At 35.0% G+C, this 72,089-nt stretch overlaps 1 protein-coding gene across 2 annotated transcripts; it reads right to left on the minus strand.

Annotated features, from left to right (window-relative positions):
- Window positions 1-29,263: 29,263 nt before the first annotated feature.
- On the minus strand, window positions 29,264-44,275 carry LOC126698605 (phenylacetaldehyde synthase). 2 transcript variants are annotated; one of them, XM_050395953.1, is made up of 13 exons: window positions 44,031-44,275; window positions 43,676-43,796; window positions 42,967-43,039; window positions 42,460-42,690; window positions 41,711-41,874; window positions 40,096-40,236; window positions 39,044-39,103; window positions 37,902-38,066; window positions 37,706-37,762; window positions 33,282-33,346; window positions 30,010-30,133; window positions 29,683-29,820; window positions 29,264-29,539 (listed from the first exon to the last, which is right to left on the minus strand). In XM_050395953.1, coding segments are annotated over exons 1-13 (1,464 nt in total). In that variant the 5' UTR covers window positions 44,033-44,275; the 3' UTR covers window positions 29,264-29,416. The 2 variants fall into 2 exon arrangements, with proteins under 2 accessions (XP_050251910.1, XP_050251909.1); XM_050395952.1 differs by having other exon boundaries at window positions 43,676-43,811; window positions 44,031-44,274.
- Between the last annotated feature and the right edge of the window lie 27,814 nt (window positions 44,276-72,089).

Genomic DNA, 72,089 nt, shown 5'->3' on the forward strand with positions numbered 1-72,089 from the left:
ATCTTTATTTTTTTAATTTTTTTATATGAAAAACTTGTAACTTTATTAGGAAGAAGATTACTTTATTACATTATGAAAAATAGCAGACTCAATCAGCAATGAATTGAGAAACGTTGGCCTAGATTGTAGTATTATTCATTATCCTAATGGTAAAGGAAGAAAGATGGCATATCTTTGTCTAATTTTTTATGGCTAGTTATTGAATATTTAATTTAAACCTAGACAAAGAGGTGCATTTTGATAGACTTCGAGTGAAAAGTTAATAGTAATTTTTTTTTTTTTTTTTTTTATGGAATAAGTTAATAGTAATTAGTAATAATATCTTTTATGTTGTTTAATCTCCTCCTCCTCCAACAAGTATCTACTATTCTACTTAATAAAACAGAAACGTGTCTATATTGAATTTTAACAAAACCGTGTATTTGTTGAATTTTAATGCTTTCTTTCTTTTGTTTTGTTTTTAAAGTTGCATTAACATTTATCACGTTTACATTTACTATGGGCCACATTAGGCTTAGGTATTCCAATTTGGGCCCCAATGGACAGCTCGCAGTAGGTGCGTTAACGTCAACAAAGCTATATGGTGACACGTCAAAGTATATCACTTTGGAAAAAAAAAAAAAAAAAATTATATGTGCTTTAGGATATAGCTTATTTTGCTAAAAACTGAAAACAATAAAAAAAATAATTTCTGCAATACTATTCACTCTTTTAACACTGTAGCTTTGCCTACTTACACTATTCATGTCCCATGAACAGTGCAAAAGGCGCTAGTCAAGGAAAAAAAATTAAAAAAAAAACGCAGAAATGCTCAAACATGGCCGCTATCCATCTTTCAAATAATGATGTTTCTCAAAAAAAAAAAAAAAAAAAAAACAAATAATGATATCACCAATTCATCACTTAAAAAGAAAAGGGAAAAAAAAAATACTTTTGATCTCTTTAACTTCAAAAAAAAAAAAAAATTCGATCGCTATCATTTGGTTTTTATGAATCAAAATCTTAATTAGTGATCTTAACTTTAGAATCACTAATATTTCTATTCAAATTGAGTAATGCTACAGTCACAAACTATTTTACAATATTTTTACAAAATATTGATGTGGCTAACCTCTTATTGGTTTTTATTTAGGCCAACCACTAATATCATATTTTCATTTACCAATAATTGCTTACAACATAAGCACTTTGTAAAAAATTTTGTAAAATAATTTATATCTCTAACATCATTCATTCAAATTAGTTAACCTTGAACCATACCATAATTAAGAATATTTTTTTAATTTTTTTTTTTTTTTTTTATGAAAAACAGAAGAAGAAAAAGAAGTATTTTGTTTTAAGGTATTTTATCACTTATAGTTTTTTTTTTTTTTTTGAGATAATTGCTTATAGTTGATAGACCTTGCAGAATGATATATTTTCTTTTTAAAGTCTCATTTATCATACGAAATTAAAAAAAAAAACATGTTATCTATAATAAAACAACAAAGCAATTTTTCTCAGTATAATAAAAAGATTGTTAGTAAAATATTTTGTCGTCGAATAACAAACCTAAATTTGAATCCTCTCTTTTTTTGAGAAGAACCTAAATTTGAATCCTCCATATAAAATAAAATTAAAAAAAACCAGCCGGTTTCTTTTGTAAAATGAAACAAAAAATTATTAGAAGATAGTGAATTTTCTAAACTTGAAATAAATAAGTGAGATACATTATTATTATAAGTTGTATCGTGCTTAATTGATATATTGACTTAATAATAAAGAACAATTATCATAAAACGGATGTCAAATATTCAAATCTTAATTATCTTATCATATTTATTTAAAAGATGATGGCTTTCCACCTCATACAGGGAAAATTTGCCCATAGAGAGAGGAAAAGTGAATTTTTCTAAAGATATTGGCAAAATGTAGGCAGAAAATTGTGAATATTAAAGATGCCTGATCTAAAGGCATATCTTTCTCCTTGTGATAGGTTATCTAAAGCCTAAAAGGAATAAAACACAATTATTTTGAACAGTGTTTTATCGAGAAAGAAAGTAGCATATCTGATGGACATCCCATCCAACATTTGGCCCAATATCATCATTTGCCTTTTAAGGAACCACGAACACGTTGAAATAAGAACCAGAATTGTGCTTTGGATGTGCCCTAGTTTTGTGACATATAATAAGGTAATTTAAAGCTCTTTTTAAAAAAAAAAATATATATATATATATATATATATATATAAATTTTGATCACTAGACATTGCGGTTGAGTTTTAAAGTATGAAAAAGCAGTTTTGTAAGTGAAGCTTTATTTTTCTTTAATAAAGCACAAGCTTTTCTCCTAAATTAAGCGATGAGACATTCTCTGTATGGCACTGACGTTCTCTCGATTTTTTAAAATTATTTATTTGAATACATATATATCTATAGGCCTTATCCACTGGGGCCTTTTGTGAATAAGAGACTATTTTAATAACTCATATGAAAAGTTGATAGTTTTAAAACCATCCAAGGATGTATGGTGGTGGATCTGTCACTTTATCTCAAAAGAAAAAAAAAAAAAAGATGTATAGTGGGTTTTATGCTTTTAAGCTTTTAAAACATTATTTCAAGTTTAATGATATACTAAAAATTGTGTTTTGAACATGTAATTTTCGTTTGTGAGTTTTAATTAGTTCAATTAATTAAATTTTTTATTGTTGAATAAAGAATCTTAGATTGAACCTCTTATTAGTTGTATGAAATTAGCAACTGCACCGCATTGTATTGCATGGTGTGTCTGTACATAGTCAGCCATCTTTGACGGACTTAGTATGATCGGTGCAGTTGGTTTGGGTCGATGATGATATACTATCTCAGACTCACAGTAAACTCTCAAATAAAACTCCATAAATGAAAAAAAAAAAAAAAATTATGGTCAAATTTTGACTTAAAAATAATGGGAAAATCAATCACAAATATCAATTTTTATTAAAATAATCCAACAAGTTCCAATCTCAACATAAACTACTTCCACCGAAGAGAATGAGGAGCCCTTCGTCTCTATCTGTTAACAACTTACGTTCTATGAATCAATAAGATTATCAAGAAACGACAGAGCTTAATTAAGGAGAAGTGAGACAAGGATTTGTGCTTTTAATGAATAATGACAACAAATTTAGGTCAGTTCATATAGGATGATTTTAGGGGAGGGAATGATATATGCAGATTGATATATACATCTTTTCTTATCCTTTCAAATTAGATTAATTAGAGATTAGAAACGTATTTGTCATTGTGATTTCTATCGCTTTTATTTGAATAATGATATTGGATTAGTTGATAAAGTGTATGACCATTTATATTTGGCATGTGATCAAATAATGAATAGAATTGAATTACTATTATTTTAAACATATGCTTAAAAGCTTGTTCAGAAGGTTTTTGTTCTCCCTTGAAGTTAACATCTCTCCATTTCATCAAGAGTCTCGTAACTCAATTGATACAACTTAATACTTCTAATATAAAGATGTTTAGGGTTTCAATTTTCCTCTCCTAACAATGGAATTAACCAAAAAAAAAAAAAACAATTTTCTATGCGTTTGCCATATTTGTTTGTGCTTTCCAACACAAACATACGAGATAGGTGAGGCCGAAGTGGCCATGACATGGACGTAGTTCATTTCCAACTTTCTATTGTCTCACACAAAAGACAAGCCTGCATACCCGGTCCCCATGTAAATGATGTAATCCGAGTATAGCTAAGACCAAGTGGCCACTAAAGTATGCTGGGACCAAACCTAACAAACTAACAAGCAATCCCATCATACTAATAATAGCATCAAAGAAAGGAGTACCAAATGTTAGACTTAGACATACACATGTGATCCCATGCACACTTGTTGTGGGAGCTCGAAAAATCTTATAGGACCGTTTCATAAGATTATTTTTTTGCAATGAGTAGTGGGTATTTATTCTCTATATAGAACTAAACTAAAAAGAATTTAATCGTGCTTATATAGAGCGTATTTGATTTATTTATTTTTAATCATTTAATTTTACTTTTTAAAATTTTGTTTTTTAGGCATAAATATACTTTTGCTCACAAAAAAGTTAATCCAAATGCTCAGTAATTTGGATGTAAACCTCTTAGACAATAATTGAGATGTAAGAAAAAATTATCTTAGAAGACCTTTGCATGAAGCGGTTTCAAATAATCTATAGGCAAAAGCAGATTATTATTTTTAATAATTCAATAATTAGGGAAAAAAAAAGATTTAAACCGTAGATGTTTAGGTTGAATATCTGAGAAAGTGCCAACCAATTAAGCAATAGGACGGCACTTGGCACTTGGCAGCAAAAGTAGACCATTAAATCATCAGTTAACTTTTAACTTATCTATGTTATGGAATATTTTTTTTTTTTTAGGTCTTTTTAAATATATACTATAGTAAGTTTCTTTAAAAATCTTCCCTTTTCTTTATGTGTATTAAAAAATTTAGTATTCTAAAAAAAAATGTTATGAAATACTTCAACCTAAAAGATCTATGTAATTACAAACAGCACACTTTTTTTGACTTTTTAGATCAGGATTAAAACGAGCTTTCGGCTGCTCAAAAATAATAAATAGCCTATCTATTAGTAAGTTCGGTACAAATGCATGTGCTGTAGGAAATATGCATTGCGTTGAAGAGACTCAACGGTCAGCACTAAAGCACTAGCATCGAGATGCGTATCAGTCTCTATTTTACCCCTTAAAAATCTATTTTATCTTTTTTATTATTTTATTTTATAACTCACCCAAAATATTAATTTTTATTTTTATGTAAAACTTATTAAAATAATATAAATTACAACATTAAATAATATAAACAATTCAATTACACCTCAAATGCTAGTGCTCATGCTTATTGGCTTGAGTGTTCTAAATTTGGTTTGGACCTATGCTTTTAAAACTTTTTTTGTCTCTTTCTGGCCAACGACCATGTAAATGGCAGTACCTCTTTCTTTTCTTTTCTTTTTTTTTTTCAATACTTACTTTCAACACTATGAGACGGTTTGGCTCGTCATAATGACAAACATTGTCAATATTAAAGTGTTTGATTCATTTACAGTAACATAAAGGTTACCAAAATATTCATATTATCATAAATCATCTGCTCATTTATTGAATCCCTATTTTATTGGAAAAATTATTAGATATTCTCGGAGTACCATAAATGCGTATTCCCTCATCTCACATAAATAGTAGGTCCCACTATGAATTTAATTAATGGGACCTACTATTTATATAAGAGGAGAGAATATACATTTATGATACTTCAGGAGTACACAATAATTTCTCATTTTATTGTGTGCAACCAAACTCTTGCAAAATGATGAAATTGAAAACTTCTCTCTCTCTCTCTCTCTCTCTCTCTCTCTCTCTCTCACATAAATAATGATGGTAATAATAACAATAACAACAACACAAGACCACTGCACACCTTGGTGTGATGGTAACTTTATAAGTATAAGTTCTTATGGAATGGAGGGGTAAGAGTCGGGGTTCAAGTCTCCATCAGGGAGTTTCATACACATATACATTTAGATTATGTTAGATGTTAGAGTATCTCCAATGGTGTAACTAAATGTATAAAAATCTCTGTAATAGAGAATGACACCATAAAAATAGTTTTCAATGGACTCTCTATACCTGTAATTTTTTTTGGCTCATGAACAGTAGCTCATCAAGTTTGATGGGCTACTATTCATTCTTCATTTTTTTTTTCTATTATAATAATCAGGTATTGAATAAAAAAATGTTGGAAGATGTGTAGTTGTTAAAAAAAATAATAATAATGAATGAAGAAATAATATCTAAATGGGATAGAGAATCTGTTAGAAAGTGTATTTGAAAAAGTGGGTAGTTAAAAGGTAAAAGTCACTGTTCATTCTCCAAACAGTACAAAAAATTGATGAATCTGCTAGAGATGCTCTTAGATGATAAGATTAGAGTAAGATTTTTTTTAACTTAGATTAAAAAAAAAAAAGTACTCTAAACTTGCTGCAAAACTGAACCATAAAAATAAAAAATCAGAGTCATAATGTTCATATATTACGAATGCTCTAATTTGTCCTTGATGATGAGATTTGCTGAAAACCTCTTAAAAATGAGTGATCATCTTTGAGACACGGTATGTGATGTCTATAGACATGGCAAAATGGACGGGTCGGGTCGGGTCGGGTCACGGGTCAAAAACGGGTCATTTTAAGCGGGTTGAAATCGGGTTCGGGTCAATTGGGTTGCGGGTCGGGTCGGTTGACCCGTATTTTTCACATGAAATTTTTTATTTTTTATTTTTTATTTTTTTTTATAAAGAAAACAATATATATTTTCCATTTGGATAGTTATGCAACATATTACTTGATGTAAAATGCATTATTTTGAATTCACTACTTATATCAAGAATAAACTCAGTTAAACTTATTAATATTTATTCAATAATTTTAAAATTATACAAATCCTAATATTGCTATCTAAAACAAAACAACACAAAGATAAGTAAAACAAATATATAAGTTTTATTTTTACACAATATCAACATTCCAAAAAAAAAAAAATTACAAATGACTTATTGGATAACTCATTTGATAAAGAATAAAAACATATAAGAAAGTTGCAATTTTAAAAATTAATTTTATAATCTATTATCAATTGTGGTTGACACTCTATTTCAATTTGAGATATACATTAAAGTTTGATTGCTTACTTATTTATACCTAGTCTCTTTTATGAAGATCATATCATTGTTAAGCAGCACACATTCTAGGAAATATCATAATTTATTTTGAAAAGCCGTTTATTTTGAACATAAATTGTTAAAAAATAGATCTAAGCATTCATAATTTATGCTAATTTGATACTTTGGCTTTACTATTTTCACACTTGTGAATGTGTCTCACACATATTTACAATTTTAAATCTGTTTTTAACTTTACTGTAACCAAATTATCTTAGCATGTACTTTGCTATTTGATATCTAAAAATCTTTACTCATTATAGAATGCTCAACCATTTATTTTTCAATTAATTTGTATGTAGTTATGTAAATGTATCAATTGTTTCCTTAAAGCTCACAATAAACAATTAAACCAATATTGTCTTAATTTCACTATTTTTTTTACCCAAAAAAAAAAGTTTTAAAAAAATGGTTCGGGTTCGGGCCGGGTTGCGGGTCGGGTCGGGTTGACCTGCACAAAACACAGGTTGGGTCACGGGTCAATCCGTTTTTGCTTCGGGTCAAAAAATCGGGTTCGGGTCGGGTATTTTTCGGGTCGGGTCGGGTCAGAAAATTCTGACCCGTTTTGCCATGTCTAGATGTCTAAGGATCTTCTTTCTAGCTAGTTCTACCGACTGTACATGTTAACAATATTGGGTGCATGCATACCATAGAAAAAATGAAGATAAGATATTCCCTTGACCTCATTTTCAAATTAAAGTACCCTTTCATCTTTTTATGCAAACTATTAAACCCTTATTATTCATATATGTACTTAAATATGTACTTAAATCCTTTTTGAAAATCCTTACCAATTGCTCCATGTACACAAGGGACTCTCTCTCTCTCTCATCTTTACCTTTTTAATTAACTTATATATCCTTTGTTGTTTCAATGGAATTTTAAAAAAAGAAAAAATTATGTATTTTTCAGAAAACAACTTTTTAAAAAATTGATATTTTTTTGTGGTGATAATTAGCAAAAAACTATATATGTTCTGTTGTTTGACTTGCATGTAGAATCGTTAGAACTTCTTACTTTTCCAAATAAATATATGAATAGAAATATACATTCACAAATGCAATCCCAAATAAGAAATATTTTCTATTTCTGGTTCACTAGTGAGCTTCAAATTGAAAAACTTACCCCAAATTTTGAATTACACAAAAAATTAAGTAGAAAAATGACTAGTTTGAGAGAGAGAAAAAAAAAAAAATCTTTTGCAGCTGATAGTCATCAAGATAAAACTTGCCCTAGCTGAATTTTTTAATATAATTATTAAGGATTAAAAATATAAAGCATTAGAGGTTTATTATTATTGGTTTTTAAGTTTATGGTTAAGGTTAAAATTTCCAGTTTTATATCATAATATACTAGGACTTAGGTTTGGAAAAAAGGGCTGCTTAATAAGAGATTTATTCACTTAGAAATTTAACTTTTTTTTTAATGTAAATCTAAATAAATTAGTTATATATTAGAATAAGAAAATTTTATATTATATTTCAAGTAAAAAAGGGTTTTCTTTGGTCTTCAATATAATCATATAATGAATGTATTAGTTTTTTTTTTTTTTTTAAAAAAAGAGAGAGAGAGAGAGAGAGAAAAAAAGCGCGTTAAACTCATGAATATTATGCATTTGGGAATGAATAATGGCGACTTCTATTGAAAGTCTTAATTAATGAATGATGCTTATTGCATTTCTCTTGCAAAAAAATTAAGTGGGAAAAAAAAAAAAAATCTCATTAACAAGTTTTCTCAGGCAATATCATCGTTTATATTTTGTTTTGTTTTTGTTTTTTTGTTTTTTTTTTTTTTTTTTTGTTTTCTACATGGCTACAAATTAAATATAAATATAATAGATGAATCTTTGCTAGTATATTTATTTCATTGGACTCTACTGTGGACTTAGTAAGTTCTACATATATATATATATATATATATATGTAGAACTTTTCTTTCTTGTACGTAAAGCATGTAAATATCAATTATTTAATATAAAATATTACTCACGTTTTATATATGAAATCATACATGCACTTTTTTATCACATTAAAGTAAATACTTTCTCTTAATTTATTTAATACATTGCCCGAGAATTAATTTTGCTAGTTAACAAATACTCTCACACACTTTGTTCATCAAGAGTAGAAAAACAACAATATTGGTGGGCTCTCTAGCAAAATGAGATAATAGATGACTTTCAAAAAAAATTATGAACAGTGTCAATTTGTGCATTATGATTTATGAATTATGACTAAGGTCCAGCGTAAAGAACATGGGATATTGTTTCTTCTCCATTCATCTTTGGTAAAGGACATAAGAGTGTACAAACCATCGATCCAAGAGTAGGACCAAGCTCAAGGTTTCAGTGTCTGACTATTTTGTCCAGTATATCAATTAATTCAAGCCTGTACGTGTGGAGCCATGCAGTTCCAGTTGTAAATTAAAGTTTTTGGTCCCAAACTTTGAATGTGGATGAAGAAAGATACAAGAGGCTCATTAATTCATTATTCCTCCTTTGTAGCAAGTAGAGAAAATACAGATTCTGAAAAACTTGTGAAATGATGGTTGTTCAGATGCATCTTTCACATGTCAAAATGCCTCGTCATTTTTTTTAATAGCACATAAATGAAAAACAAATAATAAAAGCTCTCTTGTTAAAAATTATAATAATAAAAAACTGAGTTATAACTTATAAGGTCATCCCGAACCCAAACCTATTAATTAAATAATTGACATCGAAAACCTTAGGTCATCCTATTTATATATTAATTTGAAAATTTTAAATCCGCCCCAAACCCACTCATTTATCTTACCTTTATTCAGGTTGAATGAGTTAGGTTAGGTTAGGTGTTAACCTAATTAAATAGACACATCCAATAATTAATAGGTATGCTTACATTAAATTAAACAATATGTAGTACTGAATTCCAATTAGTTTAACTTATAAGTATCTTGTGGGTATTAATTAGTTCAATGGGTAAAAAAATTTGTTATCAAATAAAAGATTTGTAGTTCGAACCCTATCTATATATATAAAAAAAATAATAATAATTGATATCTTGGTCTGATGAAAAAAACAACCATTATGGAATAGATACCATAAATTAAAAATCTATCATATTTATCCAAAAAAATAAAACTTATAAAGTCTTTTGTCGAATAAAGAAATTGAGTTTGAATCATGCATGTTCTATAACTACTAACTAATAACTATCATGCACGTACTATAACTACTAACCGTTATCATAATTCAATGCGAAAACTCAAAGGTTTAAATTATTTTACATCATAGCTTTAAGTTCAAAGCATCCAAGGGCTTGTTTGATTAGTTTTTTTTTCATCACTCATCACTCATCACTTAAAATACCTCAACTCTCACACCCCACCCGTTTGGCACTATCACTCAACTTGTCATCACTCAAAATTTTCAGCTGTTTGTGGGCCCCATACTTGTAACTTGGTGCAACTTTTACTTTTTTTTTTCCCTTCAACCCCCAATACCCAAACTCACCGAACCTAGGAAAAAAAAAAAAACCCAGAAACCTGAACCCAGTTTAAAAAAAAAAAAAAAAAATGCCAAAAACCAGAACCCAGTGAAAGAAGAAGAAGAAGAAGCCACCTAGTGTGAAAGGAAAAAGAAAAAAAAAAAGAATATGAAGAAACCAAACTCACTGAACCCAGTGAAGAAAAAAAAAAAAAAAGGTCAAAAGTTGCGGCTGACTCTGATCGTGGGACCCAGTATGTAGTTTTAATTATAAAAATGTCATTGAAAACAGAATTATAGAAACTGAATCAGAGAATTGAGTGATGGAAACAATCATCCAAAACCAAGTCAAACAATCATCCATCTATGGGACCCACTTGTTTTGGATGATGAAAACAGAAAATTGAGTGATATCACTCAAAACTCATCCCATCCAAACAAGCTCTAAATTTTTATAAAAACCAAACAATTATTTAGAGACATGTGCACATCACTTCCACTTTCCTCTTTCCAAAGTCTTTGAAATCAATTGTTGTTCATGCATAGTATGGATATGTATAACCAACTATGGATAAAGAATCAAAGATAATATAAAAAAAACCCTAAAGTACATTTGTCAAGATGTTTTCAAGAACAGGTTTGAAAACAGGTTTTCACGGTAGATATTTTAGAGAGAGAGATGTGAACTTATTTTAGATAGAAACCTTAGATTTTTTTGTCAAGATGTTTTCAAGAACAGGTTTGAAAACAGGTTTTCACGGTAGATTTTTAAGAGATAGAGAGATGTGAGCTTACTTTAGATAGAAACCTTAGATTTTTTTGTCAAGATGTTTTCAAGAACAGGTTTGAAAACAGGTTTTCACGGTAGATTTTTAATTAATAGATAGAGAGATGTGAGCTCATTTTAGATAGAAACCTTAGATTTTTTTGTCAAGATGTTTTCAAGAACAGGTTTGAAAACAGGTTTTCACAGTAGATTTTTAACAGATAGAGAGATGTGGGCTTATTTTAGATAGAAACCTTTGATTTTTTTTTTTTAATAATAAAAGAATTTTATTATTTTAATAAATTAAATACATAATCGAACCGGATTTGGGTATCAAAGTATGAAACTTAAATCATTTCCAAATTATAATGGATATTTTTTTTCCCGAGAATCTTATACCCATTTAAAAGATTCGAAATACCCCTACCATTAGAAATGTTGGGCCGAGTAAAAAAAATAGAAAGTGCCATCCTTGTCTATAATGGAGAGAAGAAAATTGCATTAAATAGATTTTTTGGGATATGTTGCTACTTGTAGGGTGTCTAAGCATGTCCCTAATTTTTCTTTTTTTCAAAACTCATGTGTCAAAAACATCTATCATTTCGATTAAAAAAGGAAAATGAAGAGAAAAAGTTTGGCTGGTCCTATGCTAGCTACGAGGATTGGGTAGCTGGGAATTCCGTGAAGGAGAAGGACCATTGAAATGGCTTTTAGTATATGCTTTTGTCCACCATTGAGTAGATTTGCACATATATATATGCCACATTACTAGTGGAAAAATGACATAAGATTTATAGCATTATGTGATGCAAATGAAAATCTTGCCAACATAAATTTGTCGTGCATCTTATAAATCATCCAAGTTTTGTAAAAAGGGCCCTTGCCTAAGCCACAATAATTTGGATATATAGACCCTTTTCATAGACTTCAAAGAATCGAATTCTTCTCAAACATATATTCGTAGCAAAGAATTAGATCAAGATTTTTTTCCATTAGACAGAATTTCTATATATTCTTGAATCATATATGTATGGCTGATCACATTAGTGGCATGGTCTTTGATTCTCGAACTTCTTCCTTCTTCTTCTTTTTTTGCACTCCTGTTCTTTTCTCTCTTTTTATTTTAAATGTTTATTTTGTTCCTTGCTTTACAAAAAGTGAAAAGAAAAGGAAAATGAGTGGAGTTTGCTGTGACAAGAAGTGTACGTATCTATTCTTCTTTAAAAAATAAAATTAAAAAAGGGTGTACGTACTACGTATCAGTCTATTTAAAGCATCCTGAAATCTTTTTTTTTTTTTTTTTTAAATTTTTTGGGAACAAAGCATCCATAAATCGAGCCAACATTATCCGATCTCAAACAAATCTTTAAATTTAGCTCAAAGGAAAAGACGTAAAGATTAGTGGATATAGCATAGCAGCACCCTATATGAATATTTCCAACAAAAATTCTTCTTTACTCAAAATTGAATATACTGCATGAAAAATCGGATTTTCGTTTTCTTTTCTCAAAAGGAGCTTCTATTCCTTAGAATTAGGAATAAAGCATGCCAAAAACATTGGAGGAGGGAAAGAGTGGGGGGTTATGGTCCTCTTGGCTTTTTAAAATTTCTACCTCCCCCTTTGATTTATTAAGAACAATTTTAAAGTATGAGTAGATTTTGTTTCAAGGCCCCTGTTAGGTTTTGAGTTTGTAATGTTGGCAAACCATGATAAACCATGACAAAAACTAAGTTTTATTAGTTTAGAATGGTCTACATTGAAGCCCAAGACAAAAAACTCATGTTCGAGATGAAAAAAAATGAGTTACAATCTGTTTTATTCGATTAGTACTCGATCAATCGAAAGTCGCATATTAGCAAAATCAGCAAACGTAAAAAGACTATAACTTGACCGTTTCAATCCTAAATCGTGAGCCGTTTTTTCCAGTATTTAAAGGATATTATAAGCTAACCCTAGGTGGGGTTTTCAAAGTTTTTTAGAGATATTAGAGTGCATCTTGTGCCTCTTTTGTAGATCTAGGGTTTTGTACCCAAAAGCTCTCTAATGTCTTATACCGGTATTATTCCTTGAAGAATCTCAAGATCCGGTGTTGTAGAAGTTGTTGCATACAAGATCAACGTTTAAGGAGATCCAAAACCTTTGAGTGGAGTCTTAAAGTCACAAGCAGGTGAGCTTGTGTTGTTGCAAAGGCCAAGGAAAGAAGTAGTCTGTAGACTCGGAGCTATCATGGGGTCGTAGTAGTAAGTTTTCTACTCGAGATAGCAATAGAATGTTAGTGGTCTAAGTTCTATTGTACAAATTTTAATTCTTTCATAGTGGATTTGCTTTTATCTTAAGGATAGTTAGGTTAAATCCTTCCCGGGTTTTTTACCGGTTTGATTTTCCTGGGTTATTATATCATTTGTTTTTTATATTTTCCGCTACTTTACATGATATGATTGTTATTGTTTTAACCTAGATCTAAATAATAAACCTAAGTATTCACTTGGCTAATTAATTAAGTTAAACAATCTAGTTTACAGGGGTCTAAAAACGTACAGCCCCATTTAAGTAATGTCTAAAAAATCCTCATCTTTTTTAGTGTTAATTTTTTTCTTGTGTGGGGACAAGGCCACAAGGGTTGAAGGTTTAAATCTCTAAGAGGGAGATTCACACACATATACACTTAGATTAGGTTAGAGTAGAATTTCTATCTTGTATATATATATTAAAAAAAAAAAAGTAAATGCACCATTTTTTTCTCTCTAAAAAGCAAACTATTATTCATTATTATATCTAGAGAGAATGGGGGTGATAATACTTAACATGACCCATGAACAAGACATGAACACAACACAGTTTTCACATGTTAGTGTTTAGATTAAATGGGTTCATGTCAAAAAGGATCAACACACTTTAACACATTCAATGGATTGATCAATTCTGTGTTAACATGCTTAATCCACAATTAACACAAAATGACTATTGTAAGGATACGATTGTTTAACGGCCCAGGAATGACGTTGGGCTCGTACATAAAAGATCTCTCACAATATGATTTGTAGAGAGTGGGCTTAAAAGGCTTGCCTTTGATCACAAGGCGATGGTCCGGTCCTGATTTTAGGGGGGCTCATGTAAAAAAAAGGGTTCGGTTTGAACATCCAAGCCCTATAGCATCGTAGCCTGAGGGGTTGGACTCCTCGGACTTAGTCCGAGGAGCATCAAGTTCTTCCCCCCCCCCCCCCCCCCTCCTTCTCTCTCTTGGCTTTCGTTTCCTTTTATACTCGCATTCCTTCCTCTCTTTAGGGTCCACGTGTAAGCTTTACCTTCGGGGAAGAGGACTTGTCTTATTAGCCCATACCTCCAGTGGTTGGGAGTAGACGTAAAGGTTGAATAGCATGGTCAAGAATAGGGGTTTGTCAGGCACAGAGTTCTCTGCCACAGTATTGGCAGTCTTTTCACCTATTCTATCCGTGCATTAAACTTATCCTTGATAATAGGTCTCCTCAAATCAGGCCCTGGGCCTTGATATAGAGCGGGCCTGGGCCATGAATTTTCTGGCCCACAATGACTATATATATATATATATATATATTCAAATAAATAAATTTTTTTTTTATCTAACATAAATTTGAATTTCAAATATAATTCAGTATAAAAGCATTTTAATTGTTATACCAATAATTCTTCATTGAAACTCTAAAATTCTTAACCATTTGACCCAATATATATATATATATATATAATTCTATTTTTTTGGCTTTTTGCCCCCTTAAATTCTTTATTAATGAGGTTGATTTGTGTTGTGTCATGTCAACCTGCTTAATAAACTAGTTGTGCTAGAGTTGAGGGGTTTTTATATGATTATTAAATAGATTGAATTAAGGTTGAACTATGTTTCAAATACTCTTATCTTAACACAATATGAACACGACCATCTAACATGAATAACCACTCCTAATATGCATGATTTTTTTTTTTTTTTTTTTTTCCATTAGAAGAAAATAAGTTGTGTTTTTACTCATTTTTATGGTTAAGATTTTAGATTTCTATTTTGTCATCCATAAACAAAAAATAAAAGCTTTTCATTTAGTTGAAATTTATTTAATCTATTTGAAATATGTTATATTACATTGTGTACATGTCAATAAGATTTTAGGGGCACAATGGTCACCTCTAAATTGTAACTTCAATACATTTAAAACACCATTTGTCAACACTTAAAAATGGAATTTTTTTTTTCCTACTAAAATGAATAAGAGACAAATTGTAAAAGAGAACTAAAGTAGATGTACATGGAAAACCCCAAGGAGGGGAGAAAAAAACCTACAATGGAGTAAGGATATAATATCTTTAGTCCAAGGAAGATTATATTGATAAAGAACCATACAATGGGGAGCTTTTTGCTACTTTGCCCAGTGTCCCTTTTTCCTATTTCTTCTTCTCTACCTAGTATGACCAATGTCCTTTTCTTTTATAGTACAAGAAAGACAACTGGTATACATATACAGGAGGCATCATCTCATCAGTATTTCAAATATGTGAAAATGATAGCTTGCATTCGTACACTCCTTGCAGCTAGGAGGATGAGAGATAAATGGAGGAGGGGAATGGGAGATCGAGGACAGTACCAGGCATGATTATGATGGAGATATGATCGTGTACTACCCTCTCCTCAAGCTATTAGGAGCATTACACATATGTACTATCCTTGTCCCTGCAGACCACTGACCAATAACAGTGCCCAGATTAGCGCCCTTTTAGGCATGAACCGGTACCACTCATGGTAGTGCTCTGGGTATGGAGCAGTACACCAGAGAATGTCCCTTCTCCTTTTGACCTCGCAGCTGTATTAACGGTATACACTATTGGTGTTGCCTTAAAAATGCATTCTCTCAAGTTTAGTCGTGTTGTTTTCTTGGCATGATATTTACATTTGTAAGGTTGGGATGGATTATGTGTATTAGCCTTAGTAAAAGATCTGCCCTTGACCCCAACCTTAGTGATAGTACACAATGTATATGTTAAGACCTATAAAATAATATATATATATTTTTTTTAAATTAATTGATTTTTATACCTTTTATGTTTAACAGCATTATTTAAGTATAATGTGTAATTTTTATTTATTTAATTAAAAAAATTATTTAAAGAAAATTAATTATGACTATAGATAGCCCACTTTGCACTCTTTATGACTTAACCCTTGTTCCCTAATGATGATTTAACTAGAAGGAATTTTTTGAATAAAGAAAAACTCACATGAACCCTAGCCTTATGCAAATATGATAGTTTCCTGCGTTGTGTGCATAGGATCTTGAGCTCGTGTACGTAGGCTAAAGTTGGTGGAGGTGAAGCTTTGTAAGAAAAAAATTTCGCGGAAGTGAGGTATAGAGTTGGTCCCACATCGCCAAGGAACTACTTTACACCTCCCTCTTGAACACTGTAAAAGACACATTTTTCAAAACATCAAAATCACCCCAAAAAAGAAGTGATTCAAGATGATTTTTTTTTTTTTTTTTTTTTAATTTATTGAAACACCTAGTTTAAATTTTATTTGGTTGGGACATTTGTTGGCTAAGCGCTTAAGTTAAGTTTACTAACTTCCTGATAGTTGTGTTAGTTTTTTTTTTTAGATTAACCGAGGGAAGTATTCAAGAAAACTTGCATTCAAGAAATTTCCATTTTTTTTTTTAATTATGTTCTACTTCCTTTGTTTATTTAAGTTTTATTACTTTCTTTTTAGTAGTTTAGTAATTTGTTTAAGAATAGAAGTAAAATAGAATAAGATAGAATAGTTTTGGGTTCTGGGTCGAGCTATGTGCGCAAGATCAAACTTGTATATGCTACTCCACAAGTCTGTGTGTGCAACCTTAGTCATGTGTATGCATGTTCCACCAAACACTCAAATTTCTAGATTATGCTTCTAAAATTGTTGAATGTTTGGTCTATATGCTTTTTGTAGCATGCTTAGGTTTCTGTGATAGCTTAGAAGCATGATTAGGATCTATGATTAATCAGAAACATGCTTAGGATTTGGATTAAAAATGGGAATTTAACATGAATATGCATTCTATCAAGTGGTGTTGTGGTGATGCAATGAGATAAGTGAAAGCATATTAACACGATCACACATATAGACAAAACCAATGGATAGCATGATGAGGTGTGATGATATATGGTGCATGATGTATGATGTGTTGAAATGAGATGTATGATGTGGATAACATGACAAATGGTATGAATGATGAATGTTATCACATGGTATATTGAATGAACAAATGGCGTGATTTGATGAACATGATAATTCAATGCTATATGATGTGATATGTATGTGGCACATATGGATGATGATGATGATGTGTGTGTGTCTGTGTATGCTTGTATAGAATAAGCTAATTATGGGATTATATATATATATATATATAATTGAACTATGGAACATAATAAGTGGAAGGCAGCTCATAGGTTGAGATCTTAAGTACCTAATATCTTCCCATCTTGTACCCTAATTGTAGACTCAATGTTGGGTGTGAATGCTCTTGCAAGGGGCCTGAGTTGGTTCTTTGACCTCAATTAAGGGGTGGCTCCAAACTCTCTACCTTTTGACACACTCAACTGAGACATACTATTAAGGGCAACACCCTGTGTGTAGGATGGTGAGTGCACAATGACTAATATAATTTAGGAGATAATTACACGACTCAATGAAACAAAATAAGTCTTGAATTATAATGCTTTTTGGTATATGTGAAAAAATGGTGTATACAATAAATTTTGTTAAATATATGCTCATAAATTATACACACAGAAATGTGTTTGTATGTGTGTGTGTTTGGATTTAAAATTATATATATATATAGATTGCTTCCCTTTTAAAATTTATTTTTTGGTTTTGTCACTAACCATAAGGTTGTATTGTATTCAATTACACACATCAATCACTAAAAACCAACCATTTTAGATTATGAATTATGCTCCCCTTGCCCTAAACTTTTTTAGGAATTTATCCTTGGTGGCTTGGCTCATAAACTAATATGCATATTTTATTGGAATTTTAGCTAACAACCCAAGGGCTCACTAGCTAATGAGAACTTTTCAAGAGTATATTTATTGATATGTGATTGATTAACATAATAGAGCTACATAGATATGAACCCCACCTTTCAAGTAAAAAAAAAATCACATACAATGACTTCAAAGAGTCTAGAGAAACCTATGTGGAGTTGAAACCATATTTGAACTCACACAATTAATTTATACTAATATTTATATACACCATACATAATAATGATAGATGTTTGGATAACTTGAAATGTGATAAGTTGCATGTACTATCTCTCTTTGACTCAATCTCACTTAAAGTAACAGAGAATTTTTTGTCTTCTATATTAAATGCACCATGAAGACTACAAGGCATCCTAGCCACTTCCATCTTTTAAGTTGCCAAGAAAATTCCCAAGTCTCCCATGGTTGGAAAATCCAAAAACATAGAAGTTTCTACCTAGATTGTCTTATTAACTACTGAAAAGCTTGCGTTTATACCATCCTAATTTCTATCAATTTTTTTGTTCTTGCCAAATTTAATGATGTTTTCATTTCTTTTTCATAGAACTTAAAATATTCGTTAAAAAAAAATGATAGAATTTTTTTGATAGGGTGGTGGTGTAAAATCATCAACTTAATAGTCGGACTATTATTTTAAGAACAAGAATTAGTACTTGAATTATGCACACCTTGCTAGTGTGCACAAAGTATTTGGTACCATCAATGTGATCAAAATGATTCAAGTGGGATATCTATAGTGTGGCACATGCATGTAATCCTTATCATTAATATGTTAGTTCAAATAAACACATTTTACCATACTTGTTCCACCAATCAAATTTGTCATATATTCATTCTGACAATCTAATTAATTATTAGGTACTCTTGGAGTATAATAACATGGTTCTCCTTTTCACATTCATGTTAAATCCTAGTAATTCATGTATTATTCTTTCTTGTATACAATTTAGATAAGCTCTTGAGTCTATTAATGCAGTTCTTATTATTTGAAATTCTTCATCTATAATAATTGTTATTTAGGTATATCAATTTTGAAAGTTAATTCTTGCAATCAGATTTACAAATTCTTCTTGGTTGGGGATTACTTCATTTGAACCCAATTAGTTAAATTTGTTGATTTCTTATTGTTTAACAACTTGCACATTTTTCTAAAAATTTGTGAGACAATTTTTATTGTTTTGCCAATCTAGCTTTAACATTGTGGTTTATTGAATTAATTGGCTGTTTGAAACTTGTTATTTTATATTAAATTTCTTAGATCTCTGATTTTTGTTTTGAAAAAATTTATTTCTTTACAAACTTTATGGATTGTTAATGGATGGTTTTGTTCTCTATCAAATTGTTCATTATGTTTTATATATCAAATTAAAGTTGGTAATTCCTTTTAGGTGGTGTTTCCTTTTTGTCAGACTTTTCTATTGTGGCTTTAAAATTTTCCAAATATTCAATTTTAAAAATTTTATCATCAATTAACGCTAACATATCTAAAACTAGCTAGAGCCATTTAAATAAAGTGTTATATGATATTTTTTTTGATAGTATGCAGTAATAATGTTCTCATATAATTTCCAACAAAATAAGTGTGATATGCAACAATGATGTTCTAACAATCCACCAAAAGCAAAGCACGGTAACATCATGCGAATTCCTTATTGATGCAAGAAAACAAGTACAGTAACAAGTATAATGACTCATTTGAAATCTATAAAAAGACTTCTCATGCAAGAAGAAGGAAAAAACAAAAATAAAGTAGAATACCAAGTAAAAAATTCATATTTGTTACATTTTCTTAGATCTTCTTCTTTTTAATTATTTATGTCATGTTTCAATAATCAAAATTTTAATCATTCTCAAAAAAAAAAAAAAAAAAAATTCCTATCTAGTGTAATATCCTTATTATCAAGTATATTATCTTTTCTATCAATGCCACTTTCATTTTCCAAGTTGCCAAAAAAATTTCCATGTCTCCATGAATAGAAAATTCAATGACATAAATGCCTCTGCTTAATTAGATTGTCTCATCAAACACTAGAAACTTTGCCTTCACACTATCTTAATGTCCATCAATCTCTTTGTTCTTGCCAAATTTCATGATGTTTTCCTTTTTCTTTTTCCTGGAACTCGACATATTCATTAGAAAAGACATGTTAGAATCATTTTGATAGAGTGGTTGTGTAAAATCATCAATCCTAACAATTGGGTTATGAATTTGAAGAACATACAATAGTACCTAAAAGTATAAACACCTTAAGGTTGATTTTCCGTATGGTTCATTTGAATGGAAGTGGCTAGATGTTGAGAATTAAGGGATACATTTGGCATATTGAGTTTTGCGTCTATGTCATAAAGTTTAGGTGTAACAACATCATATGTCATAACACCCTCATAAGAAATGTCAAATGTTCCTAACCAAAGGCATGCACCACAATTTGGCCTAAGTTAATTGACGAACACCTTTGTAGGTATACTAGAATTCTCTAAACTTCCTTTCCCTTTTATGCATTCTTTTCTTGAACTTACCTATGTAGGCTTCTTGACCTGTTTTCTCTCCCCAAGACTACCATCTCCTAACTTCAACATTATTCTAACAGAGAACTCTGGGATAGTGGATAAGTATTAAGATTTTTCAAGAATTTATTTCACATTATCAATCATGCAAAAACACTATAATTTTGACATTCTTTGTTCTTTACGATGATTTTTTTTATTGGTATTTTAAATGAAAGAAAATGTTTTAGTGCACAAAATAAGTTGGAAATCCTTTGAAAATCCTAACAATTTTGAACTTCACATTACTTATATAAAAGGGTAAATACCGCCGAACTCACCGACTGAAATCGATGTTATTAAGCCACATATACCATCCACAATATATATAAGACATCAAGTTATATTATTTGTTATTTTTTCGATAAACACTAAACGAAGATAGAATAGTTTTCCATAGTCCTTCAACTTCATGCTGAAGCTTTAGGTTAATGTATCAATTTGGAGAAATCTCAAGTATTTTTTTACGGCAATACTATTTAACTAAAATACAATAAGGTGAAAGGTCTACTTGGTATCAAAGAAACACAGCGGTTTGAGACATATTTGAGACTTTCAACTACAACAACTTAAACCACGATGACAAAGAACAAGCGACAATGTCTATTGAAAAAATAGGAATCAATTTTGTGGACCAAACCATCCATTGAGGTCATTGCCTTCCCACTTTCGATGTCCTTATCACTTTGTCTAGTTTGAAATTCATGTGTTTCATTTCTCTGTTCCATCTTAAAGAGTAATTAATCTTTCCTGACTTGGAGGAAACTTTTGAAAATTCATTTGACTAATATCTATTTGTAGGATAATGGACTTCCTCTTCCTACTATGACGGTTCTCCTTAGAGTAGTACCTATTGAGGTAAGAGCCATTGCATTACTTCCAATATCTATCTTAGCTCTCGTATAATTTTTACCATACTTTTCAATTGTTGTTTCATGATCGTTATCTCGAATGATTGTTGGGGTTCGTTAAATTTCTTTTTGCATCTCGCATACATTGATTTGAATTATAACAATTTTCATGCAAAAGGTGACAATGACTTGTCTAATTGCTCCTTAGAACATCCATAGTAGTGGAGTTGAAAATTTTGCCTTTTAGCTCCACCAAAAGTTACTTTATCTATTTTACCTACACTCATGCTGCAGCAGTGGATCTATTTTAGCTTTCAATACAATAAAATAATATAAACATCACAATAAAATAATATAACCACTACAATAAAATAATATATTTCACTAAAAAAAAAAAACATACATAGAACCGGCCACAACCACCTCTACCATCAGCCACACCCACAACCACCACCAACACCACCACCACCACCACCGGCAGTACATAGCAGGCAAAAAAAAAAAAAAAAAAAAACCCAAATCTCCAATTTTTTTCCTCAACCTAGACCAAACAAAATAAAAAATCACTAGAAACCCACCCGATCGGAGAGCAAGCACTCCGATCGGCGGCGTGGGTCTAGTGAAGCAGCTCTGATGCCGGCGTGGGTTTGGTGAAGCAACACTGATGCCAGCGTGGGTCTGGTGAAGCAGCACTGATCGGCGAGCTGAGAGAGATGGGTGGCTGGGACGGCGTCAGTCTGAGGTGATTGGCGACTGGGACGACGGTGGGTCGAGCTTCAGTTAGGACGGCGTCGATTTGAGAGCTTGAGCTTGAGAGATGGTGAGTTTCAGGTGAGATGGTGAGAGTGAGCTTGAGAGTTTCAAAGAGGTGAAAGCTTGAGAGATGAGAGCTTGAGAGAAATTTCTCAGATGGGAGCTTGAGAGTGAGAGAGAGGACGGTGAGATGAGAATAAAAGAATGAAAAAAAAAAAAAACAAACTGGTACTATTTTAATCCGGAGGGGTGAATAAAAAATTAAAATTTTTTTTAGATGTCTGCTACAGTGCACATCTATAGATAGATGTGCACTGTAACAGTTCAGCTAAAAATTATAGCTATGCCTCCATTGTTGCGTGACCCTTTTTGGTATTTTAGTGGAGCTAAAATAGCATTATAGCTATTTAGCTCCACTACTACAAATGCTCTTAATTGTAGTCATTATCTTGGTTGTGGTCTTAATGGGTGTTGATGTCATTATCTTGGGTAAGATTCAAGAATTAGCCCTATAGTTGGTGAGATTATAACTTCTGGCTCTTGACTTTTGTGAATGGAGATTTTAAGTTTTGATTTTCACACTTTCCTTTGGGGGCACAATTTGTCAATGGTGGTTGCACTTGTCTTTGGAGTTTTGTATTTCTGACCAAGCTCCATATGCAAGTCAAAAGTGTACAACTCAATAGTTTGGAAGTAATCACAACTAAAAAAAAATGCTCAAAATTGCTTTAAAAATGATAAACGTTTCTCACAATTTTGCCAATATATCTTGAATCACAATGAATTTTAAGTTAGCTTTTTTTCCTATTGGAAGGTAGACATCTAAAGCTTTAAAATGGATAGAAATTTGACTCAATTTGGATTTAGAAAGAGTAAGTCTCATTTGAAGTCAGGACAATAGTGTTGTCAAGAAAGTATGATTTTGCATAAGGTTGCTGTGCAAGCTTAAGGCTGCAAATACAAGCTTTGAGGCTTCGTATGTAACTATATCCCAAGACCCTTTTTTTTTTTTTTTTTTTTTTCATATTTAAGTCTCAAACACTTCAATCTTCAATGGTATGATGCGCATAAGTATAGGAGGCTGTAGAAACCTCCAACAACCTTCAAAATTCTAGTGTTCAACCTATAAATTATTACCTTATGCCCCCATTCTAAATCACTTTTAAGGAGAGTTTTTTATTTTTTTATTTATTTTTAAGCTACTATACTTCCAAAATTTTCTTTCTCTAATCTCTCTCACAAGCACACTTGCATGTTTTTAATCTTCAAAACCTCTCTCTAAGAGTCACTAGTAGGCATAAAGTGGTTTCAATCATGTTTTCAAAACATTTTTTTTTAATCTTTTGTTTTTTTAGTTTCAAAGTTCTATAGTGTTTTTCATCTTTCCTTGTAATTTCAATCCAACATTGTTATTGTAGGCACTAAGAGGTCAATTTAAAGCTTTAAAATAGTGATTCATAAGCAAGGTTAGCTTCTATGAATCTATTCTATGATTTTTTACTCTGCTAGATAGGATCAACAAGATTCTTTATTTGATGTTAGTCTGAGTATGCATATTTAATTTGTTTGATGATTATGATCTTTCTTTGCTATGTGTTTAAGGCTAACCATAGTTTGGTTTTGTTTTGTTTTGGGTGTTTTCTTCATATTTTTCTTTATTTGTATACTTAAACTTTGGGCAATTAAATTTAAAAATGTTTAATTTATGTTTCTATGCTAGGATGTGTACACATCATTGAAAAGTGTGTATACAGACATAATACCTACACCTATATATGCATGTTCGATTATGCGCTCGAACTCAGGATAGATAAAAAATGATGTTTTGATTAAATTGAGTATTTTATATAGAGAAATGATATGTCTACAACATTTTTACAACAAATCCTAAGTGGCAAGTCGTTACTAGTTGTTATTGTTGGGGCAAAAAAGTAATCTTAGCATTAGTTTGAAATTTGAACCAATAACAACTAACTACCTGTGATTTGTTGTAAAAAAATTGTAAAAATGTTGTAGACGTAGCATCTCTCTTTTATATATTCCTTGTGATTTGTTTGACTCTAAATTCTTAAGACTGAGTAATAAATGGCAACTAATTACTTTCCATGCTTTGATTAGTCAACATTTCCATAGTAGTTTTAATTTGAATTCGTTACCTGAATAAGATCATTTCTATCATGTTTGATTTGGTTTGATTGTTGACTTCCCTATTTAATAGAATATGATAATTTGAATTTTGAAATTTTTCCTTTTTTGCTTGATGTGTGTTTGAAAATATTTTCTTGTGTTCTATTTAATGCAAAGTGTGTGATTAGGGTTAGGACTCTTAATAATTTCCTTCTTTAAAAATGGCCTAATGACAATTGTGGAGTCTGACCCACTAGGTCAAGTGGACTTTGTGTATAAGCCCTTCCCTTACTCCAGACTCAATGTCTAGTGCATAAACCTCTACATCGTAGACCAAATTGGTTAGTAGACCTAAACAAAGTGGTGACTTCCAACCCTTTACCTTGGAGCCCACTTGACTGAGGCATATAAACTCCTAGGGTGTTGTGCTCACAAGGGCTTTTAGGTGTTGTGGCCAAGTTAATGACTAATTGGTTCAAGTTACCACATCAGCCACCTCGCTTAAGATTGATTCGATTTGACACCTTTCAATTAGGGATGGCAAAAACCCTTCTGGTTATGGGAACCTACCTCGACACGACTCGATAATTGTGGGTATTACCCTACCCAATAAGAATTCGGGCATCAAGGGTGAGTTTTACTCATATCCAAATTTGACGAATTAGGTATGGGTATTACCCGACCTTCCTGCCTTTAAAAAAAAATATTTTGATTTAAAACATAGTTTTATTTCACTAGGAAAAAAAAAAAGGTTTAAGACAAAAAAATTAAGTAATTAATTCCCTCTCTTTAAATAGAGAAAAAGAAAATACAAGAACCAAATCTACATGTATCAATTTCTCAACAAGAATAACAAAAAATAAATAAATAAAAACCCAAAAAAACAGGGTTCGGGTCATGTTTGGGAATCCATAGGTAAAAATCTGAGTAAAAATTGGGTACGAGCACTTAACAAATATTGGGAATTGGGTATTCATGGGTAAACCTTTCGTGTCGAGTTTGGGTATACTTGACCCAAACCCGATCCATGGCCATTCCCACCATTTCTCTCCATCAAAATCTAAAAGAAGTTTCATTAGTTACTTTAGAATTATTTTATAATCTACAATGATTTTTTTATTTTGATATTTGCTTTTATCATATAACTTAAAATAATTTTGGTTTTCTTACTTTTTATCATTATTGAAGTATTTTCTTTGGTTTTTAGATGATTTACTCTGGCTGGAGCTTGCTTGTATTTGTGTGCATGGACATATATAACAAAGTTTTGGTACAATCTTTCTCCTAATGAACGACATCTGCAATTAATTTTTAGCTCAAAATTTGATAATTCTGGTCTAAAGTCTAAACTTGGCCAAATTAACATAGTAACATTTAAACCCTGCCAATAGGAATTTTTTGTCCCTCAATAGGACCTCATAGCTCATCAAGTTGCGAAGCTACTCGTGTTGTACAAGCTGGAATAACACATATATATACTTCAAAATAACTTTTGAGTGGAAGTTACAATTGGAATAAATCCATTCTTGAATGCATAAGTTTCACTACTACAACATCCGAAGAATCAGATTCTTCCCAAGGACCATATTAATAATTAATGTTAGTGGTTTGATACCTAAAGGATTATATTTTGCCATTAGAAATCACAAACCTTTCCACCTTTTTTGATTAGAATTTAGATACCGTGATTCTTAGAATATATTAGTGCTACTAGGATGGTCTATGGTTCCAACTTGTGGCAGTTTCTTTTCTCTTCTTTTCTTTGGTTCAATTCAACAAACTCATCTGTACCACTTTCATTATGGCATATTTTGTCAGCAAAACAAGATGAAGGAAATTGGATATGCTTATATATATGCTCATGTAATTTCAAGCATTATGTCTCTCCCCTATCCCTTTCTGTTGGGATCATACTTACTCATTCTCCCAAAAAAAAATCAGCACCTATGACTCGTGTGTTACAATTTGCAAGACTGATTGAAATTAAAGGCGAAGCCTGAGGGTGGAGCTAGTATTTGGTGTCACCGTTATATGTGGTGAACATAAAATTATTTTCCCTAAGGGTGGTCTTGCCCTTTCAAGAAATGAAAAACAATAAATAAATAAATAAGAAGAGGAGAGAAATTCCTCATCACCCAACAACATTCTTATAATTTGATTCCATTGACGACGAATTCTTTTATGTATTTGCCATTAATATATTTTACGAACTACCATCTCTTCCTTATTTTATCGTCTCTAAGTTTTATAACACAACAGCAAAACTAGGATAGATGAAAAAAAGAAATAGAAAAAAAAAATCTTTATTAAGTTAGTTTTTATTTATTTAATTTCTATAGGTTAATAATTTTTAAAATCAGTGTATATTATATTGTGTGTATATATATATATATATATTATTTATATATGTATATATGCATGTGAGCATGTGTAAATTCTAAATTTTGATCCTTCTAGAAGTAAATCTTAGCTTTGCCTGTAATTGCAATACTTTAGTTTGATTTATTTATTGCACTTCCTTTACTCCAAAAACAACAAAGAAACAAAATCCAAATTAGCCAATAGAAACTATATAAACTTTTTATTTTATTTTATTTTATAAAAAAATTGTAGTTATACAATGAATATTCTTAATGTATGGTTCATGAAATACATGAAGATAAGTGGATAAACATTAAATATATATAGCAGCTCCGTTGGAATATGTCAAACTAAAAATTCCTTCTTACTCAAATTGAATATTCTCCAATGTAGAATCTGATCCCCAAATCCTCCTCCCTCTCAACAAAATTGAAAATTTGTGTACATTCCAAAGGATATCTTTATATTCAATCACAAACTTCAGTCACTTTCATTCTTTTTGTTCTATTTGGTCAAGCATTGTTTATTCATTTAATTTCATGCACACTTCAATCACTAGAAATGACTTTTCTTTTTTAGTCACGAAGAAAACAACCATTTTGGAGAATGAAAGATATATATGGTCCCAAGCAAGCTTTTTACCATATGTTCCTCTCTTGGATGCTCCTCACAGGTATGGGTCACAATCTTCAGGTATCTGTCACAATGGTTGATTACCATGCACACTCACAGTTGTGCAAATTGGCCAAAGCTTAGCACAATGCAAACAAATTGGTGTTTTTTTTTTTTTTTTGGAGCATTATTGTGATTTTTTTTCCCATTTACAACAATTATATTTTTTGCAGAATTCATTTACAATATTTTTTTCACTAGTGAAAATTTAGAGAGAGAGAGAAAAATAAATTAAAAAACCCTATTTTGTATCTTCAAACACTACTTTATTTATTTTACTAACTCATTTTACAACTCATTCCACATCTCAGTTTTTAATTTTACATAAAATCCAATGAAATAATATAAACCACTTAATAAAATAATAAAAAATATTCTTATTTCTCTGTTTCCTCCCACTATCTTTTTCTCTTTACACACAACCACAAGATTAAATATTAATTTTTTCTTTACAACCTATGAATAGTAAGGTTGCATATATGCAATCTTACCATTCATAGATTGCAAATTTTGTTAGGTATACAAACCCAGATAGAGTAAATTTTTGCTATCTTGAGTTATAAAATAGCAACTAGGAGTGTTTATACCCTAATATTAATGCTCTTAAGTACGCATAAAGATCACTTAACCAAAATAGGAGAAAAGAGTAAAAGTTAAAGCTTTTAATAATTAATAGTAGCACAGTTTTGTACTTCTCTTGTTATTTATTTATTTTTTGGGAAAAGACTTCTCTTGTTACACAAGCAGATGATAAATTATAGCACAGTTTATGAGGAATTTTTATATATTTTTTAAAGCCGCTTATGCTCTTTACTGCATTCTCATCTAATTATGAAAAAAAAAAATTATATGCTTTTTTAGATCTCAAAAATTTACTCTTTTTTTTTTTTTTTTTGCATAACCACTTTTATAACAAACACTACATCCGAATTTTAAAAGCATCATATTAATTTTTTTTTTTTGAAAGGTTAAAATAATATTTTTCTTTCTCAACAAACCCAATCAACACATCGCATCTTCTCAAAAAAAGAAAAAAAAAAAAAACACATCACATCATATTAAAAGAATCTTTTTTTTTTCTTGTTAGTTCAGAAGCGAGAGACAGAGTTAATAAAAAAGTGAGAAAAAGTTTTACATAAGCTACCGTGCTTTTATATATTTAGATAAGCATTTTAGTATTATGTGAATACTTTTATGCAAAATATAGAACCGGATGGAGCTAGTTTTGTTCCCTCTCTTTAGCTACAACGTTACCTATTTTGCATTTTTAAGGGTTTTACATTACTGGATTCTATTTGCTGTGACTTAAATTTATTAGTTTATTTATCTTATTGGGTCATGTCAGTAGTAAGCCCAAATAAAAACTAATGAAAGTTTCCCTTTTTTTCTTTGGACCATGCGGTGAAGTACGCGTCTGTGCCATCCCAACTAGTCAATCCAGCCCAAATCCCACAATCGGACTCAAGCCCAGTCTAGTGACAACAATATTTCAAATCAGACAGGTTCCTTAAAACTTGATCATTCTAAAGGATAAAATTTTCTTCCAAAGTGGTTTGGAAGAAATTTCATTCAATCTACTATGTGATGGTCATAAGATCATCCACGTGTCCCCTTTTTATTTTCCTCCCATGTTTTTTGGTTGTTAAAGACTCAAAATTCAAACTAGCTCTTTACTTGTTCAGATCAGATTACAAATTCAAAGCCCAGGACCCCTTGCCTACTTCATTGTCCATTTTTTGGAATTTGGGGTGTTACTACTTCAAAAATCTCTGGTCATATGAGAAGAAAATTACACGTGTCTAGATACCTTAATTTTCTGGTTATTTTCAGTTAGGTCAGACCAAAGCCAGATCAGCAAGTCTTCCCAAATGTTAATGTTTTGAAACTTTCAGAGCACTAATTGTCAATCAACACAATCAAAAGAAAAATCCCATTTATGACTTATGGGAAAATGAATTATTATTTTTTTGAGATATGAAAAGAACAGAGTAGGGGAAAAATTCACAAATTGGTGTCATCAAGTACAAGTAATGGATGTCATCAACTAATTTTTGACACTGTTGATGAACTTATCCTACAATCTTCCAAGCAGGACAGATGCCTCATCTTGCAGAACCTTCCAAGCTGCAGTGACATGCCTCTCTTCTGTCAATGGAGCTCCTACGGCAAACCTTAGTATGTATTTACCTGAAAGGACCTGCAAATAATTGTTACATGCAAGGAACTTAGCTCATGCACTGAAAGTCATCACACGGAAGCAAATAACTATTTTTTGTTTTCTAAATGAGGACAAAAGAAAGAATACCATTATAAATGTCACATGAAGAAAAATAAGCTTACTGTATGAGAAATGAAAATTTTCCCAGTTGAGTTTATTGCTTCTAATAGGTCATTGTTCAATTTATTGCCATTATCTTCATTGTTTCGAGGAGGCAGAAGGCGGAAACAAACTAATGAAAATATCCGAGGGGTAACAACCTGCAAACATGAATTTTTGTTCACTAATCCAAAACTCTTTTTGCAGAAAATCACTTGAATTAACTATAGACATGAAAAGTACATAAAATTAGATTGAACTTCAGAATATATAATGGGCTCCTAGGACTAAAAAGAATACTAAATCAAATCAAAGTATCAAACAAATATGTTCATAAAGATTACCATTACCTCAAATCTTGGATCTTGAGCAACGAGGCCTTCAAAATGTTCAGCCAACTTGATGTGGTTCCTTATGTAGCACTGTAGGTTTTCTATACCATATAGTCGTAGAACCATCCAAAGTTTCAATGATCTGGGAATCAGTATACGGATCAGTAAATGGAAATATAGCACATGATTGATTATAAATCATTTAGGTTTAGTGTGAGTGCGTATGTTGAGTGTCTGTAATTTATGAGCTCCTAGAAAGAGTCTGGATTAAAATTTATAAGCCAAACGAGCAAAAGCCTTAACTGTTGCAATATCAGTGGTAAGTGAGAGGACAAATAGTGGTGAAGAAATAGGAAGTTGCATACAAAAATTCAGTAGTTAAATATGAGTTGCATACAAAATGAAAGACCTTAACTATACAGAATGTACAAAAAGGATCACCTAAAGAATACATACAAGATTCAGCCAATTTATAATATCTATAAAAGAAGAAAACTGGATGCAACCAAACAGGAGCTTCTCACTCATACAATAATCTCAAAATAAATTCTTAATCTGAACGCAGGGAAGCCCAACACCATTAAAGGTCCACTTGTCACCAACAGTTCAAATAGTGTATGGTTAGAAATGGGCTCAAATTCTATATTGACTTGATTTGGGTTTTCTTCGAGTAGAAGGAAACTTATTCCTTGTTAAATAAGTGACTTGGTATTCATTTTCCACTAGGTATTTCTAGGCCGGAAAATATATTGACTCTTATATATAGAAAGTACTAAGGAAGGTATTTCTAGTCCACCAAGGAATAGTATTGACTCTTATATAAAGAGAGTGCTACAAAGGATTTGGTGGCTTTTAGCCCAAGAGATACATTTTTTTGGATAAGTCACAAAAATTTATTGAACCAAAATATAATCACCCATGTACATCAGCGATGTACATAGGGAGCATCACAATCAATCTTTCAAATTACAATGCTTATGCATATCTAATAAAGAGTAACAAGGAGGAGATTTGAAAGCAACATTCCAATCTAGTAAAGTGTGAAAAAAGAGAGACTAAATCTCAAGAATAGACTGTCTACATCCCTCAAAGAATCTCGCATTTCATTCACGCCAAAGACACTACATGATGCAATGCAGCGCAGCCCTCCAAAAAGCAATATTTCAATTTCCATCAAAAGAACCTTGCCATCCTACCAACAAATCAAGGACTTTTTGTGACATAACCCATAGAAGACCAAACAAACTCCACACCACTGTCCATAAATCATAAGCTATGGGACAGTAAAGAAACAGGTGATCCACCAACTCCCCACCACATTTGAGCATATAGCACCATTCTAGTGCAATAATACCTCTCTGTTGTAAATTTTCAATAAATAAAATCTTCCCTAAGGCAGCAGTCCATGAAAGGAAAGCTACCCTAGGAAGAACCTTTGTTCGCCACACCAACTTCCAAGGAAATGACATGCTGATATCTGGGGTAAGAGAATGGTAGTAACTGCGTATCTCGAAGCCCCGGCTCTTGGCTGGCCTCCAACAGAGGTTATCTAGATCCTCACCCTTCACTGAGGTGGAATAAATTAAATCCATAAAAGCAGTAAAGGGATCCAGCTCCCAATCTTGGACTAATCTAGAAAACTAAGTGTCCCATTAGGGAAATGCATAACCTCATCTATAGAAGATTCCTTATCACAACAAATTCTATATAATTCCAAGAAGGCTTCTTTAAGTGGACAATCACCACACCACAAGTCATGCCAAAATTTTACTCTAGTACCATCACCCACGTCGAAATGTATAAACCGGGAAAACATCAACCACTCCCATCTTATAGACTTCCAAAGACACACCATAAGGGCCCGAGACCCCTTTCGTACACCATCTAGGCATCTACCCCATTCACTCCAATACTTCACCTCTATAATCCTCCTCCAAAAAAGATCTTTCTAAGTGCCATATCTCCACAATCATTCTCCTAACAATTCTTGGTTAAATCTTCTCAAACTATGAACTCCTAAACCCCCAAACTGCAACAGTTCACAAACCTGAGCCCAGTTAAATAGATGGAATTTAGGTTCCCTACTTATTTCCTCTCTCTTTCCTATTCTAGTGGAGGTGGCTAACCAAATTGAGAAGCTTCAGATAAATTTCTTATGGAGTGGGATTGGTGAGGAACCTAAGTTCCACCTCGTTAACTGGGCTTAGGTTTGTGAACCATTGCAGTTTGGGGGTTTGGAAGTTTGTAATTTGAGAATATTTAACCAAGAATTGTTAGGGAATGGTTGTGGAGATATGGGACTGAGAGAGATCATCTTTGGAGGAGGGTTATAAAGGTGAAGTATGGGTGTGATGGGGTAGTTGGTGTACATGTGGAGAGGAGAAGACTCTTGAAAGAATATGGAGTAGGTTTCTTTAGAGAGTATTTTGATGTTTGTTTATTGTTTAAGTGAGAGAGCACCATTATCATTAGGTGTATTAGAGTTTTGGGATTGCAAGTCTTGTTTGTGAGTTTGTAAGTATATATTGAGAGTTTGCTTTAGGTTTAATGGGAATTTGGGCTAGCTTGTGTTTGTAAGAGGTTTTGAGAATATTTGTATTTGTGAGGTTTCGTGAGTGTTGCAAATAGGCCCTTAAAGTTATAAATTGCTGTCAAATTAAAGATAATTTCCATCAAATAGCCTTCCTAAGTTCCCTCCAAAACACTCTAAATTCACTTAAAGCCCCTGCCAGGATTATCAATGGCTGAAAGGGATAGTAGCTGATTTAGAGGACAGCTGGACCTCCTGAGCAAGAAACAGTGAACAGAGGATTAAAGGAAGGAAGAAATAGAAGAGATAGAGAGACTGAGATAGAAAAGAATAGGAGTATTCATTAGTCAACTGCCTGCCTGTCCTCAATCATACACGTGCCTTTATATACATGATCTGTTACTTCTACTCATACCTGACCTGTTGCTTCTAACTAACTCTCCAGCTCACACTACTCTGCCAGCCACACATTATAACTGCTACTAACTACATCTCAGTCCTATTAACCCAGCCTCACTAACTATAGTCACTTACAAGCCTCATACAACAGTAAAACATACCACAGTATTGAATTACAATGTTTATCACAACCACACTACACCACACAGTAATGATCCTAGCAGCCCCTAACTCAAAGAAAGGTCTTGAGAGGAGTATCTAGTCACAAGCCTAACCCCTATCAGATATAATTGTATAACATGAATAGCACATCAACAAAACATAAATGTCTTTCTTTTGAGGAAAATGTTCAAAGGCACACCTAAAGCGACGTCCAAGAGGAATTTGCCAATCCTTGTAATCCACAACCATATTTGCTTGAGATGCCTGAAATATATTTTGCAATATCAATCATAGAAGTTGTATAGGAAAACAAATTAATACACTAAAAATATCACAGGAATGTTTAATCTCAAACCACATGGCAATCCACTATCAAATATCAACACTCTAGTGCAGACACAAAGATGCACCAGGATTAGTGCTAATTTGAATTTCAAATTTTGAAAATTCATTGATGTAATTTGAATTACTTTCCTTATCGATGTACTGATTGAAAGCCTATTTAAAAAGTTTCAAGAAAACATGTAAGGCGGATTGGTGAATGAAATTTTGTATTAGAAAATTTCCAATTGCTGGGGGCTGATTCTAAAGTTTTTCTGTTTGGTGTTGATTCCAAACCCTAAGTGCTAATTCTTAGGTATATCTTTTACATTTTATTAATTTCCCCCCTTTTGATCTTCCTTTTTGACACTGTCCAGCATATATCACTCTCATTCAAAATCTGGTGCAGTTGTCAATGTAGAATCAGCAAGTGATAATAATAAATCAATCAGAAGTAGGTCCAATTTTAAAAGGGTAAATAGTTTTGGAATTCATATTGCTTTGCAGCAGTTTATTGAAGATGCGATTCTAAAATGCTAAACAGTTTTTCCAGGAGCTCTAGAAAGAAGTGTGGTGAAGGTAGTGACGATGGTGTTGTACCTCCATAATTGGAGGGTGAGATAGGTCAGCCCCCTGCTCAAAGCAAATGCATTTTCTGTTTTGGAATGTAGGGGTCTAATAGCCCCTTCAAGCAAAAGGAGATTCGAGCTACGGTGATCAGAAATAGAATCTGTTTGCTAGATTTAATAGAAACTAGAGTAAAACAGATGAATGCTTTGACAGCAAAGAAAATGCTGTAGGGGGATGGGAAAATATTGGTACTTACACTTGGCATGGGGCTGGTAAAATATGAGAGTGTTTGAGGTTCAGTGTGATTAGCATGTCACATCAGTGTATACTGCTACGTGGAGAGTGTTGATGGAGGGTTTATGTCATATATATCTTTCATATATGGTTCCAACTATGACCTACTGAGGGGAAAACTTTGAAAAGGTATGATTGGCTTAAAAAATAAGGTGCAGGATGCTGCTTGGTTCACAACAGGTGACTTCAACAGTATTCAAAAGGAGGGTGAAAGATTTGATGGAGAGTCTAATGGGTATGAAATTGATTTGGATTCTTGATTACACCAGTCAGATTTGGTTGATCATCCTTACACTAGTTGTTTTTATGCTTGGAGTAACAAAAGGGAGGCTAATGAGTACATTGCAAAAAAGTTGGATGGAGTAGTGGTAAATGAGAAGTGCTTGCATTAGTTTGAGCAATCTAGGTGAGGTTCCATGTCATCAAAAATAAAAGAAAGGGAAAAAAGAAGTGGAGTTTCTAGTTCTAGGAGTCTCTGATAATTCTGCAATGATTGAGGAGTTTATGCCTCGGGTGCCAATGAGCTATGCTCAACTGGCACTTCCTTCTCCCATAATAATTGGTTGGAGGGTGGTCCTAGGTTTAAGACCCACTGGGTGTGTATGTAACTTACAAATCAAGAAACAAAACATTTATGCCTAGGGTGAGTTAGGTCCAAAGCCCTTTAAAGATTTAACCATTGGGCTGATCATGAAGATTTCATGTAGATAGTGGAATGTGCGTGAAAGATGGAGGTTAGGGGGACACCTATGTATCAGCAATATCAGAAAATGATGGCTCTTAAAGGTAGATTGAAACCATTTAAGGGTGAACATTTGGTTGTTTATGTAATAGGCTAAAGCAAGCTAAACTGGGGTTAGGTTAAAGGAGGCTCAAAGGTTTATATGCTCTGCAACTCAGGTCAGCAAAACTACACTGATAGAAAGAAGGCTTGCTTAATTTGTAATCTTCACTAAGGCATTCTGCAGAGGCATTCTTTAGGTAGAAATCAAGAATATATTAGTTAAAGCTTGGAGATCAGAATACAGCTTTTTTTTCCATAGGGTGACAAAATTCTAGACTGGCAAAAATCAGATTAAGTGTCTAGCGGATGATCAAGGGGATAGGGTTGATAGCATTGATGGGAGCAAGGGCTTAGTAGAAATTTTTTACAAGAACTTGTTGGGATCTAGTAGCAGAGAGCCAATCAATGATATATATGGTGTAGGCTTAGAATTTTCATATAAAAGAGAACTAGAAATTAATGTTGCAGACTGATGTCTCTGAAGAGGAAATTAGGAAGGCCATTTTTTCACTTGGCAGTGGCAAGGCTCCTAGGCTGGACAGGTTTACTTGTCATTTTTTCAAAGCTTCTTAGAAAATTGTGAGTAGGAATAGACTTTGCTAAAGAAGGATTTCAAACAGCAAACTCTACAATCATTACATTACATTGGTTGCCAAAATTGTAAATCCTTCTAAGATAGACGAGTTCAGACCTATTTCATGTTGCAATGTCCTCTATTAATGTATATCTAAAATATTTGCAGAGAGATTGAAGGCTTTCCTTGATGGCTTTCTGAGTTCTAGTGCCTTTCTGCCAAGTAGGAGGATAGTTGATAATGTTTTGTTAGTACATGAATTGGTCAGGAATTATCATAGAGACAATGGAGTAGCTAGATGTGCAATCAAAGTGGATTTGATGAAGCTTATGATTTGGTAGAATGGGACTTTGTAGTGGGTATTTTGAGAGAAATTGGAGTTCCAATGAATTTTAGAAGGTGGATTAAGACCTGTAACATTACCCCTATGTTCTCAGTAGTTATCAATGACATCCTTGTGGGTAAAGGAAAGAAAGGCTTGAGGCCCGGAGATCCTATCTCACCCTTTTTTAATAAATGCAGTCCAAAAAGTACAAGGAGGAAAGAAGAAGCACAAAAAAAGAAAAGATTAATTACAAAGGCAAAAAGAACTAAGGAACAAAGGGATAGAATCACCTAGATGTGAGCCCCCAGGCCTGAGACCAGTCAAAAACAGAACCACTAAAAGAAGCAAGCAATTGATCTCGCCCTTTGATATGAGCATGGAGGTTTCCTCAATAATGATGCAAGTAGCTGCCAAGAAGTGAGTGAGTTTGTTTTTCATCCTAAATATGAGAAGATTTATTATACTTATCTTTGTTTTTCTGATGATTTAATTATCTTTGGTGGAGAAAAGGTGGAGACTGAATTACCCAAACGATGCTAAATCAGTTCAAGCACTTATCAAGCCAGTCAGTAAATTGTAGTAAAACTGAGGTTCTCATGGCAGGCGTCAATGAGGAAATTAAGCAAGAAATTGTAATTGAGTTGGATTTTAAGGTAAACTTCCTGTTAGGTATTTGGGGATCCACTAATATCTGGGAAACTCAGTGAAAAAGATTGTTTGCCTCTTGTGGGGAAGATCACTGCAAGGATAAATTCTTGGAATGCTATCATTTGCAGAGAGATTGCAATTATTTCAAGCTGTTTTGTTCAGTTTTCAGGTCTTTTGGTCAAATATTTTTATCTTAACAAAGAAAGTGATAAATCCAGTTGAACAAAAGCTTAATGCTTTCTTACAAAAGGATAAAGATGCTAAGATTAAGGGAGTGGAAGTGGCTTGGGAGGTGCTGGCCAGACCTAAACAAGAAGGAGGTCTAGGACTCAAGAAGCTGTCAGATTGGAAAAAACTAAAATTTTGAGGCACATTTGGAATATATCTGCAATTTCTGGATCCATTTGGGTGGTGTGAATAAAGATTTATATTTTCAGGGAAAAAAAGCCTATGAGATATTAAAATTCCTCAAGATTGCTCTTGGAGGTGGAGGAAGCTACTTCAAGCCAGGGCTGGTGCCAGGAATTTCTTAATATTTATAGTTGGTAACAAGGAAAGCCTCAATGTTTGGCATGATAATTGGGCATTCCAATGGTCCTCTAATGAAAAAATATGGTAAGAGGATTATCTATGATTTGGGTAGCTCCATAGATGCTAGATTATCTACCATGATCAGGGATGGTGAATGGTGCTGGCCCTACCAGATCAGGCCAGCCAGTTTTAATTCAATCTAAAGCTTTTTCATATGACCATCCTAAGCAAAATGAAGTCTTTCCCTAAAAAAGACTTTCAACTGCCTCTATGTCTGTAAGTCAATAAGTTTAAATTATATACCAATTTGATTGGCTGATCTCAGCATATTATCACTTTGACATGTTTGCAAAAACACAGTAAATTATGCAAAATCAAATTTATTCAAAGAGCTTGTTCTTAAACCTTAAGAGGTAACAAAATCGGCTAGAGACCACATCTTATATATATAAGAAGTCCCAAGCCATGTCAAAACCCTTGGCACATCATTACATGGAAAGTTTTTTTTATAGATCTTTTGTTCACCACTGTTGCACAAGAATATCAAGATTCAAGAAGATAGTCAGAAAAACTTACTTTATTCTTCAAAAACTCTGGATTTGTCGATAGGGACTGAACCAAGGCAGTTCTATCCTGTTGACATGAATTGACAAAAGTAAGAAGGGGGGAAAAAACACCCTCTTCTACATATACATATGGAGTAATAAGTACAATAAAGAATTGAAGTATGGACTTTAGGTTTTAATGGTGACATGGGGATATGATGGCATACCTTAACCCAAAGTGCTGAACAATCAAAATTTGTAAGGAACCATTTATGTGCATTCATGTTAAATGAGTCAGCTTCTTCAACACCATCAATGTATTGGCGGTACTCTGGACATATACAGGCACTTCCAGCATATGCAGCGTCTACATGAAACCACATCCCATTGCTCTATGTAAAGAGAAGATGCATTGCAATCATTGTAAGATTGTTCAAATCTTAAAAATGTGTTAATTACATATCATAAAATTATATAATACATAAAACAATTTTTTCAGGAAGAACAAAAAAATTTGATTATTTCTATTATTTTCTCTCCTGCTTTGTGAGAAGAATGTCAAACAGTTGAGAAAGAAAATCTCGAAGCTCTCTCTCCCTTCTTTTCTTAAAATGACAAAGTGATCATCAAGTTCAATTTTTTTTTGGGGGGGATAAAAGGTTGGAAGTTCTAGATAATTTTAAATGATGCACTTGTGGAAAACTATTTCTATCTCTACTAATATTAGGAAAATTTGGTCCATTTTAATACATAATGCATTAATGAAATTTGGCCATTTTATTCCATAATGCATTAATGAACTGTCTTATGACAAACCATTTCAATCTCTTCCAATTTTAGGAAACTTGGTCAATTCTATACATAATACACATTTGAATTTTCTAAAAGGAAAAAATCCTGCTAACTCATTCAATGCATAAAAGGTTAGGGACGCCAAGAGTCCAAGACACATCCATCCTGAATGGGGCGGGTTTCCCAGCCCCACCAAGTGGTTAGGCTGGGAATTGGGGTTGATTTTATAATCCAAGCCAGTTTCAGGGTGTGGGAAGGATTTGGCCTCCCTGCCCTACCCAGAGCATAAATTTCCTTAAACATTAATGTTAATGGTTTCAATTAAGCCATTTCTTATTTCTTTTAATACCTCCCACCCCCTTTCTCTCTCACGCATACATACACACATTTGTGGTTAGGCGGTTTGTCTCCCCTCCCTTTTGCTTTTCTGAAAAAGTATTATTTACTAAAGAATTATAAAAAGACAAGAAAAAGGGGGTGACACCTCAAATCATCAACATTAGATCTGTATATGAAACTGATATAGTGTGCAAAGGAGATCTCTTGGTTTTCTCATCAGTTCAGTCAAATATGTTACCTTAGCAATCTTTCCAAGAGCAAGCAAAGGATCAACAGCTGTTGATGAAGTAGTACCAACCTACAAGTATAAATGGAAAGCTTCTTTAGTTAATTTTAACTTCTAACATTACATTATTTCAGAGTTCAATAGTTCCTATTCCCCCCCCTCCCCCCCCCCCCCCCCCCCCCCCCCCCAAAAAAAAAAAAAAAAGCACTCCCACCCCTGCAGAATTAAAAAATAATAATAATATTTATATATATAAAAGGCAAAAACCATAAAAGAATTTAGGCTTGTGCTCACCATTACACAGAGTTTACCATGTTAAAAATCAGTTAGCAACTAGACATCATTGTCACCATTATTATTACTATTATAAGGAATCCTTGAGATTCAAGACAATATTTCTTGCACTTTAGAAATTTTATTTTAAAAGAAAAAAATAAAAATAAAAACTATAATTAAGACATGTTCTAATGAGTAAATCCTGCATCCTCAGCAAATAACATGAAGAAAATTTTTGATCATGAATATGACTGGTAATTTCTTTCATTAGCAGGCTGGAAAGAAAAATGAAAATCAAAAGCCTAATAAAGAATATGTCAGCTTCCGACCAACATTTATAGATGTTTTGAGTACCATGTCAAAGTCATTCAAGTTAATACCATAAATTTCACTAAGTCAAACAGCAATCTTGACAAAATTGTAACTTTTCTTAAATATCCAAACCTCTAAGAATTGTCTAAGCTTGTGCACATTTAAAATTAGTACAACAAAATTTGCAAGAAAATTTAACTCACGAATATGGCCAAAAGTAGTCATGCAAAATTATAATTTCAATTGGCAGCTCAGATTTGACCAACCAAAAAAAAGAATACTCAACTTTTAATAGAGTAATAATTTGGATCATGTTGAAGGTGCCAAAAGGAGGAGAGGAGGTTCAAAAGATGGTGTTAAGAAAACACAGAATATTCTAACCAATTAGTAACTCAGTCAGAGCATTGAAAAGAAAAATAAAATGATGATAGAAACAGAAGGAAACAAGCTAACATCTAAACTCCTTAGTTCCTTACAGTAGCACATAAGAAAAAGGGGACTAAACCAATGGCAACATCATGTGCAATTGCTTCACAAAGAATATCAGGCGAAAGAGCATAGTTAGTTGAAGATTCCGTTTTTATCACCCTGCAATTCTCCGGGTGGATTCCTGCTATCTGCGATTAAACAATAAACATTTATTATTAACCAATATACTGGCACTACTTAAAATTAACATGAACTTGCATATTGGCAAAATCAGGTCCGAGTATGAGTAGGTGTAGGTCCATTGCTTCTGACATTTGGTATAGGCTTTTCTGATTGAAAAGGATCAAGAAGTCTATTTTGAACAGAACTCTGTTGTGTGTTTGATCTGTGGTTTGTTATTTGCATTTTTGATAATCCAATAGATACAATGGAGGAGGAGGGGGGACTTGAACCCTAGACTTCTCCATTGGAAAGTCCAAGAGGGGCCAGTTGAGCTACAAGACTTTTGACACTTGTTCTTTGCTTGTTTTTGCTGTAGCTCTGTTCTCAAAGTTTCGTTGTTCTGCAGCTGAAGCTGCTGTTGTACTCTTAATGCACACTGCCGTTTGAACTAGTTATTGTGTTTGTTGAAGAAAAATTGTTTCTTTCACAAAAAAATAATAATATAAACTTCATAACCACAACCAAGCAACATAAGATGAAATTACTAATATGAACACGCCCATAATAATTGTAACTCAAAAGTTATAACTGTCTTAACAATGTCTCAAGGCTATGCCTCAAGCACCTCTGAGAAACATTGAGAATTTGAGATAGAACTGCACCTTCTTGGTTACCATCATGTGCTTAAGGTAATCATACAAAACCACTTGGTGATTTGAAGGGAAAGAAGAGTATCGCAATTAGCAGTTTGATTTGGTAGATAAAAACACTAAAGAAATTTATTCTTGTGCTAATAATTTATTATTTTGTTCAGGTTTTCTACCGTTGTTCACAGCCACATACTGAGTACAATTTGCTTTCATATCTATTCTATTATCATATGTAAGACTCTGTACAGAGAGGAGGGAAAGTCTGCTCAGAAATGAATTAGCATTGAAGCACTGACAGAAGCAGAGGTTCCAAAGAGATGAAACAAAAGAATTTGGCAGCAAAACCCAGAGGTTGGGGTAATTAGTTAGTACCAGCACCAAGTATTTTAAAAGCTTAAATAAAATTGTATGATAATGGCAAGAGAAGCATCTTTGGATGCTCAGCACCCAGCACCCTTTGAGGTGCCTAGGCACTAAGGTTTGAACCCCACCAGCCCCCCTCCCCCTATTCACCTAGGAAAAAAAGAAACTTGGCAAGAGCAAAAAGAAAAGGCACAAAAGGAGTAAATGGAACAAAAGCTGTTGAAGCTGAATCATTTTTATATAAAAAAAATAAGCCTACTAATGGATGCATATATTAAGAGACACACAATAAACTTGGTTATACAACATTGACCATCCTGAAAATTTTCAGTGAGTTTACGTTACAGACCTTAGCATATGAATTCATGATTCACACAAGTATCAGGAAGCATCCTTTAAAAATAATTCAAAACTATGAAAAAAGAAACTAAAATTAAAATAATAAAAAATAGATTGTTTAGATACTTATGCATGTTTATAAAGATACCTGGCAGGCTTTCTGTATTGCAGAATGTGTTTGATCAGATGCATAAACCACAATTTTTTCAAGCGCATTTTTGCCAAGCCTCCTTAAAACCTTGTCACGAGCAGCCAATAGCACAACTAAAACAGCTTCACTTGCCGTGCCCTGTATCACTCCACCACCTTGTCCTACAATAAAATTTGCAACATAACTCTGTAAACTTCAGACACTGGAAAACAATCCAATCCCAAAATATCAGAACCCTTGTATGCCTTAAGGTTTAAATTTAACTTCCAAAAGCAGTCCAAATTCAATCTAAAATAGAGTTCTGGACCTTAATCCAACTCATTACAATATTTGTACACCGTATCATCAGACTGTAAAAACATATTTTGACACAAAAAAAAAAAACATATATCCTGCAAATTTAAAGATCCTTTAATTTAGTTCATTCACTTAAGGTTGGTGTATTCCTAATTGCAAGGTATGCTCATCTACACAAGCATTAAAGAATTAGTATGTGGTTGAGATTGCTGAAATGATACAATATGTGTCATATGGTTTCCACTCCACTACTACCAAATATTGATTGCATATAGCTCTTTTTTTCTTTTTTGAAGGAAGAAATGTTTAAGTTCTCTGTCAACATCAGGAGGCCCCAGTGTTTCTCACTTGTCTATATCAAGCAGAATAGACACAAAACTTTGACTAGAGAAATAAAGAAGAAGAAGCAGGAGCAAAAGGAGCTACACCTTCAGTGTATTAGCCCTTACCTGCTGAAAGGAACTCATCAGGCAGTTTAAGCAATTTAGCAAGCCAATCCAGTACAATCATTTCAAGCTCTGTTGCTGCAGGAGAAGTTATCCAACTGAAACCCACAATGTTAAGACCAGCACTGAGCATTTCTCCTAAGAATCCGGCGATGCTGCTATTTGAGGGATAATATGCAAAATAGTTTGGGCTTTGCCAATGGGTTACTCCAGGTAATATCTTTGCCTGAACATCTGGAACCACCAAAAAAAAAAAAAAAAAGGACATGAAATATGTTTTTTTATCAAAACAGAGAAGGTGTTTTGGGGGGGGGGGGGGGGGGGGGGGAGGGGGGGTTTGGAATAAAAATTGAATTATAGATTAGAAAGTTTGGCAAGACTCAATTGCTTTCAACCAAAAATATAAGAATAAATGAAGCACATAATCATGATAGAAATTTATTTTCAAATTACTATTTTATTAACCATGGAGTAATAGGGGAAAAAAAAAATTTAGTTGAGAAATGTCACCATTAAATATATCATCCAATGATTCTGGATGATTAGGTGCAGAATCTGGTAACATGTTACGAAGATAGCCAGGCTGCACAGAAAGAACCCATTCTTGATACCAAAGGAAGAAGTTCTATTGAAGAGCAAAATAAATTAGGCTGCAATATATAAAAGACAGAAGAAATAAAAGAGACACATCGCCAAGAGCCTTGTAGCTCAGTGGTATTGACTTGTCTCCTTTATAAAGAGAACTAGAGTTTAAATCTCCCTCCCCCATTTGTTGTAAGTTGTAACTATCAAAGGGCGAATGCTAGGCAAGCAAGACTATAACCCTCTTCCAAAAGAATCCAAATGATGAGCATTAAGGTTAAGGCCTTTGGAAATGACGCATTCCAATATCTGTGGACCTATGTCATATACCAGCATTGGAGGTCAAAGGTACATCAAGGTCTTTCTTGATCATTATACCATCAAAAGTCAAAACTGGGCTTTCCATGCGGAAGTCTAAAAAAGATGAATCTTTAGAAAAATTGAACTATTTTATGATAGGGCAAGAATACACACACACATTTGAAACCAGCTCACTGGCACCAATTTCCAATGCTCGCACACTGAGAAACAGAAATCAATATGCCTTTCGAAAATGCTGGTTTTTCTTTATACATAGACATCACTAGTATAAATTCAAAGACACAAGTGTACGTAGAGAAATAGAGATTGCCAAAACCTGAACTTGGCTGAGAACAGGGAAATTCTCAATGGTTTTGTAGTAATCAGCAATGAAATCCACCATCTTATGTGCATGTTCTCTGAATTGCTCAGCATCCATTGGCTTCAAGTCACCATCCCTATTATATCCATCCCTGACAAAGTGTAAAAGGCAAGACCCACATAACAAAATGATACAAACAAACATTAAAAAAATGCAATAAGCAAGACCCAGAAACGGAATTATCAAATAAACACACTCAGAACACAGAAACAAAAACCAACTAATGAAATTTTCATTTGGTGCTACATAGACAAAACAATCAAACAAACAAACAAAACCCAGAAATAATTAGACAATACTCATGACTTACATTGTTAGTTTTGGGAGGGAAGCAAAGCAAGTGAATGTAGATGAAGAAGAGTTTGAAGAACAAAGCAGGTTTTAGAAGGGTCAGCGAGAGCGAAGTTTATGAATATCAGTCATACAAGCAATCAAACAGGGCAGTTAGTAGGATCAGCGTGGTGACTAATATTCGCTCTGGTTTCACCTGTGGGGACGTGTACAAAATCTAGTGGACAAAATCTTGCTCGTTTTTTACAACTGTTTTGCGTGGTTCCATGAGGACTTTTTGTCATTTTTATCATCCACCAGGACGGCAGGACAACCACAAACTTGATGTAATATGAAAATAAACAGTCAAAGTGCTAATTATGAAAATAAAAAATAAAAAACAGTCATGTTCTAATTATATATACTAGCTTTTGTGCACGAGCGTGAGACTGTTTTATTTTTTGGATAAATTTTAATAATTTACGTTCATTATAATTTTGTGATTATTATATTTTCGAATAATCAAGATAAAAAAAATAAAAATTAGGAAAGTGTGATGAAAATATGATGAATATTATGTGTTTGTTGTTGATGTGCAACTGACAAAAAATCTATTTCAATTAGGAATAATATGTGGAGAAGTTTTATTTTACACGTTTCTTTTTTATGAAAAATTCTATTCAAAGAATATGAGGAAGGTAAATATGTGGGGAATTTTTTAAGCTATTGAGTAGAAGTATAAATTTATTAGAAGTAGGAAGACATTTCAACATAGAAGTAGAAATTAATTATTTTTGTCAATTTACTATTTTAACCCCATTTTTTAGTTTTAGGTAGGGATATTTTTTACGGTAAAAAAAACAATAACTAATTTTCTTTTGTCAATTTACTATTTTAACATCATTTTTAAGTTGTTGATTAATTAATTTAGGGGTATTTTTGACAGTAAAAAAAACAATAACTCACTTTCTGAATTCTCTTAATATATATGGACAGAAAATAACATAAATAGTCTTATCATTTCACAAATACCATCCACAAGTTATATATATATATATATATATATAATAATAATAATAATATATACTATATTTTTTATTTGATGATAAAGATTTCTCATAGAACAAATGTCATAAATTGAAACTCTTTAAATATATATATATATATATATATATATATATATATATAATTATGTCGTGTTCCTCAAGAAATAACTTGTACACATTACACTACTACACTCACCCATACGCGTTCTGTACTGAGGCACTTTATCGTGTACAAGTTATTTTCTTGAGGAACACGACATAATTATTCAATCAAAATAATTATAATTTATATATACCATCCAACAGATAAGCAGCTTTTGTTGGCCCCAATATATATATATATATATATATATATATATATATTAATATACACACACTACTACACTCATCCATATGCTCTATAGATAGGCAACTTGTTGTGTACAGGTTTTTTTTTTTTGAGGAACACGACATAATTATTCAATCAGAATAATTATAATTTATATATTCCGTCCAAAATATAAGCAGCTTTTGTTGGCCCCAATATCAATATGAAATTGGAAACCTTTATTACTAATTTTTTTTTTTTTTAGAATTAATTACAACATGCTGCTAACCGCGCAGTTCAAACCCTTTCCCCTCTAGACCCCCAAACACTTTATTACTAAACATAAGAAAAGGATAACCCTTTAAAGAGTATTTTTTTTGGGCTTTAATCCCATGTTACTAAGAAAAAAAGTTAGATGTTTGCTTTATATTTATAATAAGCCTTTAAAGATTTTTTTTTTTTTTTGGACTTTCACTCAGAAAAAGTAAGATGTTGGCTTTATAAGTTTCTAAATTATCTTAAGAGTTAGACTAACCATTCTGATATTTCATCAAAATTTAAAATTAAAAAAATATCTTTTTGAAATGGTCTTAAAGCTTAGCATTAGGTGTGCTAAAACACCTAAAATACTATTTTAACATATCAAAGAATAAAAAACCCCTCTATTGGATGTGCTACTTGAGCAAAAAATTGCAAATTTATTTTAGCATTGCTGATCTACTTGTTTTTTATTTATTTATTTATTTATTTTTTCCTTTTAACTCTCTCTTCTCTCTTTCTCTTCCCTCTCGTCTCTCGTCAACTAAGACTACTCCCCAGCACCCCCCCCCCCCCTCAACCACCACCTGCCAAAACAACAATGCACCTCACTTCTTCAACCATTGCTCTACCTCTCTTTCCTCTTCCTCCTTCTCCTCCTCACCAAATAGCGTCATTCCTTCCTCCATTACCACCCAATGCTTAGACTACATTCTCCTATTCCTTGGCTGCAAACTCTCAATTGATATTGTCTTCTCCTTTTCTCACCAAGAATTCAATCCCAATTTGAGTTTGTTGGGCATTTTTTGGGTTTTTGTGTGTGTGTGTGTGTGGCTATGAAGAGCTATTTTTAAGGTTATTTTAATGGGTTAGTATGCTAAAATAACATATGGAATGTAGGGTGTATTTAAAAAAAAAAAAAAAAACCAATGTAGAGTATATTGTTAAATGATGTGCTAAATTAGGTTTTTATTTTTTTATTTTAGCACACTAGATGATAGTGCGGTATTCATCTACTCTTCTGCTTCCCTTAATTACTTTTGTTGTTCCTAAAGGTACGCACCTTATTCAAAGGGGTATTTATTCGTTAGACAAAGTGCCTACATTGGAACTTGGAAGTTATCACCATTCAAAGGGAAGAATGTAATGTGTGATGAAACACTAGTACAATGGCGTTCATCGTCCCACACTGCTTTCATCTCTTGCTTATAATTATCAATGATAAGCTATAGTCAGGATGATTTTAGTTGCATCAATATTTTGATACATTCTAATAGTATATTTTGAAAGGCTTCCGATTTACTATCTTTTGAGTGATCAGTATCAGTCTTTAAGTCTTAAAAGTTAGTCATGTGCCCGAGAGAATATAGTCCACACCCATGCCAAAATCAATTAACTTCATTCACACACAAAAATCTGAATCTTGACCTGCACTGGAAATTTTGCAAATTAAATGCCTAAAGATTTCCCCTCATGAACTTATTATTAAGATGAGTCGCCAAATAGCTCTCACCATGCAATTATTATTATTTAAAAAAAAAATTTCTTTAAAACCTTGAATAATATTTTCTATTTTATTTATTTATCATTTTTAAAATTATTAATAAAATTGTTAAGGCATTAAGAGATAACTGAGATTATGTGTTTAGTGGCTCTGAGGGGTTTAATGTGATTAAACATGAAGTTAAAGAGACTCCCTTTGTCTAGAGATGTGGAGTTTATGAGTGGTAGAAATGAACTAAATAAGAGAGCAGTAATGTCAAATCCTGAAGTTTGGAAACTAAAAGAAATTAAGAATTTTGGCTTTTTACAATACCTGAACTCTCTGAAAAATGTATAACTACAATTAAAAAATTCCTTGTGAAAAAAATTATAATAATAATTACAATCAAAACTCTCTTTACACCATCTTACACTAATTCTCTCTCTTTGGGGCTTCTTTACCCCTCTAGTTGTTTGGGTTGATTTGCGAGCACCCTGAAAATAGTCACAACAAAATTTTGTTTTGGGCAAATAGGAATAACAAACTAATAAAAAATAGAATTGAAAAACATTATGATTATTTATTTATTTATTTAAAAACAAAGTTAGGCATAACAAAAGAAAAAAAAGGCAACATTTGCACTAACATTACACGAGTGAAAAAAACAACAGCATTACAATCAATCATAAGTTAAGTCTGGAAATCCCAATACATTCTAACCAAAATTAGTTGACTATCATCTAAATGATACTATTTCGAATTCTTACATCATGTGAAATTTCAATTTTCATAAAATAACTTACTAACATGTTTAAGATACAACTATGGTTGAAATTAGAATGTATCATCACAAATTGTCATTGTACAAGAGGGGTTGCTTAAGATAGAACTATATATGCCCATTACTCTCATTTATCATTGTAATTGGAAGTTAATTAAACCAATTCATCAAACATAAACTCTCAATATGGTTGCTCAATATTTGGAAGAGAAGGAAACCAAAAAGAAACACTAATTTGCTCTCTTGTTCTGTAGTTAATAGCGTTAATTTAGACGTTTGTACACCAAAACATTAAACATAAACTGTCAGAATGGTTGCTCAGTAATTGGAAGAGAAGAAAATGAAATCGCAAAAGTACCAAAGATGACAACATATATACATGTACCAACCCAATATGACGCATTTCTTTGAAATTTGGAAGAGTCCTTTGTGTGGGGTTCTTAAGGGACTTGAAAAGGTAGTTTCAAAGCAAAGACCTTATATGATTTTAAAAAAAAATTTCCCCTACAAAAGAATGCATAAGCAATAGATTGATACCTCAAATTTTTAGTATATACTTTCTAGAAAATTTTGTCCTTAAAACATGCATGTATTCTTTTTAATTAAAAAAAAAAAAAAAAAAAAAAGCATGTATAGGTAGGCAGAGATTGAAGAAAACCAAACTCAAATAAAGCACATAAGACGCATAGATTAATAGTGAAATTTTAGAATATCAATTATTCAACACTTTGTTGAATATAGTTAGTCATCATTTCTTCATAACATAATCATACAGTATATACACACATAATTTAGAGTAAATTACAAATCCACCATGAGGTTTTGGGGCTGATCTGAGCATCATATCACTTCGACAGTTTGACATGTATGCAACGATTGGGGACAAAACTTAAATTTAAAAAAAAATAATTAAAAAAAAAGGACCCATTTAAGGATGAAATAAAAGTTGCCACCCTTAGACCAATGTCAAAGTACTCGGCATCATCATTGCATGGACAATTCAAATTTTATATGGTGCTTCTGTTCACAATTGCACAAGAATATCAAGCTGATGTGAGAAAAAAACTTACTTTGTTCTTCAGAAACTCGTGATTTGTAGACAAACCAAGTCATTTCAATCCTATTGGAATGTATTGACAAAAGTATGAAAAAAATAATAATAAAAAAAATAAAAAACAATTACTAACATGAAAATGTACACAGAAAGGGACTTCTGCATATAGAGATAACATAACGAGCACAATTAAAAAAAAAAAAAAAAAACAAAACAAACAAAACGAACTTCAGCATTTAATGGTAACATGTGCCCAAGTATATGATATAATATCTTGACCCAAAGTCCTGAACAATCAAAATTTGTAAGAATGATTTATGTGCATTCATGTTAAATGAGTCAAGTTCTTCGACACCATCAATGTAGTGGTGTTACTCTGTACATATAACAAACACTTCCAGCATATGCAGCATCTACATGAAACCACATCCGATCGCTCTATCTTAAGAGAAGATGCATTGCAAGCATTGTAAGATTGTCCAAATCTTCAAATGCGTTAATTACATAAAATAAAATAAAAATATCTCACGGGGCAGTCTTGAGGCTCTTTTAACACTGATAACAATAAAACACAAACTCCTCCATAACAAGTAAAACATTGGAAAGAGTCTATTTGGTGTTTCTCAAAAGAGAACATAAAGAAATTTTTTTTTTTTAAGAGACATAAATATTACGTAAATGAATTGCCTTTTAACAAACCATTTCTCTCTCTTGTAATTTTTCTTCTTTTTTGAAAACTTGGTAAATTCTAATACATAATATCTAATCCACATTGAATTTTTTAAAAGGAGAAGCATCTTGCTAACTTTTTCAATGCCGTAAAAGGATAGGGATTGAAAGACACATTCACCCTGCATGTTTTCCTCTGCCCCGCCAAGTGGATAGGTTGGGGACAGTGGTTGATTTTATAATCAAGCCAATTTCGAGTCATGGACACAAAGGGTGAGTTAGGCATCAGCTTTAAGTTAAGTTTTAGCTTTTAATTTTTATGTACAATTTTTCAAAACATCATTTTTTTCCCCTTTTTTTCTCACTTTTTCAAATTGTTTTAAGGTACAAATTATACTTCAGCATACTGTCATCAAAAAGTTATCAGCAACAAACTAGATAAACTGTTTCCAAACAGACACTAAAAGGCCTTTCTTGATCATTTGCATAAACCACATCTTTTCAAGGCCTTTTTTGCCAAGCCTCCTTAAATTATTGTCAAGAGCAGCCAATAGAAAAACTAAAACAGCTTCACTTGTCATGCCCTGTATCATTCCACCGCCTTGTCCTACACCAAGATTTGCAACATAATTTTGAATGCTTCATAAACTGAAAAACAATCCAATTCCAAAATATCAAAACTACCCTTGTATGCCTAAGTTTGAGGTTTAAATTTAACTTCCAAAAGCAGTCCATATTCAATCTAAAAAAAGAGTTCAAGACCTCAATCCAACTCATTACAATATTTGTACACCATATCATCAGCAGGTAAAAAACCTATTAAAAAAAGCACTCCGTTAAAAAAAGCATATATCCTGCAAATTTAAAGATCCTTTAATTTAGCTCATACACCTAAGGTCAGTGTATATTCCTAATTCTGATATATGTTCAGAGATATCAGATTATTTCAGCAATCTCCATAACCCAAGATTTAATAAACTACACCCTATTTCATTCCATTCCAATACTCCCAAATTTCAGCATATAAAGCTATAAAATAAATAAATAAAACTGTTTATAAGTTCAGTATTGGGAGACACAAAACTTTGACTTGAGAAATAAAGAAGAAGAAGCTACACCTTTACACTGTATTAAACCTTACCTGCTGAAAGGAAATCATCACTCATCAGGCAATTATCCAGGACAATCGTTTCAAGCTCTGTGCTGCAGGAGAGGTTATAAAACTGAAACATACAATGTAAAGACCAGCACTCAGCATTTCTCCTAAGAATCTAGTGATGCTGCTATTAGACGGATAATATGCAAAAAACATAGTTCATGCTCTGACAATGGGTTACTCCAGGTAATATCTTTGCCTGAACATCTAGAAGCACACAAAATTTGTACATGACACATGTTTTTACCAAAACATACCTGCCGGGGGGCAGGGGGTTGAAGGAAAATTTGAATTTTAGAGCAGACAATTTAGCAAGACTCAATTGCATTTGATGAAAAAAAAATAAGAATAAAAAGAAACTTACATAATCATTCTATAAATTACTTTTCTATTAGTCATGCAGTAATAGGAAAACAAAAAAACTAGCTAATGTCACCATTAAATTTATTTTCCAATGATTCTGGATGATTAAGCACAGAACTGGTAACATTTTACAAAGATAACCAGGCTGCATAGAAAGACCCCATTCTTAATACCAAGGAAAGAAGTTCTATGAATTAAAAAGTAAATTAGGTTGCAATATATAAAAGACAGCAGAAATCAAAGAAACCAAACATTTACATCTTTTTTTTTTTTTTTTTAAATCTGGTTCAAAACTGAGCAAATAAAAATAAATGAGTGGGCCTTAATCTCCACCCAGTTCTGAAGTTGAGAGGAGGTTTCATTTGAAAAACAGGTCATTGTCACCTATTTCCAATACTCACTTGCAGAAATAGAAATCAGTATGGCTTTCAAAAATGTTGGTCTTTCTACATAGAAATCACTAGTATAATAAATTCATAGACGTAAGAGAGAGAGAGAGAGAGAGAGAGAGAGAGAGAGTTTTTCCCCAATCATAATACTTTCGCTTGGCAAACAGAAAAATCCCCAATCATATGTTCAATGTTACACAAAGTTTCCCATGTTATTAATCAGTCAGCAACTAGACATCATCCGCAGCATTAATGCATTATTATCACTACTATTACACATCCTTAACATTCAAGGCAATATTTCTTCCACTTAAGAAGTTTTCTTTTCAAAGAAAATCAAAAAAGATTTTAAGTATGATGAGTTCCAAGGAGTAAAGCCTGTATCCTCAGCAAATAACATGAATAACAATTCTGGTCATGAATATGAGTGTTGATTTATTTCATTACCAGCCCCCAATCAACAGATTTAACACACATAGATGTTTTGAGTACCATGTCAAACTCATTTAAGCTGATAGCATACAATGTCACTAACTCAATCAGCAATTGTGACAAAATCATAACTTAACTTGAATATATAAACCTCTAAAACATTGTCTAAGCTTGTGCAAAATTTAAAATTGGTACCCAACAAATTATTGCATGAACATTTAAGTCACATATATGGCCACAAGTAATCATGCATATAAATTGGCAGCTCAGATTTCAACAATCAAAAATAATAAAAAAAGAAAAAAGGAAAAAGGAAACAGTCAATTATTAATAGAGTAATAATTTGGCTAACATCAAAACTCTTCTGTTTCTTAAAGTAGCAGATAAGAAACAGGGATTAAACTGATGGCAACTTCATGTGCAATCGTTTCACAAAGAACATCAGGCGAAAGGACATATAGTTAGTTTATAATTCCGTTTTTAGCCACCTGCAATTTTTCCAGCTGGATTCCTCCTATCCGTCATTAAACAATAAGCATTTAATCATAACACAATGTATTAACAGTACTTAAAATACATAAATTTGCATATTGTCAGATTGATCATTCACATCTAAAAATTTTATTCACTTGAAAAAATATTTTACAAGATATCTAACTGAAACAAAAACAAAGAGATACATAACAATCATATGCAATCTACTTCTTCAAAAACTATATCTCATATTTCCCGTAGAGATACAGTAATTTTTGAATGTAACAGACCCTTGTTCCTTCTTAAACTCTTCTAGCTTTTGGCGAAGGCAATGAAGAATTCCAGGTAACACATGTCTTGGGTTTTCCCGTAACTCATCACCTTTGACATTACAGTGTGTCTCAATGCATTCAATATGCTTTGTACCAAAGTAGTAGTCTTCTACTATGATAGGCTCCTCCAATGACTTACCCTGTATCTCATTCATTAACCACTCTGCACACTCTATTGTTGATCGTATAGGTGTTAGGAACCTATCCCGATCATATTTTAGGTCCTCAAAATCCTCGCAAACTTTCTGCTCCTTGCTTTTTTTGATTCTTTTTATAGAGTAATCCAAATTGGCACACACCAAATTGCCATTCGAAATCCAGTAACTAGGTGTAGCTTTTGTACACTTAGAGAGGTCAGGTTCATGGTCTTCATCATCCTTAGTTATAAGCTTTTGCCTCTGTTGGCCTTTATGAGATGGTTTTGCTTTTTCACCACTACCACCAGCAGCAGCAGACATATGAGAGCCTTTACACTTTTTTCGCGCCCAGTCCAATGAATTCTCACATAATGCTGGAACAGCATGAGCATGAGCGAGAAATCCACAAAAATTATCATCCCTCCCATACTTTTGCCACTGTTGGCCTTTATGAGACGATTTCACTTCATCACCAGATTCACCACTACCACAACCAGTAGAAAAACGAGACCCTTTACGCTTTTTTTGGCCCGAGCCCAATGAACTCTCACATAATACACCAGCAGGAGGAGCAGGAAACCCACCCAAATTCTCACAATATTTGATAAAATTATGCAATTCATCCACGAAACCCAGAGGACAGCTTCCAAGAACACTATCAAGCCCTATATGTCCAGAAGTGTAGCAGTGAATACGCTCCAAAAAGTAGTTGTAATGATAATCCGACCCACATAAACAGCTTTGAATCTTCTTGAACAGAGAATTTCCTTGCTGGGACAAAGCTTGCAAGTCAAAAGAACATGACTTATTGGTACTGGTTTCATTAGGAACCGGATTTGAAACAAAGCTGAAGAATTCCTGGAACAAATCAGGGTGGTCCTTGAAAAGATCGTGGATCTGATCACAAAGCGAACCCATATCCTGTTGCCCTTTACCCTTACCCTTACGGTATGAACTGAGCAAAACCAAGAACGACTCATAAATGCTATCGTCATCTGCGAACCGAGTTCGAACCTTATTAATCAACCAACTTGCTTTCTGAAGCCAGAAATCCAATTCGTTTTTCATGTTTGACTAGCAATCATATCACCAACAGGTCAGTTATAATCACAAAAGAGAAGACAAAATAAATGGAAGTCTTAGAGCACAAGGAAAGAGAGAGAGTCTCATAAAGTGAAAGAAAGATTGCAAATAATAGGATATGAGAATTAGGGTTAGAGGTAAGAGTGAAATATATAAAAGAAATTTGGAAGTCTTGGAGCACAAGGAAAGAGAGCAAGAGTCAGAGTGAGAGTCGGAGTTAAGAGTTAGAAAGAAAGAGAAAACTAGGGTTGTTAAGATGAGACAGTATTTAACGTTAACCGCCTTAACTTAAGCACGCGCGTGAATTTGACGACTTTAAGACGCAATAAACTGTGGTTATGAATTTGTTGAGTTTAATTTCGAAGTTATTTTTTATATAAACAAATTTTTATTTTTATTTTTATAGGAAAATGCTAATGAATACTCTTAAGGTATTGGTTAATAATTCATAGGCCATGCTAATGAGTACCCTTAAGATATTGGTTAATAATCCAGTTAAAGAAAGTTTCTATAGGAAAAAAAAAAGTAATTAATGTTTTGACAGTTTTTTTCATTTCTCATAAAAATTATGTCAAAACTTTCCTAAAATAAATTGTTAACCAATACTCTAAGTGCACTCGTTAGCATTTCCCATAATCCATTTAGAGAAATTTTTTATGGGAAAAGAAAAAAAAAACAATTAATGTTTTTTTCTTTTCCTATAAAAGTGATGTCAAAGTTTTCCTAAAATGGATTATTAACCAATACTATAAGGGCACTAGTTAGCATGACCTTTTTTTTATATAAACAAATTTTTAAGTATTTTAATTATTATAATCTTTATTTTTATATATTAAAAAGATTTAGAAAGTTAGTTATGACTTCAAAAAATTTCAAAAATACCCTAATCTAATTAGATAATCTTTATTCTTAAAAAATAAAAAATGGGGTTAAAATTGTAATTCAAAAAAAAAAAAAAACTTAAAAATTAGCACATTCTCTATTTTAATATATCTGACACACGTTTGATACATTTTTTCTTAAAATCTAACAAACACAAACAAACAATTTACTCCATTTCAAATCCTAAATTTTAGTTTCTTAAAAATTCCTTCCTCAGTAATGTCACTAACAATAGATAAATTCAAATTCAAATTTTGCATTAAACTCAAAATAAATAAATAAAAAGCCTCATCGCGCATGCAGAGCGCGTGTGATAAGAAAGTTGCTACATCCACAACATTTTCACAACATTTTCACAACACTTTTGCAACAAATCATATGTGGTAAGTTGTTATTGGTTCTAATTTGAATTCACAGCTTAAATTACTTTTTTGTCCACCCATAGTTGCAAATAACAACCTGCCATTTATGATTTGTTGTGACATTATTGTGAAAATGTAGTGAACATAACATTTCTCTTTTCAAAACATTTTTTCATAGATAAACACACACAAGTGAGAAGGAATGTGGTTCTAACTTCTAACATAAAGGCACACCACAAACTTTTCTCAAAAGTCACATTTAACTTTTAAGAAAGAGTGGAGCAAATTATAATACATACAATACACCCTCTTAAATAATGTGAGACCGTTATTCTTTTTAAAAAATAAAAATAAATAAATAAACACACACACAAGGGAGATTAGGAAAGATGGTGGTTTTCATTTCTATGGTGGAACCAAGGATAATAATACAGATAAATATACTCATTTTTTTTTTCCTTTTTTATGTTATCCCATATGTACAAATAAATATACTCATTTTTACGAATTAAAGCTTTTTATGTTATCCCGTATAAATTTTTTCCCCTCAAATTTAATAGCCTTTTTGAGATACACAATTGTTATATTATTTTAAAAAATACATAGACCATTTTTTTGGGGGTTTATTTCTTTAACAATAGAGCTAGACTTAAGAAATGCAAGCAAGTAAAAAAGGAAAAAAAAAAAAAAGAAAAAAAAAGAAAAAAAAAAGAAGAGAACACTAGTGTGCATTTTTATAAATTAGTACGGCTATTAGGAAACAAACCAATATTCGTAGTAATATAACTAGCCAATAACCAAGATGGCAATTACATGTTGATGCCTTAAAATTGAGCAATGCTAGGGACACAAAAACTCTCACAATTTTTGTTACAACTAGCCATATGACAAGTTGTGAGTAATGAAGATATGTACCCATCATTTGACCTCCACCATTCACAGCTCACTACGTAGCGAGTTGTGACAAAAGTTATGAGATTTTTTGTGTCGATAACATTTTCCCTTAAAATTTGTGTGTGAAATGATAAATGAATGAATTATTAATGAGTCGCAACTTTTTCGAAGGAATTGAAGCAGTGTCATTCAAAATAGCAACTATCCATTAAGGCTCACACCCCAATGATTCAAATAAAGAGCTTCGTTTCCAATGAGTGGAACCTATCAATCTTCGAAGCAATTAGAAATACCCACAAAACTTGCAAGATTCCACTTCCTCAACTCGACTGTCTTGAGAAATTGAAAGACCTAATAGTTTAGAAAGATGATGCACAAGCTTGGAATTGGTAGGCTTAGGGGGCTCAATCCAAGTAGGCCAAACCTAATGAGTATGGTGCAAAACTAGACTTCTTCATTGACTTGAAGACATTTTGCTAAACTTGAGGCTAATTAGCCAATCAAGTCCCTGAGCATGCCTCTTTGGTCAAAATTGTGTAGTGCGATCGAATTACACCAATAACAGTCAAACCTCTTGTTTGAGGTAGTCTACTTCAACCCAAACTACAAAGCATGCAAGGAGGTTAGCTACCAATATTACTTGCCTAGAAAAGAAAATTTGCAAAGGACCATCATCCTTCGCATTCGCATTTATTATGACTCACCTACCACCATTTGTATTTACTAAAAAACACAATAGGGACCTTACCCCTAACAACCATGAGGAAGACTTCTTATGATTAGATCCCTCATTTGACTTAAGGGGGTGGTGTGTTGTCAAGTTCTCCGTCTAATTGAATGGTAAAATAACCACCAAAATCCGTTAGGGGAACCCTAGAAATATCTCATAAATTAGAGATATTTTCTCTCTATTCTCTACTTTCATTCATTCTTTCTTGAAGCTTATTGTGTGTTCTTATCACTCACTGGCTTATTGGAGTGCCTTCGACCCACCCGTTGATTGGATTCTATTCAATTTGCCTCATCTTCACATTCACTAAGAACCCTTATTGTGGTTCCTTTTTCTATTTCACCCATACACTTTAACAATCTAGGAAATATAAATTGTTAATAGCCATATAATTTAGATTATGAATGTATTACTTGAGGGATTTCACAGATATTTAATTATTTTAACTAATTTAAGTGCATAATCAAGTTTTTATATTCTTGATTGCATGTTTTATTAAATCCATTTTATTATTTGGTTGCGTTTTGTCTCAATTGTTGCCAAAGTAATATTCCAAATAATTTTTTTTAATAAATATTCATAATTAGTTATTCATAAATTTTAAAAAGAAAAAAAGTTATTTTACATAAATAGTTATTTTATATCTATAGGTAACATAAAACAAATTAATTTACCTCTTTAACAAATGGTAATTAATTAAAAAAAAAATACATGGTTGGTTTTTAAACTTTAAAACATGAGTGATTTTACTCCTTAAAATTTAAATTAGGGATGGAAATGGGCAGGGTAGGTTTGGATCATGGTTGCCTTGTACCAACTTTGAGGTGGGGAAAATCCGTAAGGGTAGTAAGCAGGGCAAGTTGGGTTTGAGGCAAATTGAAGGTATTTTACTAACCTTAATGAGATGGTTCTAACATTGACAAAATAAAAATGAAATAGAAAGGGAAAGGGCAACCCTATAGAAAAGCATTTTGAAAATAGTAATATAGAATGTTTATAGAAAACTTAATTATAACTAGGATATGTATACCAAAAATTAAATTATATGTATGAATAATTCAAATATATATAAAATAAAATATATCTATATACATTCGGGGTGGTGCGGGACGAGTAAAACTCGTTCTTGGCCCGTCACCTCTTTGAGCAAGGAAAATTTGTAGAGGACAAGCCGAATCAAGCGGGACGAGGTGATTTTGACATCCCTAATTTAAAGTGATTGCTTTTAATCACTTACAAAATATAAACAAACTAAAAACTAACAAATTATCATTATTCCAAAGACATTAGGGATTAAAAATGATTACATTAAGTTTATTAGAAATGTGATTCTTAAGGAAAAAAAAAAGAAAAAGGTTATTGGAAACAAGTTGCTTAATAGAAAGTAGAAACATCAACCTTTTTATTAAAAAAAAAAAAAAAAAACTAATTGACAGATTAATGGGCTAAAGTTGAAATGAGTTTTTAATAGAGAGCATTGAGTATTGGGTTGGGCTAGACTTACAAGAGAAAAGGGATAGTCGGTCTGAATAGTGTGGGTCGGCCCATGATCCATGATCCATCATCTAATGTCTTCCATTCCAAAGTCGAGACTGTCACCGGGGCTGAGTTTTGGTGATTCGGATTCAGAGGAAGAAGAAAAACAAAATCTGTATCGGATTCCGCTTGGTAATGAGATTGTGCTCAAAGGCCACACCAAGGTATCACTCTCTCTCTCTCTCTCTCTATAACTTTTTTTTTTTTTTTGGGGTTTTGAAAAATGGCTATAAATTAGTGATTTTACTTAAAAAAAAGTAATGGCAAGTGTACAATATTTGCCACATTTTTAACAATACTTGAGTTGATAGCTTTTTATTTTTATTTTTTTATTTCTTTTTCTAGGCCACAGTACATCTCTTTATTATCTATTATATTCTAAATAAGAAAAAACAGGAAATTAATCTCACACTAGAAAATGAGAGTGATTTAAAGAGATTTAAAATCAGTGCTATGTATCTAAGAGTTAGGCTATTTTGGATATATATCACTGTCAGTTTCTTTAAGAACTTCTCTACTCTTCTTGTGTATATGTGTGTGTTAAAATACTTAGGTTCCGTTTGGTAAGAGATTTCTAGTAACGTTGTTTAAGTGTTGTGGAAATGTGTGGGGTGAAAAAGTGTTGTAAAAATACGTGTTGTATTGTTTAAACAACGAAAACTGTTATTCAAACAATATTACCAAACAGATCCTTAGTATTCTTTAAAAAAAAAAAAAAACTTACCACAAATAATATGTGACACTATAATTTAGAGTTTTTGAATTTGCAGTTATGTACTGTCATTTATATTCTTGAGTTTCATATGTTAATAGTTGGGATAATGTGTGATTATTTATGGCTAAATGGAACAATCTGCTTAAGGTATTTACCTAGGGTGTTAGTGTTAGGTATTATGTTTGTGTCTCAACTTGCAATATAAAAGAAAAATCTGAGTATAGATCAGTTGTATGTTAAGCTAGCACTATTTTCCATTATAATAATGGAAAGAATAAACATGCTAGTAATTATCTGGCCAAATAGCACAATTTTAGAAAAAAAATGCACTCTGACAAAGTTATTTAGTTATGTAGCTTAGTTTTGAAACTCGAGTTTTAAGCAAGTATGGGATATTTAACTGCTAAAGGAAGATTGATATTTAATTGTCATTGTACAAGAGGGGTTGCTTAAGATAGAACTATATATGCCCATTACTCTCATTTATCATTGTAATTGGAAGTTAATTAAACCAACTCATCAAACATAAACTCTCAATATGGTTGCTCAATATTTGGAAGAGAAGGAAACCAAAAAGAAACACTAATTTGCTCTCTTGTTCTGTAGTTAACAGCGTTAATTTAGACGTTTGTACACCAAAACATTAAACATAAACTGTCAGAATGGTTGCTCAGTAATTGGAAGAGAAGAAAATGAAATTGCAAAAGTACCAAAGATGACAACATATATACATGTACCAACCTAATATGACGCATTTCTTTGAAATTTGGAAGAGTCCTCAGTGTGGGGTTCTTAAGGGACTTGAAAAGGTAGTTTCAAAGCAAAGACCTTATATGATTTTTAAAAAAAATTTCCCCTACAAAAGAATGCATAAGCAATAGATTGATACCTCAAATTTTTAGTATATACTTTCTAGAAAATTTTGTCCTTAAAACATGCATGCATTCTTTTTAATAAATAAAAAAAAAAGAAAAAAAAAAGAAAAAGAAAAAAAAGAGCATGTATAGGTAGGCAGAGATTGAAGAAAACCAAACTCAAATAAAGCACATAAGACGCATAGATTAATAGTGAAATTTTAGAATATCAATTATTCAACACTTTGTTGAATATAGTTAGTAATCATTTCTTCATAACATAATCATACAGTATATACACACATAATTTAGAGTAAATTACAAATCCACCATGAGGTTTTGGGGCTGATCTGAGCATCATATCACTTCGACAGTTTGACATGTATGCAACGATTGGGGACAAAACTTAAATTTAAAAAAAAATAATTAAAAAAAAAGGACCCATTTAAGGATGAAATAAAAGTTGCCACCCTTAGACCAATGTCAAAGTACTCGGCATCATCATTGCATGGACAATTCAAATTTTATATGGTGCTTCTGTTCACAATTGCACAAGAATATCAAGCTGATGTGAGAAAAAGACTTACTTTGTTCTTCAGAAACTCGTGATTTGTAGACAAACCAAGTCATTTCAATCCTGTTGGAATGTATTGACAAAAGTATGAAAAAAATAATAATAAAAAAAATAAAAAACAATTACTAACATGAAAATGTACACAGAAAGGGACTTCTGCATATAGAGATAACATAACGAGCACAATTAAAAAAAAAAAAAAAACAAAACAAACAAAACGAACTTCAGCATTTAATGGTAACATGTGCCCAAATATATGATATAATATCTTGACCCAAAGTCCTGAACAATCAAAATTTGTAAGAATGATTTATGTGCATTCATGTTAAATGAGTCAAGTTCTTCGACACCATCAATGTAGTGGTGTTACTCTGTACATATAACAAACACTTCCAGCATATGCAGCATCTACATGAAACCACATCCGATCGCTCTATCTTAAGAGAAGATGCATTGCAAGCATTGTAAGATTGTCCAAATCTTCAAATGCGTTAATTACATAAAATAAAATAAAAATATCTCACGGGGCAGTCTTGAGGCTCTTTTAACACTGATAACAATAAAACACAAACTCCTCCATAACAAGTAAAACATTGGAAAGAGTCTATTTGGTGTTTCTCAAAAAAGAATGTGGGGGTAAAATTCGCCAGTCAACGTTGGGCCATAGTACTTGTACTAAGCCCAACCACAATAAGAAGCAAAGACACGGGCAGAGGACCCCCCAGCCCAATCACGTTGGGCCGGGCCTACTTTGGGGCATCCGAGGAGGAGTACCTCCTCGGACGCACCAAATGGGAGTCCGATTCACACCCTTTACATGGAGAAAGGTCATCCAAAACCAAGGAAGGTAGCAGGACGTTCCGGGGGGGGGGGGGGGCAACCACAACTGCCGCATTAAATGCAAGGAAGCTACTTTTCCAGCCGCATTAATGTGGAAAGGACAGGAGAACAGAATTATCTTGGTCAGTGCAACTCACAGAAAAGAAGGAGGATGTCCTATGGGACAGGTACTCAAGTAGATGCCCAGATGATTAACAAGTGTAAGGTCATTATTGTAGGAAGGATGCTATATAAGAGAAGAAAATCCCCATGGCCAGGGGATCGCAGAAAAAAGGAAGAAAAGGAGAGAGAAAGAGAAAAGGAGTTGAACGAACAAAGCATAAGATACTGCCCCACGGATTGTTATCCCAAAAGCTTAGAGGAATATCCCCACGTCCAAATGGTTGCATGGCTTGTTTGTAACTATGTTCACGCTGTCAAGACCTAGTTCTGTAACCTACTCTCTACAAATTCATTGTTGAGGGACTTTTGGGCCAGAATCGCTTGCCTGTTGGGTCTGAGCCCCAAAAACAGCCCCTACAATTGGCGCCGTCTGTGGGAAGAACTTGTGTCTCGACAAGTGAAACAGTAAGGGATGGAAGGATCAGGTCCGCGACAAACCGGACGTGCAGAATCTCAACGACAGGACAACTTTCTAAACCTCGAATGAGCGAAGGACCGGATAATCAACGAGAGGGCAGTGTGAACACCTCTCACACGAATAGAAGCCGCTCAAAAGGGAAGGATCACGCGTCCCACCAGCACAACAAGTGGAAGGCTCTACAGCAAGAGATTGACGACTTGAAGAAGAAGCTGCGTCGAGCCCAGCGAAAACGTCCTTCACCCGTTTCGGACACTAGCAGTGGTGTGGACGGTGAATACAGACGAAGGTTGAGAACCCCTCCGAGCGAGACGTTTTCCTATGAGGAAGAACGGCCCCACAAACGTGGTCGCAAAAGCCCGTCTTACCAAGGCCTGGCCAATGACGCCATGAGCAAGGCCCTAGATCGAATCTCCTAGTCGCCATTCACCCGTAGAATAGAGAGGGCGATGCTTCCTCGACGGTTCAATCAGCCAACGTTTGCCATATACAATGGTCGAACCGACCCAGTGGAGCACGTGAGTCAATTCAACCAGAGGATGGCCGTCCACTCCCGGGACGAGGTGTTAATGTGTAAGGTGTTTCCATCTAGCTTGGGACCCCTGGCAATGAGACGGTTTGATGCCCTCCCGCCGAATTCCATAGATTCCTTTAAACAGCTGACGCAGGCTTTTGGTTCTCGTTTCATCACCAGCACTAGAGTCCCTCGGCCCCTCGATTCCCTCTTATCCTTATCCATGCGAGAAGGAGAAACGCTGAAGGCCTACTCGGACAGATATTGGGAAACGTACAACGAGATAGAAGGAAACTACGATGACGTCGCCATTAGTACATTCAAAAGGGGCCTGCCGACAGAGCATGGCTTGAGAAAGTCTCTCACTGGGAAGCCAGTCACCCGTGCGACAGCTCATGGACAGAATAGACAAGTACAAAAGGGTCGAGGAGGACCAACAGATTGGGAAGGGAAAGGCGAAGGTTGTCCCTCAGGAGAGGAGGGACTTCAGGTCGGACCGCTTCAACAGCAGTAACAAACCTAGGAGAGATTACATGGAACAGTCCGGACCTACTGGGGCTCAGGTAGTCCACGCGGTGTTCCGAGAACCATTGCACGAGATCCTGGAGAAAGTAAAGCGCGAACCCTTCTTTCAGTGGCCGAACAGGATGGCAGGCGACCCCTCAAAACGCAATCAGAATCTATACTGTGCATATCATCAAGAGCCCGGTCACACCACTGACGAGTGCAGAAACCTGAAAAACTATTTGGATCGACTTGTCCGAGAAGGAAAGCTAAGGCATCTGTTGCACCGCCCTGAGCAGTCGAATGTCGAAACCAGACAAGGCACATTGAGGCCACCCATAGGCACGATAAATGTCATTCTTGCCGCACCTGGGAGAACCGGTTCCGGCCCCTTCAGAGTAATGTCAGTGGGTAGGTTCCCGACAGAGCCAGGCGAAAGAGGATCCAAGCGAGCCCGAGTGAGGGCCCCGCCATTAATCGGGTTCACGGAGGAGGATAAGGAAGGAACTATTCAACCCCATGAAGATGCCCTAGTCGTGACGCTCAGAATTGGAGGTTATGACGTGAAGAGGGTGTTAGTCGATCAGGGTAGCGCTGTGGAGATAATGTACCCAGATTTGTATAAGGGGCTGAACTTGAAGCATGAAGACCTGTCGCCATACGATTCACCCCTGCTTAGCTTTGAAGGAAAAGTCGTCATCCCGAAAGGCATGATTAGGCTGCCTGTGCAAACAGACTCAGAAGTAGTGGAAGTGGACTTTATCGTGGTAGATGCATACTCCCCCTACACAGCTATTGTGGCACGGCCATGGCTTCATGCACTAGGGGCTGTGTCGTCGACCCTGCACCAAAAAGTGAAATATCCGTCGGAAGGTTGAATCAAAGAGATAGTAGGGGACCAAGGAATGGCCAGACAATGCATGGTGTCGGCAATCTCTCGACGATCAAGCAGCGGACCCTCCACTTCAGCCGGGAATAGCTTATAGCAATCAAGGACCCCGGTCCTAACTACGGGTAATGGAGGACCGGCCATGGAGGTGAGTTGTGAGGAGCTGGAGAAAGTGCTCGTCGGATCAGACCCCGAGAAGTTTTTCCAAATTGGCTCAGAATTACCAGCACAGGAGAAGTCGGCGCTAATTAATTTTCTTCGACGAAATGAGGACGTATTCGCCTGGGATCCTTACGAAGCCCCCGGGGTGGACTCAGACCTCATACGCCATCACCTTAATGTTAATCCGGCTATTACACCGAAGAAGCAGCCTCCCCGGCGCCCGTCAAAGGAGCATGCGGACGCTGTGAGAGAGGAAGTCGCAAAATTGAAGAGAGCTGGGCCTATCAAGGAAGTATTCTACCCCGAATGGTGGGCAAACACAGTCGTGGTGAAGAAGAAGAGCGGGAAATGGCGGGTCTGCGTGGACTTCACGGACTTAAACAAGGCCTGCCCGAAGGATCCTTTCTCGATGCCGCAGATAGACCGACTGGTAGATGTGACTGTTGGGCATCCCCGAATGAGTTTTTTAGACGCTTTCCAGGGCTACCATCAGATATCCTTGGCCACCGAAGACTAGGAAAAAATTGTTTTCGTCACCCCAGTTGGTAACTATCATTACAAGGTGATGCCCTTTGGCCTGAAGAATGCTGGGTCGACCTATCAAAGGATGATGACTAGGATGTTTGAGCAGCAGATGGGCAAAACCATCGAGGTGTATATAGACGACATGGTAGTAAAGAGTAAATTGGTGGCTGACCACATCAGAGACCTCGGCGAAGTGTTTCAAATCCTGAGAAGGTACAAGCTGCGACTGAACGCATCCAAATGCTCATTTGGGGTGGGATCGGGGAAATTCTTGGGCTATATGGTAACCCACCGAGGAATCGAGGTTAACCCTGACCAAATAAGAGCCATTCATAGCATGCAGCCTCCTCGGAATCCCAAAGAGGTCCAGAAGCTTACAGGCATGATAGCCGCTTTAAACCGTTTCATCTTCCGCTCAACGGACAGATGCAGGCCTTTTTTCCTCCTATTGCACAAGTGGAAGGGTTTCGAGTGGACTGAAGAGTGTGATTTAGCCTTCCAACAGCTCAAGGAATACCTCGCCCGACCACCGATCATGTCCAGTCCCGACGCCGATGAGGTATTGTACGCATACATCGCAGTCGCCGCTCATGCGGTGAGCCTAGTGCTAATTCGAGAGGACAACGGCACGCAGCGGCCCGTGTATTACGTAAGCAAATCACTACAGGAGGCGGAGACCCGGTACCTCCCCCTCGAAAAGGCAATATTGGCCGTCGTGCAAGCTATACGGAAGCTCCCCCACTATTTTCAGGCACATACAGTAGTTGTGCTAACCCAACTCCCACTGAAATCAGTCCTCCGTAGCGCCGACTACACAGGAAGAATAGCTAAATGGGGAACCATCTTGGGCGCCTTCGACATTAGATACATGCCTCGCACCGCCATAAAAGGTCAGGTTCTCGCCGATCTGGTAGCTGAATTCGCGGAGCCCACCTTAGAAGGGGTGGAAGTGTCGGGATCACCGAGTGCTGATAGGAAATTGGTCGGCACGATCTCTCAGCAAGAACATGATAAGTGGAGAGCATACATCGATGGTGCAGCAAACCAAAGGGGCTCCGGGGTAGGACTCATTCTAATCTCTCCCGAAGGTATAACCTTAGAAAAGTCGTTGAGGCTGGGATTCCCGGCAACGAATAACGAAGCCGAGTATGAGGCACTGTTGGAGGGGATGTCTATGATCCGGAAATTGGGTGGGAAATGCGCGAGTGTATTCTCAGATTCGAGACTCGTAGTGGGGCGAGTAAATGGGGAATTGGAGGCGAAGGATGAAAGAATGCGAGGGTACCTAGCCCGGGCTAAACACCTGCAGGCCTATTATGACGACTTCCGTTTAACGCATATACCCAGAAGTGGGAATACCCACGCTGATTCTTTAGCGACACTGGCCACCTCCTCGGCTCAGCCCCTTCCGCGGGTTATTTTAGTTGAAGACCTCTGCCGCCCAACGGAAGAGGAGCCCAACGGTATTCGGGTACACAACGTCGGGGAGGGACCAAGCTGGATGGACCCTCTTGTCCGGTTCTTAAAGCACGATTCCTTACCGGACGATAAGGTTGAGGCTGACAGAATCAGGAGGAGAGCTTCTTGATTCTGGTTGTCCGAGGATTTCAAACTTTACAGACGCTCATTCTCAGGGCCATACTTGCTGTGTATGCACCCAGGGGCAACGAAACTCATCCTGGAGGAGTTGCATGAAGGGATTTGCGGAAGCCATACGGGGGGCCGGTCCCTCTCCCATAGGGCCATGACGCTGGGTTACTGGTGGCCGAGCATGCATAAAGAGGCTCTGGAATATGTGAAGAAGTGTGACCAATGCCAAAGGTTCGCCCCGAACATACATCAGCCGGGCGGAGTACTTAACCCGTTGTCCAGCCCTTGGCCATTCGCACAATGGGGCCTAGACATACTAGGGCCGTTCCCCAAAGCTGCCGGGAACAAGAAGTTTCTTCTCGTCGGCACCGATTACTTCACGAAATGGGTCGAAGCTGAAGCGCTGGCAAACATTAGGGATGTCGATGTCAAGAAGTTTATCTGGAAAAATATTGTCACCAGGTTCGGGACCCCACACACCCTGATCTCGGACAATGGCCTCCAATTTGACAGCAAGGCCTTTAGGGAATATTGCAATGAACTGGGGATTGTCAACCGATACTCCACACCAGCCTACCCGCAGAGTAACGGACAGGCAGAAACCATCAACAAAACCATAGTGAATGGACTGAAGAAGAGGTTGGACGACGCAAAAGGGAGGTGGGTTGAAAAGCTAGCCCATGTCTTGTGGACGTACCGCACCACGCCTCGCAGGTCCACAGGAGAAACCCCCTTTTCGTTGACCTACGGGGCCGAAGCCGTCATCCCATTAGAAATAAACTTTCCCTCCCGGAGGACTACTGCATTCAACCCCATTGCTAATAACGGACTTCTGGAGAAAAGCCTGGACCTCCTCGAAGAGAGAAGGGAAAGCGCGATGGTGCACCTAGCTTATTATCAGCAAAAGCTCAAACAGGGCTATGACGCCAAGGTGAAGTCGAGGCCCTTGATGCCCGGGGATCTAGTGCTGAGGAAAGTCCTGGGCACCGCGAGGAACCCTGCATGGGGAAAGCTTGGACCAAACTGGGAGGGCCCATACCGAATAACATCCGTGGCCGGCATTGGAGCGTACTTTTTGGAAGACTTGGACGAACGTGTAGTGCCACGTCCGTGGAATGTAAATAACCTGAAAAGGTACTTTTATTAATGAAAGACACTATACTTGATGCCGTGTTACTGTACAACTATTTGGGATAAGTGTTAAACAGAACCCAAGTCCTGCATAGCTCCTCGGACCACAGACTTGGGGGAAATTAACCACACCACGATTCTCGATAAGTGTTAAACAGAACCCAAGTCCTGCATGGCTCCTCGGACCACAGACTTGGGGGAAATTAACCACACTTCGATTCTCAATAAGTGTTAAACAGAACCCAAGTCCTGCATGGCTCCTCGGACCACAGACTTAGGGGAAATTAACCACACCACGATTCTCGATAAGTGTTAAACAGAACCCAAGTCCTGCATGGCTCCTTGGACCACGGACTTGGGGGAAATTAACCACACTTCGATTCTCAATAAGTGTTAAACAGAACCCAAATCCTGCATGGCTCCTCGGACCACAGACTTGGGGGAAATTAACCGTTATGCAATTCTCACTAAGTGTTAAACAGAACCCAAGTCCTGCATGGCTCCCCGGACCACAGACTTGGGGGAAATTAACCGTTATTCGATTCTCAATAAGAGTTAAACAGAACCCAAGTCCTGCATGGCTCCTCGGACCACGGACTTGGGGGAAATTAACCACACTTCGATTCTCAATAAGTGTTAAATAGAACCCAAGTCCTGCATGGCTCCTCGGACCACAGACTTGGGGGAAATTAACTGTTATGCGATTCTCACTAAGTGTTAAACAGAACCCAAGTCCTGTATGGCTCCCCGGACCACAGACTTGGGGGAAATTAATTGTTATGCGATTCTCACTAAGTGTTAAACAGAACCCAAGTCCTGTATGGCTCCTCGGACCACAGACTTGGGGGAAATTAACCGTTATGCGATTCTCACTAAGTGTTAAACAGAACTCAAGTCCTGTATGGCTCCCCGGACCACAGACTTGGGGGAAATTAATCGTTATGCGATTCTCACTAAGTGTTAAACAGAACCCAAGTCCTGCATGGCTCCTCGGACCACAGACTTGGGGGAAATTAACCGTTATGCAATTCTCACTAAGTGTTAAACAGAACCCAAGTCCTGCATGGCTCCCCGGACCACAAACTTGGGGGAAATTAACCGTTATTCGATTCTCAATAAGAGTTAAACAGAACCCAAGTCCTGCATGGCTCCTTGGACCACGGACTTGGGGGAAATTAACCACACTTCGATTCTCAATAAGTGTTAAACAGAACCCAAGTCCTGCATGGCTCCTCGGACCACAGACTTGGGAGAAATTAACCGTTATGCGATTCTCACTAAGTGTTAAACAGAACCCAAGTCCTGCATGGCTCCCCGGACCACAGACTTGGGAGAAATTAACCGTTATGCGATTCTCACTAAGTGTTAAACAGAACCCAAGTCCTGCATGGCTCCCCGGACCACAGACTTGGGGGAAATTAACCGTTATTCGATTCTCACTAAGTGTTAAACAGAACCCAAGTCCTGCATGGACCCTCGGACCACAAACTTGGGGGAAATTAACCGTTATTCGATTCTCATGAGTGTTAAACAGAACCCAAGTCCTGCATGGATCCTCGGATCACAGACTTGGGAGAAATTAACCACCCCACAATTCTCACTAAGTGTTAAATGGAGGCCAAGTCCTGCACGGATTCTCGGCCACGGACTTGGGAGAAATCAGCTTCGCAGCCGTTTTTGCCTAATTATGAATTATCGCTATTCTAACGTACTCATTCATTTATACTTAACTTTCAGCAGTAAATGACAAAACCAATATACATTCATGATGAAAACAAAATAGAATAAAGCAACGATATCTGAAATGAAATAACTTTTGTCATTTAATCTTCAAAGTAGCTCGGTTCACAAACATTAGCAATGCTAAACAAAATGAAACACAAACACAAAAAGCAAAACAAATGAATTCCTACACTACGTTCCTAAGGGCCCTGAGTCGGAGCAGGCTGATCATCCGCTGCTTGGTTCTCCGGTGCAATCTCCTGGGCCTGTGCAAGGATCTCGCTGATGCGAAGACTGTCCTCGGGTGACTTGCCCTGAGCGGCTTGCTCCGTGCCCCCAGCCTCGGGAACAGAGGAGTTTGTTGGAAGAGGCTCGGTGGAGGCCACCTCGTCAGGAACCTCGCGTATGTCCTCCGGGAAAAAGATGTTTTCAACCTTCCTGAGATCAGAATCTGCTGGGATGGCTGCCCGATCTAGGGCTACGCCCCAGGATGTGGTGACGTATTCCCTGCAGACGGTGGCAACTTCCTCGGCCAGTCTGACCTCAGTATTGTGGACTCCACGTTCATATGAAGCCGCCATAGCCTTCTCGGCAGCTTCCCTGGATAAGCGAGCCTCCTCCTTGGTCCTTGCAAGCTCAGCCCTAAGCTGTGAAACCGCGCGCTGCTCCTCTGTCAGCTTCTCCTCAGAATGGCGGAGCTGTATGCGTAGCTCGTCAGCTTGCTTTTCAGCATTTTTGAGGCCAGCTTCTGCCCTCGCATTAGCCTTCTTCACCTCCTTTAGCTCATTACTCTGACGATCAAAATCTCGTTTGAGATCACCAGCGGCCCTCTCAGCTGCAGAACGGGACTGAGCCTCCCTATGCATGTCCTCACGAGCCTTCTTGGCCCACTCCTTAGCAACAAAAATTTGTTGAGTGACCTGCGCTCGGACGGAAATGAAAACACTATTAAAACATGACGATAAGAGGGTACACAGTATAGAGACGAGATAGAAGATTCCACTTACCATGGCCATGTCCCTCTTCAGTGACATGAAAAGTTCTGGCTGACGAGTCTTCCTGAGACCCTCCATATCACGGGGCAGGAGAAGAGGCTGCTGCAGGGCCTCGGCCAAGAATGATGCTTGCTCTCGTTGGGATTCCCATAGGGTCGCATCCCAGGGGATTGGGGCGCCATCTAACTCGATCCGAGGAGACCATGTTCGTTGTCCCCTAAGAATGGCCGCCTCGTCTCGGCTATCAGAGGACCTGGTCCTCTTCTCTCGAGGCTCTTTTGTCTCCTTGCCCTTCTTTTTAGGCCCGGCCTTTTCACGGGCAATCTCTCCCTCCTCTGTCTCTTCTACAGGCCTTTTTCGCCTTAAGTTAGGCATAGGCTGTAGCGCCGCATCCGACGAGGGAGGGAGAGGAGGAACAGGAGCTTTGGGGGCAGTCTGTCCCTTCAAGACGTCCTTGGAAGTTTGCCCCTTGGACCTGTTAGACAGAAGGCCCCTGAGGCCAGTCCTTGGCTGCAGATCCATTCCTTCCTCTTCTTTTGTGTCTTCGCTGATATCAGGTTGCGCGATGACTAAACCAGTACCAGGAGCCGCTGAGGCGCGGTCTAAATCAGTGTCGGAGTCCGAGAGGTAATTTAGAGCCTGGATGTTGACCAAGCTCAGCCGAGGGGATGTTCGCTCCTTGTCTGCAAAGGCCGTTAAAAGGTTTATGTTAGTCCGAGGAGACATGCAACCAAACCAACAAGTTTAAAATAAAGGAAAAAAGGGGGGAGAGGAGCTCAAAACTAAGGTCCTCCCCACGGAATCTAGTTCTATGACACCCCACCTGGCGTTCCCGCCCTAGTCGGACAGTGAGGGCCGTCATGCCATGGTCCGGAGACGATCAAATGGTCGTCCTTCAAGCCTTTGCTGGACTTTGGAAGGCAGGATATCAACCTCACTTCGTCAGTCCTGGACTTTAGGTAGTATGAGTCGCCGTGCTTATGGCATTCATAAAGATGAACCACGTCGTGCCATGAAAGGCCGAGGTTCATCTGGTCGTTTAGGGCGTCGGCACACCCCAGGATCCGGAACAGGTTCGCGGTGCATTGATGGGGGGCCAATCTATGACCACGTAGGTAATCCCTAGTTATTCTCCCCATTGGAATCGTCATTCCTCCTTCCACGAAGGCTATCATTGGAATTGCGACTTCCCCTGTTTTCCTCTTGAACAAAATGTCCTTCTGATGGCAATACTCTAAACCTACCTCCGGTGGAATACGATACTTCGCCCTGAAGCCCGCCATACCGGTCGGAGAATCTACCATTTTCTCAAGCCTACCCATCCCCTCTAATCCTAAACAACTTGAAGGCAGTTTGATTAATGAAGAATAAAAAAGAAGAAGCACGCACTTACGGGTAAGAAGCTCGACGGAGTCTTCAAGAGAGTGGCGGCGAAAGTGAGAACGGACTGAAGGAGAAGGCTCTGAGATGTTCTGAGTACTAGAGTGTTCGTCAAAAGTGGGTGACGAACACCTGCAAAACCTTATATACTCAGAAGAAGTCGAACAGACATACTTACGTCTAGAGCAAGTGAAACGCTGTCCACCGTAGATCCGGCCTCCAACCGTTGGATTGGATGAGTGTAAAACCCCAAAAGCTGCAATTACTTTCCCCCGGGTCATTCAACGCCCTCAGCATTAATGAGGCACGTGAGGGCATGCTCCCCCTCCCCTCCTACACGTGTGAAGCAGGAATCCACCACAAACTGTCCAGTAAGTATCAAAATCCCGTCTTTCCTCCTCGGACCCAGAAGAAAGAGCCGGAATTTTGAGGGGCTATTGTGGGGGTAAAATTCGCCAGTCAACGTTGGGCCATAGTACCTCTACTAAGCCCAACCACAATAAGAAGCAAAGACACGGGCAGAGGACCCCCTAGCCCAATCACGTTGGGCCGGGCTTACTTAGGGGCGTCCGAGGAGGAGTACCTCCTCGGACGCACCAAATGGGAGTCCGATTCACATCCTTTACATGGAGAAAGGTCATCCAAAACCAAGGAAGGTAGCAGGATGTTCCGGGGGGGGGGGGGCAACCACAACTGCCGCATTAAATGCAAGGAAGCTACTTTTCCAGCCGCATTAATGTGGAAAGGACAGGAGAA

The sequence above is a fragment of the Quercus robur genome, chromosome 9, assembly GCF_932294415.1.
Source record: "Quercus robur chromosome 9, dhQueRobu3.1, whole genome shotgun sequence".
In the NCBI taxonomy this organism is placed as follows: Eukaryota; Viridiplantae; Streptophyta; class Magnoliopsida; order Fagales; family Fagaceae; genus Quercus; species Quercus robur.

Bases quoted from the DNA above. Each gene is read 5' to 3' on its own strand.
- LOC126698605 (XM_050395952.1), bottom strand. The intron at 33,347-37,705 runs GTAAGTTTTTCT...AATATATTTCAG, and splicing joins CAGAGTTTTTGAAGAATAAA to GCATCTCAAGCAAATATGGT. The intron at 29,540-29,682 runs GTAAGCTTATTT...AATTATTTGCAG, and splicing joins AAATTTTCATTTCTCATACA to GTCCTTTCAGGTAAATACAT.